Below are 71,948 nucleotides of genomic sequence, written 5' to 3'. Positions count from 1 at the left end.
GGAAGTTGGCTCTCACCCAGGACGTGATGTCAGACACAGCAGCCCAATAACACACAGCAATGTCCCACCAAAAGCTATGGAGTGCGTGACCAATTTTTTCTGGGAGATTGTTTCATCAGCTATCAATTTTATCAGCTATGATCACCCCCATCCTGAAAAAAACCTTCCCTGGACCAATCCCTGCTTTCTAACTACCGTCCCATCTCCAACCTCCCTTTTGTTTCCAAGGTCCTTGAAAGAGTCGTTGCTTCCCAGCTTCGCTCCTTCCACTCCTAACACTCCCTTCACGAGCCCCTCCAATCAGGTTTTTGTGCTGCTCACAGCACGGAAACTGCTCCGATCAAGGTGGCAAACAATATTTGTCCATCTGTGACCTGGGTTCCCTTTGCCTCCTCGTCCTTTCCCCTCCTCTTCAACCTCTACATGCTCCTTCTTGGTGATATCATCCACAGACATGGGGTCAACTTCCGCATGTACGCAGATGACATCCAACTCTATCTCTCTGCCTCTACCCTCGATTCCAGGACAACTGATGTCCTGACTGACTGTCTCTTAGCCATCAAGTCCTGGATGAGAGCCAACTTTCTACAGCTGAATGTCAGCAAGACTGACATCAAAATGCAATGATTATTATTATTATTATTAATAATAATAATGCTACGTGGTTGTGAGCCAGCAAAAAGGAGTCATATCTTATTTGTAATTTGCAAAATATAATACATTTGTTGCAAAATGCAGTCGCTATCACAAGATCACAAGAGAGGTTTGGCTTCTTTAAAGCCTGAAGCTTGTCTAATCATTGCTCATAGTTGATTCTTACACTGGAATGAGGGGCTCTATGGTCAGTGCTGTCACCCTTATGTGTCGAGATATGACCTGACCAGAGCTCTTTCCAGCTGGATATGAATGCACCTGTTGTAACTGAGGCGGCAGTGTACAAAAATGACTGATCTTCCCAGATCCTCCCTCCACAAACTGCAGCTCGTGTCCTCTCCCGCAATAGGTTCCGTGAGCCGACCACCCCCATCCTCGCCTGGCTTCACTAGCTTCCTATCTCCCAGGGGATCGAGTTCAAGATCCTCGTCCTCACCTTTAAAGCCCTTCACGGTCCTGCTCCTCCTTCCTCTGTGACTATTAAAACTGCACCAACCTCTCCCGCTCCTTCCGCTCAGCAGGCACTGGCTTGCTCCACTTCCCCCCGTCTTGCCCGCCCCACCATTCAGCCTTCAGCCTTTCTGGCCCACCCTTGGAACTCCATCCTGGAGTCCCTCCACCTCGACCCCTCCTTTGCCTCCTTCCAAGCCTATCTTAAGACCTTCCTTTTTGACCGTGCCTTTAATCACCTTCTCTCCTCCACCCCCCTTGCCTGACCAGGGGAGCTAACCTCTCCTCCCTCATCCGCATCCCCACCCTCCTGCTCTATCTCCTCAGACTTCTCCTCTCTCCACCTCTCCTTCCACATCCACTCTGATACCCATACCCACGGTCACCCACTCGACCTGGTGATCACTCGGGGCCTCAGCGTCTCGGATGTCACCATCAGTGACAAGGCCATCTCTAACCACCATTTCATCTCCCTCAACTCCCATATCCCTCTCCCCACTGCCTCTAAATCTACCACCATCTCCTACTGCCCATGGACGAAGATCTCCCCGCAATTCCTCTCTGCTGCCCTGGAGTCCTCTGAACTCCTCCCAAGCTGGCCCACCTCTCGCACCAACCCACTGCGCTTACTCTTCTCCACAGCACCCTCTCCACCACACTCGACGCCCTTGCTCCCCTCACCTCCCGAACTGCCTCCTATTCCCGATCCTCACCCTGGTTCACCAGCCACCTCCGCTCACTCAATGCCGTACACACTTGGCTCAAATCTGGCCTAACGGTCCACATCTGGCTGGATCGCATCAAGACCTACCGCTCCGCTCTCGACTCTGCCAAATCGTCCTTCTATTCCAGGTTAATCCTGGAGGCGAAGGGCAACCCCAGGCTCCTGTTCTCCACCACCAACCGGTTCCTCTGCCCTCCCCGCCACGCCTCGCAGATACTTTCTTCCGACTCTCACTGTGAGAAAATGCTGAACTTACTCAAATTCAAAATCAAGAGAATCTGCTCAGCTGCCACTGCCCTCCCAACTTCCATCCCCTCCCTACCCTCACCTCACACAATTGCCCATCCGACAATTACCCATCCCTCCCTCCACACCTTTGAACCTGTCACCCCCTCCTCTGTCTTCACCTCCATGAAGCCCACCACCTGCGCCCTGGACCCCACAGCCCACCCCTCTTCCTTAAATCCCAGCTCCATCTCCTTGCCCCACTACTCGCCGACATCATCAACCTCTCCCTGTCATATGGCATTGTTCCTTCCCCCCTCAAAACAGCCATTATCACCCCCACCTTGAAGAAACTTTCCCTCGGCCCATCACAGCTATCCAGCTACCGGCCCATCTCAAATCTCCCTTTCCTATCCAAGGTCCTTGAGAGAGCTGTCGCCTCCCAGCTTCACTCTTTCCTCTCCTCTCACTCCCTCCATGAGCCCCTCCAATCGGGTTTCCGCGCTGCCCACAGCACAGAAACTGCTCTGGTCAAGGTCACAAACGACATCCTGACCATGTGTGACCAGGGCTCCCTCTGCCTCCTCGTCCTCCTCAACCTCTCCGCTGCCTTTGACACCATAGACCACTCAATCCTCCTCCACCGCCTCTCCTCCCACCTCAACCTTCAAGGTTCTGTCCTTGACTGGTTCAGCTTCCTACCTTTCACACCGCCTCCGCGGCAAACAGTTTCTCCTCCAGCCCCCGTATTGTCTTGTGCGGTGTTCCTCAGGGCTCTGTCCTCGGTCCCCTCCTCTTCACCCTCTACATGCTCCCCCTTGGTGACGTCATCCGGAGACATGGGGTAAATTTCCACATGTATGTGGATGACATCCAACTCTACCTCTCTCCCTCCACCCTGAACTCCAGGACTATTGGCGTCCTGACCGACTGCCTGTCCAACATCAAGTCCTGGACGAGGGACAACTTTTTCCACCTCAACATCAGCAAGACCGAGGCGCTGGCAGCATCAGCCTCTACGGCTGCACACTGAACTGTCCTTTCTCCCCCACATCCACACCATGACCGGCACTGCCTACCACCACCTCCGCAACATGGCCAGACTCCACCACTGCCTCACCCCTCAGGCTGCCGAAACCCTCACCCACGCATTCGTCACGTCAAGGCTCGACTACGGGAACTCCCTCCTCATCAGCCTTCCCAACTCTTCCCTTCCCAAGCTGCAGATCATCCAAAACTCTGCAGCTCATGTACTCTCACGCACCAGGCTCCGTGACCCCATCACCTCGCCCGACTGTGCTACACGTGTATGTGGATCTCCTGTAGCATGGTGGTTAGAGCGCTCCTCACAAGCGAGAGGACACGGGTTTGATTCCCGGGCGGGGCGAAACCTTAGGGAAGTTTCCTTACTCCTCACACCTCTGTTTACCTAGGAGTAAGTAGGTACCCGGTTGTCAGTCGATTAGCGGATCTCTTTCCAGGGGCAATAAACCTTCAAAAAAAATCTAGTAATTCAATCCACGACTGTTTGTGAGACACCGCTGTGCGCAATTGGCTTCTACATTTTGCCCACAAAATATAGAGTCAATCTACTTTACAGTACATTCTGGGGAACGCTTTGATGCCATGATAAGGCGCTATATCAAATGTAAGGACTAATTAGTATAAAATCTCAGAAAATCTTTTCAGAATCCCCCAAAATTTGATGTCAAAAATCTTGTTTATACAACATCGGAACAATAACCCCTTCTAATACGTTACTTATTCTCCTGCTGTTTGCTGAGCAAATAGTCTGAATCAGCGGCTTTGGGGGCATTGGGTTAATGGAAATAGGAGACGGCTGACCTTTTATGAGATGAGGTATAAAAATGCCTCCATTTCTACAGAGAGCTTCACCTTGTCCCGGGGTAAACCAAAAACAGCAGAATGTTGCGCTTACCTTTCATCGTTGTCCTGGTTGCTGCAGCCGCTTTTGTCCCAGGCGCCCTGGTAAGTGGGTTCATTTCTTTATGCAATTAATAATCATAATAATCCTTGCGTTTGGTATCGCGCCGTATCACGTCAGATCACGTCGCAAAGCGCTTCACAGGATTTACCGTGAAATGGAGTGACTGTGTATGTTTAGGCAAAGGCGGCAGCACAGTCGTGCACAGCAATGGCTTGCAAACAGCCATGAAACAAGTGACCAACTTTTTATTTGGGGGATTGTTGGCCAGGACAACGGGAGAGAGGAACTCCCTTCTCTTTTCGAGTAGTTCAGTGGCGTATTTAGCGTTCACCTGAACAGGCAGACAGGGTCTCGGTTTAACGTCTCGTCCGATTCTCCTTTTCTGTTGGCATGAGCTTCTTTCTCTTTGTTCTTTCTTTCCACGTTAATGTCCATTGAGAAGCTGGTAGTAGTAATAATAATAGTTCTTGCATTTGATATTGCGCCTTATCACGGCATGAGCCATCTCAAATATTATGATTATTATTATTAATGTTATTATCTCAGCCGCTCATCATTTCACTGTTAAAATGAACAGAAGTCTAAACAGCTACTTGTAGAATAGGGGAAAATTGGATGGAGACCAACTCTGCCAAAATATTTTTCGGGGTAACTATCCCTTCAAAAAGACTAACTAAATAAGATAATAATTTGGTCACTCAATCCACGACTGTTTGTGGGAGACCACTGTGCACAATTGGCTGCCGTGTTTCAACTACTGTATATGCCTAATCACGTCATCGAGAGATCTCATAGCGCTTTACAGAGTATATTGTAAAGTGAATTGACCCTATATTTTGTGGGCAAAGCATGGCTTTCTAATTTTTAAAATTATTATTAAGCTTTGACAGCTTCGGGTAATAGTGCAGCTGTTTGCAAACTAACCTGTTTCACAAAAGCTATTGTCGTTTTTAGTTAAACTCTCTCTTCTTGGCATGTGTTTTCCACTTATGTATTCGCCTTTTTCAGTTAATATCTGTTTTTTATTTAGAGCCATGACCCACACGGTGGCATTGATAGCAAATGCCCGATTGTTATCAAGGTCCTGGACGCTGTCAGAGGCATACCAGCTTCCAATGTGACTGTCAAAATCCTTAAAGAGGATGAGAGCCATAGTTGGACTGTCCTCAGCACTGGGTGAGTTGGAAACTGGATAATGGTAACCCTACCAGTCTGTGCAAACTCCATTCGCAGACCAGAATAACAACAACTTGCATTTATATAGCGCCCTTCACGCAGGGCATGTGTCTTGGAGTGCTTAACAGTGGCAGAGCCTGGGGATGAACCGAGGGGGGGAAGGGAGGAGGTGACCGTAAACACGGTTCGAAGAGGAAGGTCTTCAGTTCCAAAGCTTCGGGGGTAGTGGCTAAAAGTGTGGCCACCGATGGTGGAGTGGAGGGGACGGGGGATAAGCAGGAGGCCGGAGTTCTTCGAGGGAGGGTAGTAGTGTCGGTAGAAAGCAGGTCAGAAAGATAGGGAAGTGCCAGGGCGCAAAGGGACTTGTAGATGAGTGAGAGGATCTTGAAATTGATCCATTCTGTGATGGACTGGTGGACAGTTACATTTGCAGAAGTTGTTGTACTGTGGAATCAGGTGAGGGAGCAAAAATCCAACCAAGAGAACTGAACAGTTAGAACCTGCTATCTCCATATGGATCTGTCCGCTCCCTCCGCTTAGCGGGCTCTGGCCTGCTGTGCGTCCCCCACCCAGCTCGCCCCACCATTGGTGGTTGAGCCTTCAGCCTCTCTGCCCCCACCCCCCCCTTTGGAACTCCATCCCGCAGTCCCTTTCGCCTCATCCCCTCCTTTGCCTCCTTGAAGGCCCACCTGAAGATTCTCCTCTTCGACCGCACCTTCGGTCATTCTCCTACCCCCACCATTCCTGCCCTCCACCCCTCCTGATCCCAGCCCCCAACTCGTGTCCAAATCCCTGACTGTCCAGCGCCTTGGGACATCCTCCCAACGTGAAAGGCGCTGTACAAATGTAATTTGTTGTTGTTATTGAAAAGGGAATTATTTCCAGGCGCATTTTTCTTTAGAAGACTTTCAAGTGAGGATGGATATCCTTCAGTCACAAGCATTTAAAAGAATTCTACGTCAAAACTAGCAGCAAAAAGCAAGTGGTAGTGGCTCAGCATTCTGGAGAGAGAAAGCAAGATGGCAACATGACTTGTCAAAATCCTTAAAGTTTTTTCTTAAATTCTGCTCACATCCTCGTTCCACATTGCCAGCAAAATTAGGGCTTTAGTATGCAATATATTTGGTTAATTTGCCGTCAGAGTATGAAAACTAAGGTTTTCCTTCTCCCTTCCCCCCGATATTATAATACAAATAAGAATATATAATTATCCTTGCATTTGATATAGAGCTTCATTACGCCATTGAGACACATCAAAGAGCTTCAGAGAATATACTGTAAAGCGAATTGACTGTATTCTGTGGGTGGCGGCCAATTGCGCACAGCAGTGTCCCACAAACGATCGCGCATTGAGTGACTAAATTATTATTATAATTTTTTTGGAAGGGATTCTAACTCCCAAAAAGAGTTCCACCAATCAACTAACCACCGGGTTCCTACTTACTGCTGGGTAAACAGCGACATGTGGAGTAAGGAAACTTGTCTAAGGTTTCTCCGCACCCGGGAATCAAACCCAAGTCCTCTCGCTTGTGAAACGAGTGCTCTAACCACTGCGCTAAAGGACAATACTTGTATATAAATGCTGCCACAGTAGACCTTTGCCCAGATAATAACTTGCATTTATCCGTTTTTTGAATTTTACCTAAACAAATCTCAAAATGTTACATTTAGTTTATGCAGTATGTTATATATTTTTAGTATGATTATCGAACCACTACTTTGTTACGTCTTTGCAGGATGACAGGACAAGCTGGAGAAGTCCACGACATTGTGACTGAGGCAACTTTCGTTGAGGGAGTGTATAAGGTCCACTTTGAAACTAGCACCTACTGGAGCAGCCTGGGACTCGCTCCCTTTTATGATTGTGCTGATGTAAGTTCAATTTTAGTGCCAAGTAGTCAATATTGAGCAGCAGAGTTCTGCAATTGCTGACCCAAAAGAAAATTCAGAGAATAGTAATCTTACTTATCTTTTGTCCCATTTCAGATGGTTTTCTCTACAATCCACCGTGGACACCACCACTACACACTTGCTCTCCTTCTGAGCCCGTACTCCTATTCCGCCACAGCAGTGGTCAAAGACTTTCAGCCTCATGTTCAGGGTCAAAATCATACTCACGATCACGATCACGATCACGATCACGCGTAAACACACTTCTGCAGTCGGCAAAATAGCTGCAGATGAGAAGACCATGTGGAGTTCAAACTAGAAGTGTAATAAGTGGTCAAGATTTTGTTGGTATGAACTGAAATTGCTAAAATAGTCGCTATTTACTGTGAATTTCAGCACATCTTTGGGCCTCATCAGAAACTGAGCAAAATAAAACTCTTTCTGTCACGAACTTGTAATGCCTTGTGGTATGTGTTGTCTGAATTTGCAATAGTAACAACAACTAACATTTATACAGCGCCCCTAATGCAGGGTTAGCGTCCCAGAGCGCTTGACAGTGGCGGAGCATGAAGCCGAGCGGACAATTAGAAGCCATCATCTCATCTGTGGAGTCCTGTAGCTCAGTGGTTAGAGCGCTCGCCTTGCAAGCGAGATACCTGGGTTCAATTCCAGGCAGAGGGCGAAACCTTGGACAAGTTTCCTTACTCCACACACCTGATAATAATCCCTCCAAAAAAAAAAAAAAAAATTGGTCATTTTCAATCCACGAGTTTGTGGGACACTGCTGTCCGCAATTGGCTGCCATGTTTCGCCCACAAATATAGTCAATTCACTTTACAGCATATTCTGTGAAGGGCTTTGAGACGTCTAGAAGACGTGAAAAGCGTTATGTCAAATCCAAGGATTATTATTATTATCTTCCCCCCTCCTCTCTTTGGCTTCCTTCTCAGCAAGCAGTGTTAACCTCTTTGAGCCGTTCTCCCATGAAAGGAGTTATGTAAATATAAATTGCATTGCATCAAGGAAAGTAGCATAAATTTGATGACCAGCACAGTTAGCTCATGTGTAATGTCCAAACAAGATTGACTGGGTGCAATATTTTGCAAAAACTAAACTAAAAACAGAACTTTGTCAAGCAACCTACAACAAATTACATTTGTCCAGCGCCTTTCACACCGGGAGGATGTCCCAAAGCGCTGGATAGTCAAGGTTGTGTGCCCAAGCTGGGGTTGGGATCAGGAGAGGTGGAGGGCAGGGAGGGTTAGGGTAGGAGAGTGTCCGAAGGCGAGCTCGACTCTTGAGACGGGCCTCGAAGGATGCAAGATAAGGGTCGAGGTGAAAGGACTGTGAGATGAAGTTCCAAAGGGTGGGGGCAGAGAGGCTGAAGTTCCGACTGCCGATGGTGGGGAGGGCAGAGCGGGGGCCATTGAGCACATTAGAGTCCGCTGAGCGGAGAGGCCGGTATGGAGTTAGCAGGTCACAGATGTAGGAAGGAGCAAACCCCTGGAGGGTTTTGAAGGCGAGGATGAGAATTTTGAACTCAATTCTCTGGGGGATGGGGAACAAGTAGAGCCGGGCGAGTTCTGAATAATCTGCAGCTTGTGGAGGGAAGACTTGGGAAGGCCGACAAGCAGGGAGTCAGAGTAATTAGCCTGGATGTGATGAGCGTCTCAGTAGCCTGACAGGAGAGGCTGTGGTTATTGAATAGCCTATTAAACAAAAAACAAAAATAAGATCCACAAAAGGTCACCACAACGTCCTCGAGTGCTGGTATTATTTAATTTCATAAAAGAATGATACAAAATATACAGTTGTCACAAACACAAATCCACAAGATGACAGGTCCTTTAGAATAATCCATTACAATTAACTGTGCATCGTATAGGTCAGCATGCCTTTAATTCTTCCTTGTCACATGCTAAAATAAGTTTTTTTTCCCCACAATCTGACTTTATATTTTTAAGTGGATGTCAAAAGGAAAATGTGTACAGTACCTTTGATAATAAGCATGTAGTTTTATCATTGGCAACGTAGCAAGTTCTACTGGAATTTGATCTAAGCTTCATTATTGCTACCTCTTATACATTTTTTCACTTAGGACTATAAAGGCAATTTCTTATTTCAGTATCGGATTCTATTTTGGGGTGGGGGGTGGGCGGTGCGGATGTATAGAAAATATGAAGTGCACAAACTGTTCAGTTAATACTGAAAAATATAAGGTCGAGACGCACAAAAATGGGTCTAATGTTTAGCAACCTTGTTAGTTAGTGTACAGGGTTACACTAAAATAATATTGCTGGTAAGGCAATTGAAAATTTAGTCAGAAATGTTAATAAAATAAGGATGTGTATCTGAAATTTCCTTTCAGCACTAAAGAAACGCCATCAGTACTTGTTGTCGCATTTTAAGGTACTCTCTTAAAAATTATCATTTCGGTCTAGTCATTAAAAAGTAAACTTACTTTTAAAATACAATATTATTTTAACTCAAAACAGAAACCAGACAACAATGCAGACCTTATAATACTAACACTTGCATTTGATAAACTGCTTTATCATAATGTTGAGAAATCTCAAAGTGCTTCACAGAATATGGCAGGGCAAAACCTTGGGCAAGTTTCCTTACTCCACATGCTCAAGAAAAAAAATAATAATTTGGTCACTCAATCCACAACTGTTTGTGGGACGCCGCTGTGCGCAATTGGCTGCCGCATTTCTCCCACAAATATACAGTCAATTCACTTTACAGCATATTCTGTGAAGCGCTTTGAGACGTCCAGAAGACGTGAAAAGCGCTATATCAAATGCAAGGATTATTATTATCGTTAAAGAGTGGATTGACTGTATATTTTGAACAGCACTGTCCCACAAACAGTCATGGACTGAGTGACCAAAATCTTTTTCAAGGGATTATTCCCCCGAAAAGCAGTCCGCCAAACGATTAACAACTGGATTCTTACTTACTGCTACGTATACAGAGGCGTGTGCTGCAAGGAAACTTGCCTAAGGTTGGGCCCCACCTGGGAATCGAACCCAGGTCCTCTTGCTTGCGAGTGAGCATGCTAACCACTACCCTAAGGGACTCACTTCTTCAGAAAAGCCAGGAGAAAAAGGACAGCAAACTACAATAGGATACACTACTGGATCCCCAAATCAAAACCTTTCAAATAGATTAGAACCTTGCAGGTGCTTAATAATTAATGATTGGCAGTACATGTTGAAGACTATTATACTATTATTTTGACTGATGTCAGGGCAGATTAATGTTATGAAGAGCTACTGTATTTATTTTGGTCTCCTCTTAAGATGGGCTCTCTTAAACCCATTATTTCCCCACCCTCACATCCTACAACCTTTTACATTTTCTCCAATATTCCTGCTACTTTCCAAAGATTTTTTAACAAGTCATCAGAAGTGAACCCCCCACCCTAACTACGGCAAATTTATTCCCTGCTTTTTAAGTATAGAATTTGCAAGCTAACACTAGTAAGAACCCTGCAGCAAAATCTCTGCCATTCTATTTAATAGCAGACGATAACATGCAAGATACGTTTATGGGATGATTGATCTCGGTGCTCTCCCTTCTCGCTGATACATATAGCTTCCACTCTGCTCTCTCACACCAAGAGATAAGGAACTTGCTGTGAGGAAGAAATGCAGATGTGGATCTATTAGCCACCATTCCTTTGGGTATAACATACTGCATTTCCCACACTTAGCAAAAGACTCATTAAACTCGTTTTTGAGCTGAACTGGCTCCAAGGTGACATGTTTGGCAACCTAATGTTGGAATCGAGTCAGGCCTCTGTGGCGGTCTCGGTAGTCTGGATCCTGAGCCAGGCGGGTCCATAGTATTCCAGGGCGCTGCTGATGACAGCACAGCCCAGTGCGGCTCATCAGCAGGACCAGAAAGGGCAGACCAGTCACTGTTGTGCCATTGAGGAAAAAAAAGAACAGCTAAGACTGGTCAGAAAAAGCTGCAGTATTAGTCTACGTAATCTCTGTTTGAACCAACTTCAGCTACTTCGAAACCCTCCTCAAGTGTCAACTTGAACCCCCCCCCCATAACCCTCAAAAATAATTTTTCCCTTTTCATGAGGATGAAGCAATCTGGGGAGCTGAAAGGCAGTAGAGAGATGGCTCAATGAAGGCTAATTTTCAGAAGGAGGGCAGAAAGCAGCAATCCCCAGGAAGCAATAGGAAGTAATTCCAGGCCAAATAGCAATTATTCTGCACTCCATAAAGCCACTGGTTGCCAGATACAATTAAAGGACAAAAATGGTGAATCTTCACTGGTTTAACACAAAGCATACACTTATTAATATACCTGTCAGACACTTCAGTTTCCTCTCTGAACCTAGCTTCTGACTTGAAAAACCACTGAAAATTTCCCTTTTGGTCTTGGTCATTATTCAGTCACAGTTCAAGTCAATAATCATCCAGAAAACATAACGGACATTACTATAATTCTGATCCTCTACAATAAGAAGCCCCCGGCCCACCCAGATAATCAAGTAAATTACTCCCATCTTCAATGGAATATATGCTTGTTTTTCAAAATACCTGTTGTTTTTTCCTTCCTCGTCTTCTTTGAAGCATCTACTTCTCAAGAAGTCTGGTAGTTCTACCCAACCTAACATGGCTCGATTTATTACACTACTGTTTTTGTGGTTCATTAAGGTGCATTCATGAATACAATAAAATAATCCTAGCATTTGATAAGCACCTATAACTTTCGAGATGCTTTGCAGGTAACTGACAGCAACTGATCTCAATTACCTGTGAAGCACAATTGTATTTGCACACAGCAAAGTGCTGCGAACAGCCAAGAAAAGTAAACCAATTGATCTGAAGGATTGTTGGCAAGTGCAGGGACACTCCCTTTTATATTTAGTCTAACATCCACCGAAGAACACAACCTTCTCTTTTTGAAAAGAGCAATAGTATATTTAATAACCAGCTGAACAGACAGATAGGGCCTCAGTTTAACACTTCATCCCGAGGTCAGCACCTTCAATAAAAGAGCACTTCTCCAGCACTGCAATGGTGGGTTAGCCTAGACTACCAGCTCATGGCCCAATGTGAAGTTTGAATCCGCAATCTGCTGACCCAAAGGTGAGAGTACGACCAAATGAGGAAAAATGACACCTGACTACAATACAAACCTACATCAGAAAAATGCAAAGCCACCTTAGTTATTGACAATTGTGACAAGGTACATTCCAAAAGACAAACAAACACAATCTACAGTAACGAAAAGAAGCAATACCAGTTTCGCCCACAACTAAACAGCTGCATTATTCCACCAACAAAATGAATCAAAATGTTCCCTGGGCTCCTGAATAAAATAACTTCTAATGCTTACCATATTTTGAAATGATAAATAATAATCATCAATTGGTCTAGCCCTTTTCACATCGGAAGAATGTCCCAAAACGCCTCCAGGATTTTACTGGGAAGCGTAGTGACTGTGTACTTGTAGGGGAACGCAGCAGCCCAATTGCGCACAGCAACATCCCACAAACACCCATTAAACAAATGTTCAATTTTATTTGGGGGATTGTTGACCAGGACACTGGGAAAAAACCCTTCTCTTTTAAACAGTGTCATGAGATTTATAACATCCACCTAAACAGTCAGACCGGATCTCGGTTTTAACTTCTCACCCAAAGTTCAGCGTCTCCGACAATGCAACACCCTCCGAGCACCGCATCGGAGTATCAGCTTAGACCATGCGAATTCAAGTCCGATGTGGGAGCCTGAACCCAAAACCTTTGGACTCAAGGAGTGAGAGTGCTACCAACTGAACCAGGCTAACACTGTGCTCACACAGACTAAAAAGATAATGAATAACAAAATAAATTTGTCCTGTCCCCCACACCGTCAACTCTCCCAGTACTAATGAGGTTAAGAACCATTAGGGCCTTTTTCTATTCCACTAAACAAAGGAAAAAAGGCTCTTAGCGAGAGTCACAGACCCCAACATTGTCAAAAGAATGCAACATTAAATTAAGGGAAGTTTTTCTTTTGCAAAGAATCATTCTGACATCAGTAGTACTGGCACATTTTCAGCTTCACCCCACCCCCAAACTGAATTTTTTTTTGAGTGCATCCACTTATTCACAGCATGCTTTTATCATTATTGGCAAGTGCACTTAAGATTTTAAAATCCTTTTCTAGTTGACATGATTAAAGAAAACAGGATCTCACTTTCAAGATATTAATTCAATGACAAGTTTTTTTTATATATATCCAGTGGCGCGTTTATAAATGCTGAACCTTTAAGCGTCCAGGGAATTGAAGAGAGAGAGAGGAAATGAGAGAAGCAGCACAGATGAAAATGTGGAGGTGGTCAGCTGATCCTATGATGGAGAAAACAGATTTGGTTGTGTATTGTGGAAGTCAGTGCATTGAAATCATAGAAGGTGAAAATTTGATTCAGCTTTCAGCGTAGCCTCACGCTTTAACAGTCAGTGAAAAACATCCTCCCATCTAGGCTAAATGCTAATCATCCCCACTTATACACAAATGTATCAAGATGGCACCATGCCACACGTCAGAAGGTAATCCGAGGCTAGACTCATTTGTTTTCATACAGGGGGAAAAAAAAATACCTTCCCAGTCAAACCTGGAAGGTCGATGTACTTGCTGTTTATGCCCTATCTTAACATAGTACGATTTTAGCTGCCAGAAACCAAACAACATATTGGAATTCTCTACAACCTTTAGCATGGAAAGAATAATGCATCTTAAAGGTAATATTTACACCTTTGTTCTTTCATGCTAAGTTACATACATATACATTATATATAATATATATAGATAGATATCATTTCCTTATTAAATGTAACATCACCCAAATGCATCGATTCAATGATATAAAACAGGAGTGGCAAAGTGCACAATTTTACATTTATATATTTACAAATCCACAGCATTATTCCAAACACACCGGAAGCCTTCATTTTAGCTAAAAATACAATGTCGTATGCAGCAACGAGAGATGGGAACTCTATTGGCTTTAACAGTTTGGGTCAGATGCAATTGGAGTAGACACCTTTGTACAGAGGCAGCTGAATATGACAAAAAAGTGACTACAATAGTGCAAGGACTTTAGATAGAGAGCGGTCCTGCTGTAAACTTCTTGATTTCAGAATGGTGGCATTTTTGTCCCTTCAAAATGCAAGATGAATTCATTAGCAAAGCCAGTGCACATGCATGCAGACACAGTCAGCTATTCAAACTTCGGGAGCCAAGCAGTCATTAAATAATTTACGGCTGAGCTGGTTGGCTGTTCCTCAAGACTCTTGAGCCCTTCACCGAACTGCCACAGATTAAAAACGCTCGGAAATCCATCATCGGATTCCAGGAAGCTGTTAAAAAGCAAGATGCCAGATCTCCTTTAAACTTCATCTACAGGAGCCAACTCTGGTGTAAGGTTCACAGTTATATTTTTGTACAATAAGTTAACGGTTATGTTTGGAGTGTACTTCAAGTTGTTCAACCCATCCAGGGGTTGGCGTTCCTTCGAGTACCTTAACAATTTGTATCTGAAGATTGAAGCAAAATGTGAAAATTAATCAATTCTGTTGAAATATAGAACAATGAAGCACCCGCTCAGTCTAGTTTAGACTCTAGTCTGACTAAGACCGTATACATCACTCAGAAAAATACATAATAATAATCCTTGCATTTGAGATAACATCTTATCACGTCGGTATATAAATATAGACATCAAAATGCCCAAGTACACTAAATTTACAAATGATTTATATTGAGGATATGAAGACTGCAATTAAGATTCTAAGCCCATCATGTAAATATATCCAGTTTAAGAGGAAAGGTTATTTCCAATTTTTCTTCCTGAAAACCGCTAAGTTAAATTGCCAATGTGTACCTTTGATTCGTATCGAGTGTGTGCAGATTTGTGACTCAGACCAAATCAATAGCCATTAGAAACTAAATTGAGATTAGCTACGTTTATTAGAATATGTTTCTGTGAAAAGTGGCAACTATATTTGCAATTGAATATTCAGCCAAGTTGTGCACAATGGTCCACAAACAGTCAATCTTCCAATTTATTTGGGGAATTGTTTGCCAGGACCCTGCGAGAAACACCATTCTCGTTTTAAATCACGTCATGGGATTTTTGACATCCACCTGAACAGGCAGACGGGACCTTGGTTTAACGCCTCATCCAAAGGATGGCACCCCCGAAATGCAGTGGTCCCTCCCCGATAATGAAATGTCAGCACCGACAATGTGCACATTCTCAATACTCTGCTGAAAGTCAATAAGGCACATGCACTAATAATTACTATAATAAGTACATGTGTTAAAAATGGATTAAGTGGAATACGAACCTGCCTAGAAACTGTACCTCTCCTCGGTGATGATGAGGAATAGATTTGTATTTCCCCAGGTCACCCTCGGGCCTGCTCACATTGTAACCTGCATAAAGAACTCTACCGATGGGGGGGGGTGGGGGGGGAAGAGAGACAGGAAGTGAAAAAGAAATCTTAGCTAGTCACTGCTCAAAGGAACAAGCCATAGGTTTAGGTACTTGGTTTGATTCAGAAAAGTAACCATTGTTGATTCGCTTAATTACAGAGAGATCACACAGTAGAGAATACAAGACGCAACAACAAACTGATGGATTGTTGTTTGCGGGTGGGGGGGATGGGGGAACTTGCACAACACATCCAAACAGCAATGCTTCATTAACATAACGGATTACAGCATCTTAGACTTTTTTTTCCTACGATATGTTTTATGCCCAGTATTAGTTTATACTTCCAGCAAATATAGCAATTATAGTGGGATGCCAGATAATAATACTAACCCCTGCATTTGACACAGCGCCTGATCACGCGTTGAGAGGGTTTCACAGGATATACTGTACAGTGAATTAACTGTGTATTTTATGGGCTAAACACAGCAGGTAGTTGCACACAGGAATATCCCACAACATAGCTGGGACATGGCTGTGCCCAATTGGCTACCGCGTTTTGCCCACAATTTATTATTATTAATTTTTGTGATGCATTTTTTGCTCCGACATAACAATGGCCAAGTGTGGAGGATGCAAAGTCTAGACATGTGCAGAGTTCACTTCATTACTGGTTAGTTTTTTTTATTATTAATGTTGTTAAAGTTACTTGCAAACTACTTGGCAAAAGAAATATCATTGCCATGGTGCAGTCAGAAGTGCTTACGGAAAATTGTTGGGTAGGAGCTTTAGTCTGTATCCAGCTGAGCTACAGTTACCCTGGGAGTGCTTGATGGTAACATGAATGCCCAAATGGAAAAACATTGCATAGCATTCTGTTTAATGAGCACAAAATTACACTCCCAACGCCCATAATCAGTTTAGCAATATTGACTTTCAGCTGGCTCCCCAACCATAAAATCTCCTCCGGTCAGCGATCTTTAATAATCTTTGTATATTCACAAAATATACCGTAAAATTAATTTCCTACATTTTGTGGGCGAAATGCAGCAGGCACTTGCGCACAGCAGTGTCCCACAAACAGTCATGGATTGAGTGACCAAATTATTATTATTTCATTTATTTTTTTTGGAGGGATTATTACCCCAGAAAGAGTGATCCGCCAATCGACTAACAACTGGATTCCTGCTAGGTAAACACCGAGGCGGGTGGAATAAGCAAATTTGCCTGAGGTTTCGCTCCGCTTGGCAATTGAACCCGGGTCCTCCCGCTTGCGGAGCGAGTGCTCTAACCACTACGATTGATCTTGAAATTGAGTAAATTGATAGGATTCTTACCTGCGCCACAGGTCATCATCTTCTCCACCCCAACCCCAGAAAGCATTGGGAAAGCCATTGATTTTTTTAAACTGCTCTACTGTTAGACCACTGACCCCACCAAAGAACTCATTGTAGGGTAGGCTAGAAAATACGGAGGAAAAAAAAACATACAGAGGTCACCTTCAGTGGGGGCCGCTCAATACAAAATGATAAAAACAAAAAGAATCCAAAAGAAATGGAAATACAAAACTCACCCATTTAGCTTGTCAGTGCATTAAAAAAGACATTTAATACGTTAACCAGAACATAAAACAGACAGGGTAAAAAGTACAGCTAAAGAAACAGAGATTAAATAAAAAGAAACAAAGAGGTAGCATTTCAGGTTACAAACAAATCAAATGTGAAGAGAATAAATATTGAATTTAAAAGACAAACATGCTTTACAAAATGGCACAATAATGAACTACTGATGCAAAATAAAATCAGGCACAAAGTTACTACTGGACTAATTTCATCTCCATTTACACCTGTATGACAACTCCTGTATATCATGATAATTTGGAGCATTAAGTGGATTTATGGCTCATTGACAGTGACATTTTAAATGCTAACCCGACTAGATACTAATTCCTTCCATACAGCAGGTTTACAAGGTTAATTTTCTGAGAAACTATATTGAGTCTTCTTCAGCATTTTATGCTGTAAAACTGAATCATCACAATCAAGGTGGAGTCTGGGCAAATTATTCTGATCTCTGCTTACAAGACCTCAGGAACATTGAGACCAGTGTCGTATAAGTCAGTCCATTGAAAGTTCTTCAACTCTCTTGGGCATTAAACTACCCAGGACATTTCAGCACAGTTGGTCAAATGACTGCATTTGAGTTCAGTACATACGCTAAACGAATCAGGTGTTAGTGCAGTGTATGTATTAATACATGTCAATCGGGTATAAACCCTCGGGTTGTCTAAAAGGTCCAAATTAAATATTGAGTGGGAAGCACAATTTAGCTTCCTACGTTGTACAAATGGGATATTGCTTTATCCCAATAACGTAAAGGTCACTTCTTAAAATCATATATTTTGTAAATTTATACTAAAAAGGTACGTGAAAAAGTATAAACTTCAAGTGAATCCCTCCTCGGACATTTAATTTCAAATCATGTATTTAACTCCACAGTAATGTGTTTTCCAGTTCTACAGCACTGAAATCAGGATGCACTTTTTCACCCAAAGGGCAGTGGAAATCTGGAACGCTGTCCCCCAAAAGGCTGGGATGCTGGATTCATTCAAATTTTCAAGATTGGGTTGGATAGATTTTTCTTAAGTCAGGGTGTCAAGGGCTATGGAGCAAAGGCAGGTAAATGTAGTTGAGGTACAGATCAGCCATGATCTAATAAAATGGCAGAACAGGGTTGAGGGGCTGAATGGCCTACTCCTGGAGTAGATCATTCAGTCCCTCAAGCCTGCTGGGTTGATATTACAGATTCTATACTATGGAGACTATCTACAAACTGAAGGTGTAATTGGTGGTTGTAGCTTCAACACCAATATCCTTCCCATCAGAGACCAAATCTAACCAGGGACTAAAGTAGGTAAATGAGACTGCTTTCTTACTTACATGTACATATACTTATCCAGCTTTGACGCAAAATGTCGTGGCATTTGCCCACATCCGTAATAATTGCGATCGCTCTCGGGAATATGATCCACGTCATGGAAGACTAGACAGTCCCAATCCAAATCCTTCATCGCCTCCATGAAGCCAACGTTGAAAAGCATGGCTCGATTAAAGGGATAGCTGCCATCCTAAAAAAAGGGGGGGCAATTTAGAGCGAACACGCACGGATTGAAGAAGAACACTTCACTTACGCTGCCACCAGGTGGTGTGTAAGAGCAAGCCTACAGGATGTTCTAACCTTCCCAATGACGGTGTAGAGCGAGTCTGGTTCCAGCGCAGTGTCTGGGGTTCAGAACGTTACGCTGCACCCTGTCTGAAGGGTGCCATCTACATCAACCCAAGTTGTTTTAAGCAAAGTCACGCGACAGTGGAGTGCACATATCTTCGTGTCATTCAGTCCTTCCTGACTGTCATTCAGTTATTCCTCAACCGTCAAATGATGGAAATCCTAGGTCGGAACCCAAATTCTGCGAGCTTCAGTTATTATTTGAGCCGAGTGGAGAATGGGAGAGCGCAAGTCATTGTTAAGATGGGAGTTTTGATCCTTTTACGATCTCTCTTAGTCCTTCTGTCAGAAAAGTCGCTGCAGTTATTTTTTTTTTAAAAATGTACCTGCTCAATCACGTAGAACCCAAACTGCACACGCTGTCGCTGAAGCATGGGAATCATGTGTCGAAACAGAATCGGTAGATGTTCATGACGGTTGCGGAATGGAATAAGGATTGCCACCTGTAAAATTAACTCTCTTAGCACATTTTTCCTGTTTGAATCTATATTATATATATATATTCTATATATATATACACATTATCCTTTCTATGATATATATCTATACTAATAAAATGACAATGTCTGTCTGCGCTTCAAGAAGGATCTCAATAACTGATTAACGTAGAGACATGATTTATACCTCATTGGAAAGGTCTTGCAACTGGGAGTGACATGGGCATATTTGTTTTCGGGTATCTCCTATCGTTCATGAGTTATTTTCAGTTTTGCCTTTATCACTGCAGTTACACCTGGTCACCGCTGTGTCAAAGTGGTGCTGTGGCATTGTGCGTCACAGAGCACCTACGTATAAATGCACACACTGCAGTTACACCTGGTGGCTACGCTTTGATTTTTCTCAGGGAAGTGCCACCACTTTGCCTTTCTTTAGTTCACTTCAAATAGATGTGGATTTGTTCCAATTTGTGCTCTTTATGCCGCTATACAACTTCATGCAATTTAGACTGGTATAAAATGTCTACTTGATAAATCCTAATTTTCTGCTGAAGACTACAAATGGGCCATAATTATACTGTATTCAAAAAACACACATTTCTATGTATTGAAAGTGATTTAACAAACAGACATATTTACAATCCAAGAAACACAAAAATATTTTGCCCACAAAATAGTCAATTCAGATTACAGTATATTTTTTGAAGGGCTTTGAGAGTCTCAAAGACGTGATAAGGCGCTATGTCAAATGCAAGGATTAATAATACTATTTAACACATGAGCACCAACACATGATGCCAGGGAATGGAGGAATGAAGATCGATTCTGTACCTTTCTTTGAGTTTGCAAATGATGAAATGTAGTAAGATCGATCACTTTCTTATACATGGTCTTTTCCTTAAAGCTGCATAATTCTGATTTATAGTATTAATTTGGTATAAAGTGTCAGCCTGGCTCAGTTGGTAGAACTCTCTCCTCTGAGTCAGAAGATTGTGGGCTCAAGGCAGATGTCGGGACTTTGAATTCACACTAACACTGCAATGCAGTGTTGGGGGCGGGAGCGCTGCACATTGTCGGAGATACTATCTTTCAGATGAGACATCAAACCGGAGTCCTATCTATCTATCTGCTCAGTGGACATAAAAAATCTCATGGCACTATTCGAAAAGAGATGGGAGTTTCTCCACATGTGAAAAATGCTATATAAATGTAAATTTGCATTGCAATGTGTCCTAGCTAACAACCCTCCAGATAAAATTAGTCACTCACTTCATTGCTATTTGTGGGACACGGCGGTGTGCAAAATTGTCTGTTGTGTTTATAATAATCCTTGCATTTAATATGGCACCTTATCACATCGTCAACCTGTCTCAAAGCGCTTCACAGAATATACTGTAAAGTGAATTGACTGTATATTTTATGGGAGAAACTTGGCCGCCAATTGCACACAGTAGAGTCCCTCAAATGGTTGTGGATTGAGTGGTCAATTTTTTTTTAAACAATAACAACATTACATTTGTATAGCATCTTTCACGTCGGGAGGATTCTTACCCCCGGAAAGCAATCTGCCAAACGACTAACAACAGGGTTCCTACTTACTGCTAGGTAAACAGAAATGTGTGGACTATGGAAATTTTCTTAACATTTTGCCCTGCCAGGGAATCGATCCTGGGTCCTCTCGCTTGTGAGGCGAGTGCTCTAATAACTACGCTACAGGACTTCACCAAATACGCAGTTAATACACTTCACTGTAAAATCCTGTGAAGTGCTTTGAGATGTCTTAATGATGTGAGAGGCACTGTATCAAATACAAGGATCATTGTCTTTTTCGTTGACTTGTCACCTTCCAACGTGCTTTGCAGTCCTTTGGCTTCCAGTGCCCACCATACTCAATGTCTGAATCCTGGGACAACATCCTTTGGATTTCTTCCATGCTGATTTCACTCATGTTCACGTCAACTAGCCCCTCTGAGTTAAAGGGGAAAGAAGGATAGAAGTATGTATGTGTGGGTGGGGGGGCGGGGGGGGGGAAGAGGAGAAATGCATGCATTTAAAATCACTCTTCATCTAAAACATGTACAGTAGAATATAAGCGGACAAATGTGGTTACACAGAATTGCAACCAAAATGCTGAAAGCTTCCAGTATAAAAATCATTTAGAATATTATTAATCCTACAATTGCTATCCTTGCATTTGACAAAGTACCTAATCATCTCATTAAGGCAATTCAAAGCACTTCACAAATTATACTATAAAGTGAATTGACTATATTTTGGAGGGACTAGACAATGTAGACCATGATAAGCTGTTTTATCTTGTAATGAACAGTGGAACCAGGAGACCGCCTGTGATTGAAGGGGGTAAATTCAGAACACATCTGCAGAAAACACGACTTCAATGAGCGATCAGTAAACAAATGGAACAGGCTCCCTAGGGAGACAGTGGAAGCAGAAAGTGTTCATTGTTTCAAGAACAAATTAGATTGATTTCTGCTGGAAAATAATATCTCGGGACACCATATATAGTTTGGGACACGGCATGTCAAGCAACTGCAAGGATGGTGGAAAGCGAACTGTATGGCCCTTGGTCTTCTTTCGCCAACAAATGCTTATGTTCTTACTTAGTGGCAAAACATGGTAGTCAACTGCACACAGAAGTGTCCCAAAAACAGTTGTGGATTGAGTGACCACATTTTTTTTGTTTTGGTTTTGTTTGCTTTGCCAACTAAATACATGGTAACTCTACGATATATTTCTACTTTATAATTTCTTGCCAAGTGGAGTCCTGTTATGGTTAAGACTGCTCGCCACACAAACGAGAGGACCTGGGTTTGATTCCCAGGCAGGGCAAAATGTTGGGCAAGTTTCCTTACTTCACACACCACTGTTCACCTAGCAATAAATAGAAACCCAGTTGTTAGTCGACTGACGGATCACTTTTCCGGGGGTAATAATCCCTTAAAAAAATAAAAATAATTTGGTCACTCAACCCACGACTGTTTGTGGAACATTGCTGTGTGCAATTGGCTGCCATGTTTCGCCCACAAAATATAGTCAATTCACGTTTAGGTATATTCTGTGAAGCGCTTTGAGCGCTTTGTGGAGTCCTGTAGCTCAGTGGTTAGAGCACTCGCTTTGCAAGTGAGAGACCTGAGTTCAATTCCAGGCAGAGGGCGAAACCTCGGGCAAGTTTCCTTACTCCACACAGAGCCTAATAATAATCCCTCCAAAAAACCCAAAACAATAATAAATTGGTCATTTTCAATCTACGACTGTTTGTGGGACATTGCTGTGCGCAATTGGCTGCCGCGTTCGCCCACAAATATATAGTCAATTCACTTTACAGTGTGTTCTGTGAAGCGCTTTGGGACGTCCTCCCGACGTGAAAAGCGCTATATCAAATGCAAGGATTATTATTATTATTATGTCTCAAAGACGTGATAAGGCTATATCAAATGCAAGGATTATTATTATTATTATGTCTCAAAGACGTGATAAGGCTATATCAAATGCAAGGTTTATTATTATTATATTCTGTGAAAAGCTTTGATACACATCAACAATGTAATAAGGTGCTATATCAAATGCAAGGATTATTATTGTTATTCTAAACCAATACATTAAAATTAAAAAGCTTGTGTATTTTTAAGGGGGAGATGTGAGGAAAGAGGAAAAAAAACAATATTACATTTCTCCAACTCTACCTTCAAGATTAGATTATGCTGAGTTTCCATTTAAAAAAAATACTATGAAAGATTAATTGAAATAGCTTACTCATATAAGGCAGTTTTTCTGGGCAAGGCAAGCCAGGAGAAATTGTGAAATCTTCTGGAAGATACGTCGCACTTTGACCAAGGTATTCACTTGAATTATAGCCTTCAAGGTAATCTAGGGAATAAAGTCAAATTGACGTTAAACAAGGAATTAGAGCGCCCAGCAAAAATTAAAAAGTCGTCACCCATTGAGGTGGGGAAATATCCTTCCTGTGATTCAGCGCCTTGGCTCCATCAATATCAGAAAGTTCATCAGTCTCCCCTCGTAATGAGTTAGCTTCTCTCCAAACAGAAGCAAGTCTTTAGCCACTTGACTTTCCCAGAGATTACCACAAAACACAACTGATTGCTTCTTTCTTCTACATGTTTAACTGCATCACAATGGCACTCATTCAGGCCTTGATGTCAGACAAGCAGGCAGTCAGAGTACGGGTAGGTCTGGGTTTGCCTGTGAGGCTGGTATACACAACCCACAAGCTGAGGATAAAGACAAAGATGATGAGCCACAAGGACCCGAGAAGCTCTAACATGAGCAGACAGACTGATACTGAACCAAAGGGCAGATGATCATTCGTTGCCGGTAGAAAGAGCCACAAAAGACTGAATTATATACTTATTGTTCAATTGAAAACTGATAGCCTGTTAGCATCAGAGACAGTCAGCGAGTTAGCAAATGGTGGAGAAGTAAAAGGGTTTCCACCAAACAATACAAAATTACAAAATACAAAATTGTATAGCATCTTTCATGTCGGGAGGATATCCCAAGACACTGGGCAGTCAGGGTTTTGGACCCGAGCTGGGGGAGGCTTGGGCTCAAGGAGGGGAGAGGGCAGGGAGGGGGGCAGAAGGTGTGGTCAAAGAGGAGGATCTTGGGGCATGCCTTGAAGGAGGCAAGGGAGCCTTGAGGGAGGCAAGGGAGAGTGAAAGGAAGTGGGATGGAGAATGTGGGATGGAAACCTGTAAATATTGATAGTTAAGAACTTGTTATGGCTGTCAAGCACTCTGAGACACTACCCTGTGTGAGGAGAGCTAAATGCAAGTTGTTGTTGCGGGGGTACAATGGGGTTAAAAAACGCTCCAACAGAAATTCCACGCAAGTCAAACCAACCCATGATAAGATGGCTCTGATGACTACAGATCTCTGCAAAGTAGTGTCTGCCTAATTTGTGTAAGGATCCCAGAAGGAGATACAAGTCAAGGTGTTTTTTTTCTGACATAAAGTACCTTTTATGCTATCATTTTCCAAACAAGAACTTTTGAAACCCTATTATGCGATTCAGAAAAAACACTTTTCCAAAGAAATTGGCCTCACAACAGGTTACAATAACAGTCATTTCAGACACGGATCCTGATTATCCACCAATTTCCCACAAGTTTCTTTCAAATCATTTCTCTCTGAATCTAATAACCCTGAAGCCTTTCAATTGACTGGGAGGAGGTGTCTGCTACTGGATCATTACAAAACAGTTTAGTCACTTTTCACTGAAACCTAAAAGCTGCAAAGGAAATTTAGCAAAATGGTAAAATCAGTTTTTGTCAAGGGTAGTAAATATGTCCAACCTGTCCCATTAAGTGTGTTGTTCCTCTTTGTGTAACGGTCTCGAATTAGGATTCCTATGGTCCTCACATTGTCCCTTAACATCTTGCCTTGTGCTTGCACCATGAAGAGATAGGTATTTGCTGAAAGAAATACAATACAAAATTACATTTGTATAAGAACCTTTCACTTCCACCCTCCCTTATCCCAACCCCCATTCCCCAACTGATCAAAAAAACCCTGTTGGGGTAAGGGAGGGTGGAGGTCAGGGAGGCTGACCAAAGAGGAGGCTCTTGAGACGTGCCTTGAAGGAGGCAAGGGAGGGAGCAAGGCGAAGGGAATGTGGGATGGAGATCCAAAGGGTGGGGGCAGAGAGACTGAAGGCCCGACCCCTGATGGTGGGGCGGGGGATGTGGAGCAGTCCGGAACCTGCTGAGCGGAGGGAGCAGACAGATAGATAAGGGGTTAGCAGGTCACAGAGATAGGAAGGGTGAAGTCCTTGGAGGGTCTTGAACACAAGGATGAGGATTTTGAACTCAAAAATACAAATTACAACTGCAAAACTGTTCACTATTATCCAGTACTTTTAATCAAACAAACAATTTTCTGCAAAGCAACTATATAATAGTACTTCTTACAAATACCCATTTCAGGTATAAAATAATTGCACACTGCAGTTTTATTTTCTGCAAATACCAAGTTCAATTTAAATACAATATAGAATTCTTCTGTGTACAAAGTGTTTCGAATCACTGTAATTTTCTTTAAGTACAGAATTAACCTAGCCACATTTGGATATTGCAGAGTATATACTAATTATTGCCTGGTATATAACGATTTGGATTTGCTTCTTTTCTAGATTTACATAGACTGAACAGCGTGGAAGCAGGCCATTCAGCCCAACCTATTCTTGCTGATATTTATACGGCATACAAGTCACCGTGAGACTTCACACACTGCTAGATAAGTAGTTTGAGTACACGAGTAATAAACCTAAGCTTTGTATTGGGGAAATAGTAGCCATGGGACGTCCTCCCGACGTGAAAGGTGCTATACAAATGTAATTTTGTTGTTGTAAAACATAGCGCAACTGACTGGTATGTATAGAAAAATGCAGGTTACTAGAAATAATGGAAGTTTACAGTATTTACTGTTATTTAACTAAAAACAGCCCAACTGCTTTGTAATTTTTTTTGATCAGTTGGACGTCTGTCACATGCGGAACCCATCACCATGCTTACGAGTGGCCAAACCAAACTGAGAATTCCACGCCTACCACTTACACATGGATATTCCAGAGATAGATATTTTGCAAATCTTTTTATGACAATTATAACACACAGTAAAACGCAGCCTGGTACCTAACTTCTCCTGTGCAAATAACTGTTTGAATACCAATTCCCTGTTTTTTCCATGTACCCATTTAATTTTATATAAAATAGAGGATAAACACATAAATAATAATCTTTGCATTTGATATAACACCCTATTACATCAAGACACCTCAAAGCGCTTCACAGGATTTTACTGTGAAGTGTAACGTCTGTTTTTAGGCGAACACGACAGCCGGTTTGCACACAGCAATGGCGCACAGCATGAAGTACCAATTGATATTATGTGGAGAGATATTATTGGCCTGGAGAAAGTTCATTCTCCTTTCGAATAGTATCATGGAATCTCCCCCAGCACTGCATGGGAGTGCCAGCCCAGTCTGCGAGTTCAAAACCCCAAAGTGGGGTTTGAACCCACAACCTTCTGAAACATCAAACAAAAACAATAACCTTCTATTAGTTAGGTAATGAAGTTATACTTGGAAATGTCAATATTTATTTGAAAAGGACAACATGTTTTGTACTTGCTACTATCCAGCAAAGAGGGTACAACATCCCTAGTCAAATATATTGAAGAACAGCTGCAGGCAGGCATGCCTTTTCCTCTTTCCTCTCGTATCTGGCGGTATGTGGTGTCCTGTAGCATATTGATTAGAGCACTCACAAGCGAGAGGACCAGGTTCAATTCCTGGTCAGAGTGAAACATTAGGCAAGTTTCCTTATTCCACATGCCTGTTTATCTGGTAATATCTAGTAATATGTGGAGTCCTGTAGTGCAGTAGTTAGAGCACTCGCCTGGCAAGCGAGAGAAGATGCCTGGCAGGGCGAAACCTTGGGCAAGTTTCCTTATTCCACACACCCAATAATAATCCCTCGAGAAAAATAAAACAATAATAAATTGGTCACTTCAATCCATGACTGTTTGTGGGACACTGTTGTGCGCAATTGGCTGCCGGTTTTGCCCACAAATTCACTTTATAGTATATTCTGTGAAGCACTTTGAGACGTCTCAAAGACGTGAAAAGGGCTAGATCAAGTGCAATGATTATTATTATTATTATTATTATTAACGAGCAGTAAATAGGAACCTGGTTGTTAGTCGATTGGCAGATCCCTTTCCAGGGGCAATTAATCCCTTAAAAAAAATGGTGACTCAATCTACGACTGTTTGTGGGACACTACTGTACACAATTGACTACCGCATTTCGCCCAATAACAACAACAAAATTACATTTATAGAGCGCTTTCATGTCAGAAGGAGTTCCAAAACGCTGAACAGTCAGGTGTCGGGGCCCGAGCATGGGGGAGGGGTGGTGTAGGGGTGATAGAAGACAGAGAGGTGGGAGGGTGACCAAAGGCACGGTCAAAGAGAAGGGCTTAAGACCGGCCTTAAAGGATGCACGGGAGGAAGCGAGGCGAAGCGACCGTGGGATGGAATTCCAGAGTGAGGGCAGAGAGGCTGAAAGCCCGACCACCGATGGTAGGGCGGGTCGGGCGGGAGACATGGAGCGGGCTGGAGCCTGATGAACGGAGGGAGCGGGCAGGTTGGTAGCGAGTCAGCAGATCAGAGAGGAAGGAGGGAGCAAGGCCATGGATGGCCTCTCGACTCTCTACCCCCTCCTCGCTCCCTCCCTTCCCTCCCCTCACCCTGACCATTTCCCCCCAATGCTCGGGTCCTGACCCAACTGTACAGCGCCTTGGGACGTCCTCCCGACATGAAATGCGCTCTATAAATGGAATCTTGTTGCTGTTGTTGTAAGGTGAGGACGAGGATCTTGAACTCGATCCTCTGGGGGAATCACAAAATAGTCAATTCGTTTTACAGTATCCTCTGTGAAGCGCTTTGAGACGTCTCAACGACATAATAATCACTATATCAAATTCAAGGTTTATTATTATATGATACAGAAGAAACTAAAAAGGTGTCAGAAAGGGGCCAGGCTACAAAGAGAATGGCACAACTAGAATAGGGAACTCTGGCTGGGTAAATCCATTACAGAATTTGCAATTTAACATGTCAGTCTTGTGTGAAGTGTGCCTCATTTTGAATCAAGTAGCTGCCAAATTAAAAGACCCACAACAAACAAAGCTGTAATACACTTTTACATTGCTGTCAAACTAACTAACAAATTTTGATTTGCAGTTAAAGAGGAAAAGTTAATACAATCCATAAGTGATACATTAATTTACAGTACAATTACATTTAATAATAATAATCCTTCCATTTGATATAGCGCTTTTCGCGTCTTCTAGACGTCCCAAAGTGCTTCACAGAATATACTGTAAAGTGAATTGACTGTATATTTGTGGGCGAACGCTGCAGCCAATTACGCACAGCAATGTCCCACAAACAGTCGTAGATTGAAAATGACCAATTTAATTATTGTTTTTGGTTTTGGAGGGATTATTATTAGGCGTGTGGAGTAAGGAAACTTGCCCAGGGTTTCGCCCTGACCTGCCTGGAATTGAACTCAGGTCTCTCACTTGCAAAACGAGTGCTCTAACCACTGAGCCACAGGACTCCACAAGTCTAACTAATAAAAGGGGAGTTTGGGGAATTAGGAGGAATGGAGTCTCATGTGAAGTATGAGATGATTTATACGGACCAAACTGGCCTGTTTTGGCCCCATAGGTTTGCTTGTGCAGTCACATCAATGAAATCTCTTTCGTAGCTCATGAACTTGATGTTACGTTAAGAACAGACTCTGGCTAACAGGTTGGGGGTTCTGACCCCACTTGAGGATTTGAGATCATAATCTAGGCCAGGGTGGTCCAACCTTTTTGCTGCTGAGGGTCGGGTGCCGAATTTGAGAAACGTCCTCGGACCATGTAAGCAATATTACTAATAATAATCCTTGCATTTCATATAGCACTTTTCACGTCTTCTAGACGTCTCAAAGCGCTTCACAGAATATACTGTTAAGTGAATTGACTGCATATTTGTAGGCGAAATGCGGCAGCCAATTGCGCACAGCAGTGTCCCACAAACAGTCGTGGATTGAAGTGACCAATTTATTATTGGTTTTTTTTCTTGAGGGATTATTATTAGGCGTATTTTATCCTTTTATATTATATTTTATCTTGAATATCCAGTCCCGTTGCCAGGCAGAGCTTGACCGTCTCCTGGTTGGCTCGGGACCTTCATGTCACCTGTATTTGCTCGTCAAACAATGAAGTTGGAAAAGGTTCGCAGGCTGGATGAAATCAGCCCGCGAGAATGGAGAGAATGGGAGAACCCGGGAGAATGCTGCTTTGTGAGATTTAGCATGTTTCAGATGAGATATCAAACTACCATCCCATCTGCCTCTCTTCAAGTGAACCTTAAAAATTCCACGCAACTATTCAAAAGGAGTTTGTTCCTAACTTGATTGTTGCGAACAATCCCCGAGATTAATTAGTCATCCATCTCATGACTGTTTGTGGCACCGGGCGGTCTCAAATGGTTGGCGAGACTTACAGTAAGTATTTGTGAAATATTTTGAAACATTCAATGTGGAAAGGTTGCATAGAAATGCAACTTCTTTCTTTTACTGAGCAGGTAGTATATACTATTCATAGAACAGCAACAAGATTACACTTGTATAGCGCCTTGCTGCAATAGCAGTTACAGTTTGCTAACAGCAGAGGATTCAAGCCAACACAATTTCCCTTTTTTGAAATGAAGCCCAGTTTCAGAGAGAAGCAGAGAATTCAGTTGCATTTTGGAGGAATCTGGAAATCAGATTTGAAGGGTGTGCGTGTATGCGTGTGTGTGTGGGGGGGGGGGGGGGGGGGGTGGGGGGTGATGAGAATGGACAAAATGTACATTGTCAATTTAAAATAAGGAAAGGTTTTCAAGGAGAGTGGAATCCGGGAACCAACTGAATTTTGTTGCATTTGCAGTAAAAGTACAGTTAATGCATAATTCCTAACTGGTGAAAATGCTGTGAAAGCCTTTTACCACAGCACAGTTTAAAATCAAATCTGATAAAAGGTTGATTGATTGATTGGGCTGATCAATTGCCACTGACTTAAGCTATTTTTTGTCTGCAAAATACACAAGGCTCCTTAAAAAAATCTCTATCCTGCCCTTAAAGCACCAATTCAAACCAAAATATTGTTTCACAAGCAATAATCAACTTGCCTAAGCGGCCCCTCTTCATACTATAGAACCAATCAAAGAATCTTACAGCAAAGTAGGTCATTCGGCCCATCGTGCCTGTGCCGGTCCTTTGAAACAACTACCCAATTAATTCCACGCACCCACTTTACCCCATAGCCTTGCAAACTATTTATTTTCAAGTAAATATCCAATTCCCTTTGAAAGTTATTATTGAATCTGCTTTCACCACCCTTTCAGGCAGCGCATTCCAGATATGTGCCCAAACAGTGACCGTTTACAATCTATGTGGGAATTAGTATTGTTGAGAAAGGTCAATCCTAAGAATAATGTTCATAGTCAGTAGTTTCTGATATATCGATATACTAAACTGAATGTAAACCTTCGTTGGGGGAGGCAAGGAATTGTTAGGAGATACGAGAAACTACTCGTTTATGGATGTCAAGAATTTGGTGCATAAGCTGTTACTTTTGCTAAAAAGGGCAATGGTCAGTCGGTAGTGATACTTCAGACCAGATAAAGAAGCTTTCGTGGAAAGGAACGAGACATCATGAGTGGTGTAGGACGGGCTTAGCACATTCCTCGAAACATGAGACGGTCTCACTCTAAGATAGAAACATACACTCTTGTTAACACACTTAACCATTCTTAAGCGCCATTAATCTCGTTTGAGTAAAGCTGCATTGTGTAGCTGAATAATAATAATCCTTACATTTGATATAGCGCTTTTCATGTCTTCGAGATGTCTCAAAGTGCTTCACAGAATATGCTGTAAAGTGAATTGACTGTATATTTGTGGGCGAAACGCGGCAGCCAATTGCGCACAGCAGCGTCCCACAAACAGTCATGGATTGAAAATGACCAATTTATTATTGTTTTGTTTTTATTGAATGGTCCATATCAGCATGAGATAGGCACCGGCACACAGCACGGAAACAGCCCTGGCCAAAGTCACTAATGACATTATGAACATCTGCGATCAGGGCTCCCTCTGCCTCCTTGTCCACCTCGACCTCTCTGCTGCCTTCAACACTGATGACCACTCCATCCTCATACACCACCTCTCCACTTTACTCAATCTTCTTGGCCCTCGCCTGGTTCGATTCCTATCTCTCTCACCGTCTCCACTTCGTTGCCTCTAACTGTCACATCTGGTGTCCCCCAGGAATCTGTCCTTGGCCCTCTCCTCTTTAATATCTACATGCTCCTCCTTGGTGACATCATCCGCAGACATGGGGTCAACTTCCACACGTTAGTGGATGACACCCAACTCTATCTTTCTGCCTACACCCTCAATTCCAGGACCACTGTTATCCTGACAGACTGCCTGTTGGACATCAAGTCCTGGATGAGGGCAAATTTCCTACAGTTGAATGTGAACAAGACTGAGGCCCTCCTGATTGGCTCGCACCAGCGCTTCAGCACCTCAGGCTCTGGCAAAATCACCCTCCATGGTTGCACACTACAACTCACCGCCAGTCAGGAACCTGGGGGTCTTGTTCGACCCTCAACTGTCTTTTGTCCCCCACATTCAAGCCATGACCCACTCTGCCTTTCCTCACCTTGGTAACATCGCCCGACTCCTCCACTACCTCACCCCTCAGGCCGCTGAAACTCTTGTTCATGCCTTCATCACCTCCAGGTTCAACTATGCAAACTCCCTGCTTGTCGGCCTTCCCAACTCCTCCCTCCTCAGGCTGCAGATAATCCAGAACTCTGCAGCCCGTTGTCCTCTCCCGCACCAAACTCCGTGACCCCATCTCCCACCATTCTTTCCCAACTCCATTGGCTCCCTATCCATCAGAGGATCCAGTTCAAGATCCTGGTCCTCACCTACAAAGCCCTCCATGGCCTCTCCCCACCCTATCTCAGCAACAACAACAACAACAACAAGATTCCATTTATAAAGCGCCTTTCACGTCAGGAGGACGTCCCAAGGCGCTGCACAGTTGGGTCATGACCCGAACAGGGGGGGAAATGGTCAGGGTGAGGGAGGGAAGGGAGGGAGCAAGGAGGGGGGAAATGGTCAGGGTGAGGGGAGGGAAGGGAGGGAGCGAGGAGGGGGAAGAGAGTCGAGAGGGGAGCTGAAGGCACGGTCAAAGAGAAAGGTTTTGAGACCGGCCTTGAAGGAGGAAAGGGAGGAGGCGGCGAAGGCACTGGGGGATGGAGTTCCAGAGCCTGGGGGCTGAGAGGCTGAAGGCCCGACCACCAATGGTAGGGCGGTTGGGGCGGGGGACGTGGAGAAGACCAGAGCCAGAGGAACGGAGGGTACGGGCAGGTAGGTAGGGGGATAGTAGGTTGGAGAGGTAGGAGGGATCAAGGCCGTGAATGGCCTTGTAGGTGCAACCTCCCAACCCCCTACCAACCCGCCCGTTCCCTCTGCTCAGCCGGCTCTGACCTGTTCCACGTCCCCCGACCCACCCGCCCCACTATTGGCGGGAGAGCCTTCAGCCACTCTGCCCCCAACCTCTGGAATTCCATCCCCCAGTCACTCCACCTCACCTCTTCCTTAGCCTCCTTCAAGTCCTGCCTCAAGACCCTCCTCTTCGACCATGCCATCGGCCACCCCCCTTCCCTCCCTTATCCCCCTAACCCCAGCTCGGGTCTGAAATGCTGTCCTCGGTCCAGCGCCTTGGGACATCCTCCCAATGTGAAAGGCGCTATACAAATGTAATCTTGTTTACATACAGAGGCATTTGAAATCAGTATTCAATCCAATTTAACCAAGTAAAATATAATCTCTCCCGACTGGGTCATAGAATAAGGATTCAATAAATTGAGACAGAAATGAGTTCAGTATAATACCATACAAAATTACATTTGTATAGTGCCTTTTATGTCGGGAAGACATCCCAAGGTGCTGAACAGTCATGGATTTGGAACCCAGTGGGGGTTAAAATCAGGGAGGATAGGAGGGCAGGGGTAGGAGGGGGCCAAAGGTGCAGTTGAAGAGGAGGGTTTGAGATGTGCTTTGAAGGAGCAGAGGGAGTGAGGCGAACAGAATGTGAAATGGAGCTCCATAGGCTGGATGCAGAGAGGCTGAAGGCCCGGCCGCCTATGGTGGACTGGGCCAGGAGACCTAGAGCAGACCGGAGGCTGCTGAGCAGAAGCATACAATATCTGTGCTCATTCTCCCCACCCACCATGCGCACACGCATACTTTAAAAGCTTTTTTACAAAATCTCATTCAATATTCACTATTTTTAAATTGATATTTTGTCCACCACATTCAGACTAAGGTGTACTACTTTGAAAACGGGAATTTTTCGTTTGTGGTTTATAATGTGTTCAGTTCATCCATAGGAATTTCTCCTGCATCTCTCGATTCAGATTTTCATTTTAGATAAAAACCTTGCTTTCCTACTGCATATTTTAAGAAATGCACACTGGTAAACAAGCTGAGGGCACTCTAATGCAAGCAGCGAGTCAAGAGCACTGAAATGTGGAAGCCATGGGATCTAAAAAAAGCAGATGGGACTTTAGATTAATATCTCATCCGAGGGAGGCAACGCCCGAGTGCTGCCCCTCGCACTGCATTAAATTGTCAGCATAGAATAGGATAGAAATTTTAAACTTACAAGCAAGGTTTCATAGCTTGCAGAATCTGACCAAAAGCTGAATTACCACTTCTAGTTTCCAACCGTGCATGGCTAATCTTTAAAAGTACACAGTATTTCTAATAAATGTGCCTCAAAGAGTTGTACAGAAAGGCTTCAATAAGAACATAAAAGTTTGATATACCACATCAAACCATCTTAACAACAACAACAACAACAAGATTCCATTTATAAAGCGCCTTTCACGTCAGGAGGACGTCCCAAGGCGCTGCACAGTTGGGTCATGACCCGAGCATTGGGGAAATGGTCAGGGTGAGGGAAGGGAGGGAGCAAGGAGGGGGGAAATGGTGAGGGGAGGGAAGGGAGGGAGCGAGGAGGGGGAAGAGAGTCGAGAGGGGAGCTGAAGGCACGGTCAAAGAGAAAGGTTTTGAGACCGGCCTTGAAGGAGGAAAGGGAGGAAGCGGCGAAGGCACTGGGGGATGGAGTTCCAGAGCCTCGGGGCTGAGAGGCTGAAGGCCCGGCCACCGATGGTAGGGCGGTTGGGGCGGGGGACGTGGAGCAGACCGGAGCCAGAGGAACGGAGGGTACGGGCAGGTAGGTAGGGGGATAGTAGGTTGGAGAGGTAGGAGGGAGCGAGGCCGTGAATGGCCTTGTAGGTGAGGATGAGGATCTTGAAATCAATCCTCTGGGGGATGGGGAGCCAGTGGAGGCGAGCGAGGGTGGGAGTGATGTGGTCGCGGTGTCTGGTGCGGGACAGTACACGAGCTGCAGAGTTCTGAATGACCTGCAGGGTGGAGGGAGGTGGCGGGAAGGCCGGCGAGGAGAGAGTTCCCATAGTCCAGCCTTGAGGTGACAAAGGCGTGGACCAGGGTTTCAGCCGCGTGAGGGGTGAGGTAGTGCCGTAGTCTGGCGATGTTCCGGAGGTGATGGAAGGCGGTGCCAGTTGTAGTGCGGATGTGAGGGAGAAAGGACAGCTCAGGGTCGAACAGAACCCCGAGGTTCCTGATGGCTTTGAGAGGTGGAGAGTGCAGCCTTGGATGCTGATGGTGTCAGCGCCTGAGGTGCGGAGGCGCTGACGTGAGCCAATCAGGAGGGCCTCGGTTTTTCGCACGTTGAGCTGAAGAAAGTTGTCTCTCGTCCAGGACTCGATGTCGGACAGGCAGCTGTCAGGACATCGGGGGTCGTGGAGTTGAGAGTAGAGGAGGAAAGGTAGAGTTGGGTGTCATCCGCATACATGTGGAAGTTAACTCCATGTCTGCGGATGATGTCACCGAGGGGGAGCATATAGAGGGTGAAGAGGAGGGGACCGAGGACAGAGCCCTGAGGGACTCCACATGAGACAGTACGGGGGGTGGAGGAGAAGCCATTCGTTGAGACAAAGTGAAGACGGTGAGAAAGGTACGACCTAAACCATTCAAGGACAGTGCCTTAAAGTGCTTCAGACAGTTTTCGGCAAAGTGCAGTGAATGCATTTGTATTTGAAAGAAAACACCTTTCATGTTAGGAGGGGCTCAAAGCACTTCACAGGATATAATAATAATCTTTGTATTTGATATAGCTCTTTTCATGTCTTCTAGATTTTACATATTGTAAAGCACGGTGATTATTTTGCAGACGAACAAGGTAGACAATTTGCACACAGTAAATGGGTATTGTATTGCATCACTGTTTTTATATTTAAGAAAAACTTGCATACAATATTTGGAACAGGGAAAACATTACAGCTGTTTTCGAGATTGATTATTGAAAGAGACCGACTACTTTTGCCAATTCAGGTGAACACACAGATTAATTAGTCTAGTTCTTCGTGGAGATAAATCAATACATTGTATCAATGTAGTATTCAATAAAGCTATAATTAATTTTAAAAATTCTAAAATTAATATGCATTTTACATGCTCCACGTCCCCCATCGGCGGTCGGTCCTTCAGCCTCTCTGCCCCGACCCTTTGGAATTCCATCCCACATTCCCTACACCTCACTCCCTCCCTTGCCTCCTTCAAAGCACGTCTCAAGTCCCTTCTCTTCGACCAAGCCTTCGGCCACCCTCCTACCCTCTCTGCCCTCTACCCTCCTTGATCCCAACCCCTAGCTCGGGTCCAAATCCCTAACTGTCCAGCCGTTGGGACATCCTCCTGACATGAAAGACACTGTGTAAATGTAATTTTGTATTGTACACACACTGTTGGGTATGCTTACGATAAACACAAAATAAGAGTACAATAGAGTAATGTGAACTGGTCTATTCATTGCACACACTCAACACTGTGACAGGCTTCTGACATTCACATTTATTTGCTAGACAGACTTGTTTTACTTGTCAGACTAGTTTGGTGGATTTTAGGCTACAGAGTGGCCGACCAGTCATTCTGTTCTGACTTCAATTGTGTGGAAAGATGTATTCATTCTCCATCGGGGACTTTAAAGTTGACAGTTTATATAGGTAGACAAGTTTGTTAACATGCCAACATAAAAGATATGAGTCTTGAACAATGTCTGCTTCTACAAGATATAGTATTACTATAACCTAGTCGTTTTGAATGCATAAATGGAGCTTTGTAAGCTAAATATTTATTCGGCTGTGCGACTATTACCACTTCTTTTGAGGAGGGGGCTTGTAATCCCTCAAAAACATTTTTTTTAAAAAAATTGGTCACTCAAATCCACAACTGGTTGTGAGACAGTGCTGTGTGCAACCGTCTACTGTGTTTCACCCACAAAATACACAGTGACTCTACTTTACAATATATCTTGTGAAGCACTTTGAGACGTCCCAACGACGAGATAAGACACTATATCAAATCCAAGGATTATTATTATCAGCACAGTGCAGAGAGAATTTAAAAAATTTAAATTGTGTGCAAGTTCTCACAAGGTTATGGGTTCAAGGCCCACATGGTGCCTGAGCTACTATTCCATACTGACTAAGGGAGCAGTGTACCTTACTTCAACCTTATTGTTATTATTATTATTATGAAATCGCAACCTTCTGACTCAGAGGCAAAAGTCCTTTCACTGCATTAGGCTGACAACAAATATAAACTATACACTGTATTGTAAAGAGTAACTTGTACATTGGATAGATATGAAGCAACCAACTAAAATACGATTTGGGCCTTTGGTCACTATGTTGCCAATGTGGCAATTAACATAAAACCATATAATTGCAAATAACTTAATGGGGAAGTAAGATAAGCATTCAATAGGACCTTTAGACAGCATTCTGATCAGGAAAGCAAACGGAGGTATGAAAATCAGCACTGCGCTTGGTAGTTAGAAAGCATAGGTTGGAGAGACAGAGGGGAGGGACATCGAAGGTTATCCTGCTCCATAAGGTGTAATAATATAAATAATATATTTCCCAAAGTATACAGTCAATTCACTTTACAGTATATTCTGTGAAGCACTTTGAGACGTCGAGAAGACATGAAAAGCTCTATATCAAATGCAAGGATTATTATTATTATTTATAATAGGAACACAGGAACAGGAGTAGGCCATTCAGCCCTTCGAGCCTGTTCGGTCATTCTATGAGATCATGGTTGATCTGTACCTCAACTCTTAAAACGCCACTTCCTTATACTCTATCTGGATTTTGGTGTACCCCAATGGGATCTGATATGGAAGGGAGATTATCACACTCAGAGATACAGTAACAAGAAACCAAGATAATTTTATACATCAGAAAATCAAGTTGCAAGAAAAAGTTAAGGAATGTGGATAGGTTCTCTTAGGAAAAGGAACCACTTCAAGGTGACTTCATGGAAGCTGAAAATTACAAAAGTTATTTACACAATTCATTGATGTAAATTAGAAACCAAGAGTAAGAACAATTCAGAACTTTGATACAAAGCAATAAAACTTTTGGAAATTGTGCAAGTTTTTAAAAAGCAAAGGGGTTTAAGAGGTAAATAAACCTGACTCAGTGGATAGTAGTCTTGTCTCTGAGTCAGAAGGTTGTGGGTTGAACCGATAGTCTGGATTAACACTCCAATACAGTGCTGGGGATGTGCTTCATTGTCAGAGGAAGCGTGCTTCGGATAAGATGTGAAACCAAGGTCCTGCCTGCCTGTCCAAGGGACCTAAAAGCTCCCAGACCCCATTTGGCGTGAAGGGCGCTATATAAATGCAAGTAGTTGTTGTTGTCATTCACTCCATTGCTGTCCATGGGATATTACTGCGTGCAAATCGGCTGCCTCATTCAACAACGGAATGCACCTATATAGCACCTTTCACATCGCAGAGCGCTTAACAGTGGCGGAAAGAGGGTGGGGGGCGGGGGGAAGAAGGTGACCAAAGCCACAGTTGAAGCGGAAAATCTTCAGGTGTGATTTCAAGATGAGCAGAGTGGGAAAGACAGAGGAATTAAGGCAAGGAGTTCCAAAGATTTGGGGCAGTGGCTAAAAAACATGGCCGGCAATTGTGGAGTGGGGGGACAAGGGACCTTGCCAGCTAATGAAGGTGGCAGTTAGAGGAGTGTGGTGTGAGCAGATCAGAGAGGCAGCGAGGTGCTGGGCGTGAAGAGATTTGAAAGTGAGAGTGAGGATATTAAAGTTGATCCATTTTGCAACAAGGAGCCAGTTGGGAGTCTGGCAAGAACTGGGGTGATGGAGATGCAAGCCTGTATGGGTGAGGACACAGATGGTGGAGTTTTGAATCATTTGAACCGTGTTCATAGCGGAGCTGGGGAGATCGGTAAGGAAAAAGATTGAAGCGGGAGCATAAATGAGAATTTCAGCAGCTCGTGAAGCAAGATGGAGCGAAGGGCGGCAGTGTTGCAGAGGTGGAGGAAGTCTATCTTGGTGAAGAGAAAGGGAGGACTGGGGGAAATCGAAGCCGAAGCCAAAGTTGTACAGGTTCGGTGAGTCAGAGATAAGCAGGGGAGATGAAGGAGTTCAGAACTGCAGGTGAGAAGATGTTGATAATAATAAATAATAATAATCCTTGCATTTGATATAGTGCCTCATCACGTCTTCGCGACGTCTGATAAGCGCTTCACAGGATATACTGTAAAGTGAATTGACTGTATATTTTGTGTGGGCGAAACCCGGCAGCCAATTGATGAGAGCCAAGGAGGATGGATTCTGTCTTATCCATTCTGGCTCGCCCACAAAATACACAGTCATACCACTTTATAGTATATTCTGCAGCGATACTTCTACCAACTGAGCCAGCCTATAAATCGCACAAGTAAGGGCTGCTGTAACTCCCTCGGTGCCCATCGGTTTACACATAGTGCATCATAAAGATTGTTACATATTATTGAGTCTAAACGTCCACTCAATACTTGCCTGACCTTGAAGACCTTTTAATTAAAATATCATTTTTTAAATCATCTATAGCTCACAGATAAAAATACAAAATTACATTTATATACCGTGTTTCACATCAGAAGGACACCCCAAAACACTAATATCAGATATAACTTCAAAAGAAACTGAAATATTGGTGAGAGTTGAAAGAGGAACAAGGACTCAAAACTCTACACCGAAAAAAGGTAAACATTCGTAGAATGTATTGGCACATTAAATATACAACAACAAGATTATATTTGTATAGCGCCTTTCACGTTGGGAGGACGTTCCCAGGCGCTGGAAGAAATGTCAGAAATGTATAGAAATGTCATCTAAATTGTTATTGCTTTGCTGAACTATGTGAATCATGAAAGAAGCATACAAAACTACAGTGCAATGTAGCCAAAATCGCACCAGTATCCAAATCATTCAAGATTCTGAAACAATTTATGAAAAAATAGCATCTTTGAAAAAGCTAATTTAGAGAAAGTTTAGAGAACTTCGTTGGAAATACGAATGGAAAGTGTCATAGACTAGAGTCGTTAGAAGAATATAATAATAATAATCCTTGCATTTGACATAGCGCTTTTCACGTAGATTACATATCTTCCTGTAGAGAAGTGTAGAGAAAGCCACATAGTCATTTTGGAAACATATAAATCACAATGACATCTGACAATTTAACTTCACTCATTATACAAACAATCCTTTGAACAAACAGTTTCACTCATTACTGGAGCCTCTGCATAAGGAAAGAGTCTAATAGGAGCTCAACATAGCGTTACAATAAGAATTTAATAAGTCCTATAGCATTATTCAAGTCCCAATCTGAATTGTAATTCCCAACAATGAGATGCATGAGTTACAAAAATCATTTAAAAGAACTTGTCAAAAGAACATGGATTCTTACAAGCACAGACACTAAAAAAGGGATGAATAATTTACAATGTTCAATATATTGCTAGACTTGTAAATCAGGGATTTATTTACCTTACAAGCTTGACGTATTCTTGACGCATTTCACTAACAAGCTGGGGTTTAACTTGGGTTTGGTTAAGGAGCATTAAGATCCAGTTTGTGCTTTAAAACACATTGGAGCAACTGGATATAAATCACACCTTGTCCAACTCTTGGCATTAGTTTGGAAACAACTCAGGGTGACCTCTCTTAACCTTCTAACTCAAGTGAAAACAGCCCTAAATTCACAAGTCTCTCTTCATAGCAAACTCTTTATCTGCAGCAATACGCTAGTGAATCTAGAATGGAATATTCCTCCTATAATTGGGTTCCCAAAGCCACACATAACACTCCCAACTGAGCCCTATCTTGCATTTCTCCCAAGTGATGATGGATTTGGTCCAACAATAGGTTGTGCCCTTGGAAGCCTGCTACCACACTAAATTAATTTATAGTTGATAAAAATGTCAGCAGTCTTAATTTTCCATGGTACCTGACTAGCCATTTCCATCAATTGACATTGAGAAAGGTTATACATTGTACTATTTGAACCCAGTTCAAAAATTTCATTTTGGAACTAATCAGGCCCACTTGTAATGCCAACTGAAAGCGGTACAGGCTGCTATGGAGTCTCCAAAGAATGTTAATCATTCAATGCAGAAAAAAATATAGCAGCCACAGACAGCAAGCTAGACATACAAGACAAATAGTCAATACACCTACCACATAAAAATGGACTTAAAAAACTAAACTTTTTAAATTAAGCCAGAATGATGCACTAACCCATTTACAGTTTACAATATTCTCCATTGGTTAGGAACTTCTGACATGCCTAAGCACCTTTGACACGTCTGCAAACAGATTTACAATTGTGAGCATCTTAGGATACACTGCAACAACTGAAGTCAAATACTTATCCACATAGGATTACACATTTTAAAATGGTTAATTAAAGGTAATCCGTTTCAAAAGAAACTGTACCTCAAGATTCATGGCTGTGATCATATGCAAATCGTTTTGGCTGATTTGATTAAACATTTTCATAGTGTACATGGAGTGAAAGTCCATTATGTATCCATTTGCACTTCATGCAATAATGTACATTAGCAAACAATTTTAAAAAAATATTCTGGAGCTAACAGACTACAGTATATAACCAGTTATTCTGCAGAATGGCTCATGAACCAAAGAAAGATGACAGTTCAGTGCAACATTACATTTCAGAACCCTGACACATTTTCCTACATAGCATTCGTCAACTTTTAAAACAAATCTTAAGCACCTCAGCATATTTAGACGTTATACGGGACTACATTCAATATCAAGTATCTTCGCCCACAAATATACCGTCAATTCACTTTACAGTGTCTTCTGTGAAGCGCTTTGGGACGTCCTCCCGACGTGAAAAGCGCTATATCAAATGCAAGGATTATTATTATGATCCGTATTTCCGGAGTGTGGTGTTTGACTGAGAGCAAGCTTTGATCCGGCTTGGCTTGAGAATGTTGCACCCCAAACATTGACCAAGCACTGAGTGCAAGTTGCAAATGGAGCGAGGAGGAGGAAGAGGAGGAGGAGGACAGGGGTGGGGTGGAGAAATGGCAAATAATTCACAATTCCTGCAACCATACAATACCACATGTGCATCCAAACCCGTGGCCCCCCCATCCCTTACCTATTCCAGGTGCCACATAGATGAAGTAGAGGCCCGACGAGGACAAGGAGAAGAAGAAGATAAAGGCCAAGAAGGAGCGGTTGGAGATCCGCAGGAGTCTCTTCAACATCCTGATGGGATTCGTTTTTACCATTTAAAAATAATTAAAAAGGACTGAACTCACCCCTCCCTCTCTCCCTCTCTATCTCTCTCTCTCTCCCACTTTCTCTCTCTCTCTCTCTCTCTCCCAAAATTCCAGATATTATTCTTTTAAAGAAAATGGGAGGAAGACCGGTCGAAAACCTGTGAGTGTTTTTTTCTCTCTCTCTCTCTCTATATATATATATATAATATATAAATAAAATAAATATACAATAGAAATAATTGCACGAGTGATGGGGAGAGGGGGGGGGGAGAAAAAGGAGTGGCAGGGAGAGAGAGAGAGAGTGGGGTGGGTAAGGGGAGGGAGGGAGGGAAAGAGAAAGGGGGGGGGGAAGGAGGTGAGAGGTGGGGTAAGAAGGGAGGGGGGGAGAAGGGGGAAAAAAAGGAGTTAAAAATGCAGAAAATATGAAGGTAAAAGCAGGAGGAGAGGTGGTGGTGGGGACAGCATCTTCCTCTCCTCCTCCTTCTCCTCCTCCTCCTCCTCCGGCTGCTGCTGCTACTGCTGATGGCTCCTTCCTTCTATCCCCTCCTTTCTTCCTCCTCCTCCTCCTCCTCTTCTACCACCACTCCTTCCTTCCTTCCTTCCTTCCTTCTCAACCCGGGTTCCCACTCAACTGGAGGAGAGGGAGAGGGAGAGGGAGAGGCGGCCACTGCGGTGCCCACAGCACAAGGGGGTGGGGGATGGGGGGGGGGCAGAGAGGGAGGAGAGAAAGAGGGAGGAGAGGGAGATTTATAATCACCAACACGACCCCGAGGAGGAGGAGGAGGAGGAGGAGAAGCGGTGAAGGGTAAGAGGTTGGGTGGGTATTGAGTTTTAATTCAATTTAAAAAAAAACTGTTAATAGTTGCGGCGCTGGAGGGAGAGAGAGAGAGGGAGAGAGGGAGGGAGGGAGAGAGAGGGAGGGAGGGAGGGGGGTGGGTGGGCGTGTGAGGAAGGGAGGAGGAGGAGAGGGAGGGAGGGAGATTGATAATTACAGACACGGCCCCGAGCAGCAGCAGCAGCGGGAGGAGGAGGAGGAGGAGGAACAGCAAATAGTAGTAACGATGGGGAGAGAGTAAATTTTCAGAAAATGTTCAGCGGCGCTGAGAGGAGAGAGAGAGAGAGGGGGAGAGGGAGGGGAGAGGGAGGTGGGTGTGTAGAGGAAGGGCGGGGAGGAGAGGAACCTTCCTGTTTGGTGTCGCCCCCTCCGCGGGCCGGGCCGGGCCGCCCGGGCAGTGTGCTGTGCTGTGTTGTGTGTGAGGGGAGACCGAGCACAGGGAGAGGAGCCGCCGCTGTCTGTCTGTCTGTCTGTCTGTCGGCCCGCGAGCCCGCAACCATGGAGACCTCGTGAGCTCACAGAGCGCTCGCGCCACCCGATAACCGCTGACGCCAGAAAGCTCTGGAAACCGGCGAGGGAACGGCGCGGCCGCCATCTTTGTGAGGGGCATAACACGGAGCCGACGGGGTGGGGGCGCCATCTTTGTGAGGGGCATAACGCGGAGCCGGCGGGGTGGGGGGGGTGCCGCCATTTTTGTGAGGGGCATAACACGGGGAGCGCGCGCCGCCGCCATCTTTGTGAGGGGCGAAGGGGTGGCCGCCATCTTTGTGAGGGGCAAAACGGAGCGAGAGATGCCAACAGGTGCCAATGTGACGGGATAAAAGCAAATGCTTAGGGGTTAAGAATCCACAGGCGCTTCTGATAATAATAACCTCCGCCGTTGATAACAGGGCCTTATCACGTTGTCGAGATGTCTCAAACCTTACGCCCGAGCAATTACTCCTTTCGTTACACGTTCCGCCCACAAAACACACAGTCACACACACACTCCACTTTCCAGTACATTTCTGTGAAGCGCTTTGAGACTTGAGTCGCAGTGACGCGATTAGGCCCCATGTCAAATGCAAGGATTCTTTATAATAATAATAATAATAATCCTTGCATTTGATATAGCGCTTTTCACGTCAGGAGGACGTCCCAAAGCGCTTCACAGAACGCACTGTAAAGTGAATTGACTGTATATTTGTGGGCGAACGCGGCAGCCGATTGCGCACAGCAATGTCCCACAAACAGTCGTAGATTGAAAATGACCAATTTATTATTGTTTTGGGGGTTTTGGAGGGATTATTATTAGGCTCTGTGTGGAGTAAGGAAACTTGCCCAAGGTTTCGCCCTCTGCCTGGAATTGAACTCAGGTCTCTCACTTGCAAAGCGAGTGCTCTAACCACTGAGCTACAGGACTCTACGTCGTCCATTATCATCACTCCTTTTGGTTTTAGGATTAGCCAGGCACACGCTTTAACAGAAGACCATAATCTCTGCACCAACAACAGTTTGTGGCCTGGCGCCAAGCCGTGGAGAGAGGAAGGAGGTGGTCGGAGGACGGTCAAAGAGGGGTGAGGAGCTGTGTAACTATACACCAGTAAAGCCACAATCGCTTCCTGTTTGCGAGTGAGAAGGGGGAGAGGCAAAGGGAAGCGGCCGCATCAACAACAACAAAATTACATTTGTATAGCGTAGTTCATGACGGGGGGGACGGACGTCCCAAGGCACTGCAATACCAGTCAGAGGAGGTGAGGTGCGAGGAGGCTGAGCTGGGGGGTGGGGAGACCTAGAACTGACTCCTGATAAAGCCCCCCCACCCTCCCCTTTCTGCCGCCATCCCCCCACGGCGTCAGATTTAACGGCAGATTGCCCAGCTTTTAATCCTATCCATACCCCCCGAAACATGCACATACAACCTCTCACTAACTGAAGATTTCCCCCCGTAGTCAGAAGTGTGACACTTGCGGCTCGAATTCAGGACCCCCCCCCCTTAAGAATTATTAATTCGGCTCTGCCTCCCCACCCCCAACCCTGATCCCCTCGACTGTTTCTAGTCCGGCTCTTGAGCCAGGCGAGTTTAATCAAGATTAATAATAAGGAATGGCAACCGAGAGACTCGATATGCTCTGCAGAGTTACACATACGTACATAATGATACAAATAAAAATACAGTAATACATAGTTTCTCTTGGACTGTACTTACGGTCACCTCCCAGCTCAGCGTCGAGCTCCCGAACACTGTGTGAAGGGTGCGATCATGAATGCAGGTTGTTGTATTTATGTATCCGCGTAGAGTGATTCATAGTTAAAAGAGTTATATAGAGTTAACAGTTTGTATTTATGTAGAGCGCCCGTCATGCGAGGTAGCATCTTGCAACGCTTAAAAGTGGCGGAGACTGACTCCGAGCCAGTAGCGCGGTCGAAGAGAACGCTCTTCAGGCGCGATCTAAAGAAAGGGGAAGGAGGGGACAAGGTGGAGGGACTGAGGGAGAGAGTTCCAAAGTTTTGGGGCGTGGTGGCTGAAAGCGCGGCCACCGATGGTGGAGTGGAGGGAATGAGGGACAAGCAAGAGGCCAGAGCCAGTTGAGGGGGGGTGGCGGGTGGTGGAGGATGGAGTTCTCTTCCTCGCTTCTGTACCCCTTTGTTCCCTCTCCCCCCATGTATATGTTTTCTTTTAAATCTAACCTGGGCTGGACACTCAGGCGTGTGAACCTGAATTAAAATGTGGCTTTTAAGCCTATTGCAAAGGTTGTGCAGTCAGTCGAAAAATGTCTTGATCTCAATCATTAAAGCAGCGGAAACGATTATTACAGGAACAAGGATACAATGAGAGGTCAGGAGGAAAGTGTGAGGTGGTACATTTTGGTAGAGGGAATAATACAATATGTATTAATGTAGAAAAAGTGTGAGGTGGTACATTTTGGTAGAAGGAATAATATAATATTTATTAATGTAGAAAAAGTGTGAGGTGGTACATTTTGGTAGAAGGAATAATATAATATGTATTAATGTAGAAAAAGTGTGAGGTGGTACATTTTGGTAGAAGGAATAAGGAAGTCACATACATCCTGGAAAATAAAAACCTAAATGGGGTCGAGGAACAAAGGGACCTACGGGTACACATACATAATTCACTAAAAGTAGCAACGCAGGTTAATAAGGCCATAAAAAATGCAAACCAGGCATTGGGGTTCATTTCTAGAGGGATAGAAATGAAAACCAGGGAGGTTATGGTAAACCTGATCGAACCTCGGTTAGACCACACTTAGAATACTGTGTGCAGCTCTGGTCCCCACATTATAGAAGGGATGTAGAGGCACTGGAGAGGTTGTAAAGGTTCATCCCAGAGCTGAGAGGTTATACCCATCAGGAAAGGCTGAACATACTTGGACTCTTTCCTCTTGAAAATAGGAGGGTAAGGGGTGACCTGATAGAGGTCTTTAAAATGATGAAAGGTTTTGATAGGGTAGACATAGGGAAAATGTTTCCACTTGAGGGGGAGACCAAAACCAGGGGCCGTCAATGTAAAATAGTCACAAATAGATCAACAACAAGATTCCATTTATAAAGCGCCTTTCACGTCAGGAGGACGTCCCAAGGTGCTGCACAGTTGGGTCATGACCCGAGCAGGGGGGAAATGGTCAGGGTGAGGGAAGGGAGGGAGCGAGGAGGGGGGAAATGGTCAGGGTGAGGGGAGGGAAGGGAGGGAGCGAGGAAGGGGAAGAGAGTCGAGAGGGGAGCTGAAGGCACGGTCAAAGAGAGGGAAGTCAAATAGGGAAGTTAGAAGACATTTCTTCACGCAGAGAGTAGTGGGAATGTGGAACATGCGACCACAAGGAGTTGTTGAGGCAAATAACACAGATGTATTTAAGGAAAAGCGAGATGGGTACATGAGGGAGAAAGGAAGAGAAGTTTAGTTTGAAGGCTTAGTTGAGGAAGGGCAGGAGGAGTCTCATATGGAGCATAAACACCGGTATAGACCAGTTGGGCCAAATGGCCTGTTTCTGTATATTCTAATGTAGGACAGGACAATTATTTTTATGAGCTTATTCGACAATGTTGTAGAAGGACCAAAAGATGAGTTTTTTTGTTTTTTTACAGACTGCAAACTATTTATTGAATATTGTTTATTGAACATCGCGATTTATTGAATGTCTCGATTTCAAACGCTTCACACTCATCTTCAGATGCCTTCATGCCCTGGCACCTCCGTACCTCTCCAACCTGCTTACTCGCCACTCCACTACCCACTGCCTCCGCTCGACTGGCTCCAGCCTCCTGCTGGTCCCTACTGCTCTCCATTCCACCATCGGTGGCTGTGCTTTCAGCACTTCGCTCTGGAACTCTCTCCCTCAGTCCCTCCAACTTGCCCCCTCCTTCCCCATCTTCAAGTCGCACCTGAAGACCATCTTCTTCACCTCTCCCTGACTCGGCATCATGCTCCGCCACTATTAAGCGCTCTGGGACGCTACTCTGCATGAGGGGCGCTATATAAATGCTGCGGTTGTATTGTGGTTGGACTGAAATTCTGGACAAAACAATTATAATCGCTGACAACACGGGCAAAGGTACTGTAAGTAACACTGACTGGAATTTCAGCCCTTTGGCAACCTGCATTTAGTTGGCCGTGAAGACATTACATCCAAAACTCTTCTTGTCTTTAACTCGACATTTAGTTTCCGGCCACAGGTCAGCGGATAACAATCAGGAGCAGGAAACTTGGCTGAAAATTTAGGGTAGAGATTACCACAGGGAATAAACATTTTATTGTAAGAAGGCCTATGGCAGCCAGCCACTTCAGTAAGAAAACCACAAGAGGTGAAGTCGGAGCCAGTTAGCACAGAGGAGCAGCACACACAGAGTTTCGCTCATGTTCTGTTACTTTTCACTTCAGATTGGATTGCAGCAATTCAATTACCTTTGGTACAATTACATTCATCAGAGAGACAGCAGCGACTATATTACGCTATAGTAATGTCACACCGGCAATGCTGGTTCAGAGTGTGATAAGGCGCTATACCAAATGCAAGGATTATCATTATGATTATTTATTCAATAAGAGAGCAGCCATCTGCTGTACAATATTTTTTTTAATTGTCTTTTTAATACAACACATTATTTAATCTTTTCCAGGCCTTATTGATGTAGGCCTGCCTTGCTCCTTGTTTTTATGCAAAAGAAAAATCCACAAATTCTCAGTGCCTTTGTACGTATTAACATAGAGAATAAAGGATATGCGATCAACTGGTGACTATCCTCCTTGGAGGGGAGGTTAGTGGGGTCTCCTTGGAGCTGAACTGGCTGCCAGGTGACATTTTTGGCAACGGAATGCCGCAATCGAGCCAACCCTCTGTGGCCGGTCTCTGGTCTGGTTCCTGAGCCAGGCGGGTCCACAGTACTCCAGGGCACTGAGGATGACGGCACAGCCCAGCCTGGCTTATTGGCAAGACTTAACGGGCAGACTAGTCACGGGGGCAGGAAATCCTCCCACTCAGCTCCTGTTAACCCTGCAAGCCACAGCCCAAATGGGTAGAACGTTTCGTGGCTGGACAAGCAGTGGGAAAGCTTTCCAGACAGTGTTATCAATGGCAAGCTGCGCGGGCTTAGCTGGTTTGACCCCAGCAGTTACCCCAACCCACACTCTGGGGTCCCCAAACCTTGGCTCTTGCCAACCTGTGCCTAATACTCTCCGGAATTAGGTAGACAGGATGTGTCCCTCCAGGGAGAGAGAGCGCTGTCCATTCCAACAATCTATCTCCGGATTTCCATATGGAGGCAGGGAATTCTCAGTGTGGTTTGGATACTCTTAAGCACGGTGATGGGTTTCCGAGTGTGTCAGACCCGTTAGGTGTTGGGGAACCAGTGGAGCTTGGCTATAACTGGTGAGATGGGGGTACGTAGTTTAGGACGGGTGAGTATGTAACATCCCATTACCCAAAACTGGAGTAAAGTTGGTGAGCTGGTAGATTGATTGGGGTGGGGGGGTGGGGGGGAGTGAGCCCCCCTCAAGCCCTAGCTACCCACCGCCTATAGTATGGAATCAGTCAGTGGCACATAGGAAAGTTACTATTGTCATTTATTTTTACTGTGCTGCTTTCCAGATCCCTATGGAATATAACTGAGGGAAACACAAGCCATCAACGTACGTTCCGGCTCACTGCTGCTCTTATCAGAAAAGATCATTATAATTGTTTCCTAGGCCTCGACAACATGAATAAGCTAAGCTTGACGTTTTTCCAATTAGCCGTATCTCCCAGTTATTCTGCGTGGTTGTCACTTGCGTGCATCAGCCTCTTGTATCATTTGCACAGAAAAAGAACAAAGTGATAACAAATTTAGAAACACTTTCGTTCAATAAACATGAGGCTGGTATTTTCCACAACGTGTGCTATCATTAGCAGGTGTCAGCCTGGCTCAGTCGGTAGCACTCTCACCTCTGAGTCAGAAGGTTATGGTTTCAAGTCCCACATCAGGACTTTGAGCTTACTCTTATCATTGCAGTGCTGTGGATGTGTTGTATTGTCAGCGGTGCCGTCCTTAAATGAGACTTTAAACGCCTGTTCAGGTCGACATTAAGATCCCAAGGCGCTGTTTGAAAAGAGTGCCGGAGCAAGCGAGAGGGTCCGGGTTGGGTGAAACCATCCTCCACACGCCTCTGTTTACCTACCAGTAATAGGAACCCGGTTGTTAGTCTACTTGCGGGTCGCTTTCTGTTGGTAATAATCCCTCACCCCCACCCCCACCCCCAAAAGGTTGGTCACTCAATCCACGATTGTTTGTGGGAAACTGCTGTGCATAATTGGTGCAGAGTTTCTCCCACAAAATACACAGTCAATTCACTTTACACTATATTCTTTGAGACGTTTCAATGATGTGATAAGGTGCTCCATCAAATGCAAGGATTATTATTTTTATCATTATCCAGAAATAAAGTTGTATGAAATATACATCACTGTTGTCAACTTAAAAAGATCTCTATTATCAACAATCTTTTTATATTCCTGAATAATTCCTATAAACAATGTGTATTTTTTTGCTTAAATTATCACACATCTCTTTTCTTTGGAAGGCACAATTGTGAATTGTGGTTTTAAAATATCACGTTTCAAGGAAATGTGCAGACTCCACCGTAAAAAATCTGTCTCTTGCAAAAATCACAATCCAAAATTTCAGACTAATCAATAGTAAATGAGTCATCCGATATGTAATATCCATGGCAGGCTGTGCGGTTTTAGCTGGTTAGACTCCAGCAGTTACCCCAACACACACTCTGGGGTCCCCAAGCCTTGGTTCTTGCCAACCTGCGCCTAATACTTTCCGGAATTAGGTAAACAGGATGTGTCCCTCCAGGGAGAGAGAGCGTATTCCATTCCAACAATCTATCTCTGGGATTTCCGTGTGTAGTTGGGAGGCAGGGAATTCTCAGTTGGGTTTGGATACTCTTAAGCACAGTGATGGGTTTCCGCATGTGTCAGACACCCGGCTGATCAAAGAAAAATGTATGAAGTCGGTAACTAAGTCATTTACAAAGATGGTCACGTTGCACATTGAATGTGTTACGAAGTGCCTCAGATTTACCCATAATTTGTTTTTGCAATTATTGCAATTATTAATTAATTGTTACTAATTAATCATTATTGACTGCTGTGCGCAGTCGGCTGCCGCATTTCAGCCGTAAAATACACAGTCACTCCACTTTACAGTATATCCTGTGAAGCGCTTTGATAGGTCTCAAAGACGGATGAAGGCGCTATATCAAATGCAAGGATTATTATTATTATTGGAATTATCATTCTTCCAACCAACGATTGACTGATGGGAACGCAAAGGGGAGACTTCACTGGAAATGATCTGTTTCGAATTACCTGATCACGAGAGATAACAATAATGTGATACTTCATTGTAGGATACCAGTTAGAGGTTCACGCAGTAAAAACGGATGATCGCTTTCATGTAGCTTTTCACACTACAGCTGCCTTCATCTATTGAAAATTTAATGAAGCTGTGAGCTAATTTCCTCTTGCAACAATTCAGGGCACGTGCAGCGAACACCGAGTCCGTACTTTAGAACCATTTAATTACGGCCCAGGAATATTTCATGAGTTTAGATAAAAGGAGGAATAGGATTATTTGTTTCGAAGTTTACACCTGCAGAATTTAATTACTCCAACCTTCAACAGTGCGAGGTTCAAAATTCTACTCAGTCGCAACCTGCTCGCTCAGAGATGCTACTCTATGTGAAAGGCAATATATAATGATAATAATCCTTGCATTTGATATAGCTCCTTATCACGTCATTGCGAGAGGGGCAGTGACCGTAGGCACGGTCTTCCGGTGTGATCTGAAAGCAGGGCAGGCGGGGGAAAGGTGGAGAGATTCAGGTAAAAACTGACACAGTCACAAGAGACTAAGCACTTCACAGAATATATTGTAAAGTGAATTGACTGTATATTTTGTGGACAAAACGCGGCAGCCAACTGAGCACAGCAGCGTCCCACAGACAGTCGTGGATGCAGTGAACACATTTTTTTTGGAGGGATTATTACCCTGGGAAAAGCGATCCACCAATCAACTAACAACCGGGTTCTTACTTACCACTAGGTAAACAGAAGCGTGTGGAGTAAAGTAACTTGCCTGAGGTTTGGCCCTGCCCAGGAATCGAACCCGGGTCCTCTTGCTTGCGAGACGAGTGCTCTAACCAATACACTACAGGGCTCCACAACGAAGATACAGTAAGATAATGAAGAAAAACTGGTGTAAAGTCCCAGGAATTGAACCCGGGTCCTCTCGCTTGCGAGGTGAAGGCGCTAACAACTAAAAACCCAAGTGCAGCAAAATAAAACCAAGTGCAGTTGCATTCCGTCTGTAAGGAAATGTTCTTTATTCAAAAATGCTAATTCTTTCCCTACAGCTGTATATATCGCATTCCCAAAAATAATTCACACAAAGAGCAGGTGAGGAACGCTTCTGGCAATGAATTATTTACTGCGGTCCCAGTATTTTGTTTGTTTGGGAGCTAAGGTTTGACATCTGTCAAATGGCCTTTGGTTGTCCATGCTCTGGTTTCAAGTGTCTCTCAGTCAGAAAGCTGTATATTTCACAGGAAGCAATGAACAACAACTTGCATTTATACAGCACCAACTCATCATGGATGGCACCTCGGAACGCTTAAACTAGAGCAACGACAAACAACAAGTGTTATGCTACTTTTTCTTATTCCTTGCATTCGACGTAGCACCTTATCACCTCGTTGACTCATTTCAAAACGCTTCACAGAATATACTATAACCAGAAATCGACTACATTTTCGGGTGGTGAAACGCGGCAGCCAATTGCACAACTCAAGTGTCCCATAAACGGTCGTAAAGTGTGTGAGCCAAATTTTTTTTTTAAAAAAGTATTAAAAGCTTAAAAGCGAGAGGAACCGAGTTCGATTCCCGGGCAGGGCAAAACCTTAGGCAAGTTTCCTTACTCCGCACGCCTGTGTATCTCGCAGTAAGTAGGAACCCAGTTGTTAGTTGAGTGGCGGATCGCTTTCTGGGGGTAATGACCCTTAAAAAAAATGTGGTCACGCAATCCTTGACTGGGACACTGCTGGGCATAATTGGCTGCAGGATTTTGCCCACAAAATATAGTCAATTCATTCTACAGTATATTCTGTGAAGCGCTTTGAGACGTCTTGACGTGATAAGGCGCTATATCAAATACTGTTGAGTAGTGGAGAATAGAGTACCTTGTACAGTTCTGGTCGCTGCTGTACAAAAAGGATATATGGGAAAAATTGAGAAGATACAGAGGGCAACCAAAATGATTGAGGGAATGGAGGGACTGGACTAGGACTTAGTAAATTGGACATGTTCACGCTGGAAAAGAGAAGATTAAGAGGCAACATGATTGCTGTCTTTAGGATTCTAAAGGGACAAAGTAATATAGATCATGTTTCAACTTGTCCAGAACAATAAAACCAGAGGACACGGCCTGCGATTGAAGGGGGTTTCAGAATGAATCTGCACAAACACTATTTAAGTGAGCAAACAGCGAACCTGTGGAGCAGTCTCCCGAGGGAGACGGTTGAAGAAGGAAGTGTTGATTCTTTCAAACACAGATTAGATACCTGTCCTTTAAGAAATAACATTATGGAATAATAATAATATTGGAGTCCTGTAGCTCAGTGGTTAGAGCACTCGCTTTCAAGCGAGAGACCTGAGTTCAATTCCAGGCAGAAGGCGAAACCTTGGGCAAGTTTCCTTACTCCACACAGAGCCTAATAATAATCCCTCCAAAAAAAACAATAATAAATTGGTCATTTTCAATCCACGACTGTTTGTGGGACACCGCTGTGCGCAATTGGCTGCCGCGTTCGCCCACAAATATACAGTCAATTCACTTTATAGTCTATTCTGTGAAGCGCTTTGGGACGTCGAGAAGACGTGAAAAGTGCAATATCAAATGCAAGGATTATTATTATAACATTATGGGATATAGTACATAGGGAATTTGGGACACATGTGCATGCGACCACCAGGAAGGTGAAAGGCGAACTAGATGGGCCTTTTTCCGTCTAGCATTTCTTATGTTTTTTAATACAAGGATTATTATTATAAGTTTCAACTTGAGCATCAAACCCACCACCTTTGACCCAGACGTGAAAGTGAGCCTTGCAATCTTTCAGCCTATTCTCACTGATGGAATGCCACACCTTGCAGCCCTGTCAGCTCCCAAAATACCTTTCTAAGTACTATGCTAACCACCGTGGAGAACAAGGCAGGGCTCAAACAGATCGAGATCACAGCAGTCATTGTATTGTGTTTGCTGCTTTTCTAATTAGTCCTGTGCCCTCTCCCTCTCGGGAGACATAAAACCAAGGTCTCGTCTGCCTGTTCAGGTGGATGAACCTTAAAGATCCCATGGCACTTTTCTAAAAAGATGAGGGAGTTCCTCCCGGTTTCCTGCCCAATAATCCCCCAAATAAAATTGGTCACTTACACCATGGCTGTTTGTGCGACATTGCTGCGTGCAATTGTGCTAGCATTTTACATGTCAGCAATCCAAGATATTACCCTTGATGAAGGATGCCATATACGTGCAAGTTCTTGTTGTTTGTGTAAGTCTAATAATAATAATCACTGCATTTTATAGAGAGGCTTATCACATTGTTGAGATGCCTCAAAGCGCTTTGCAGGATATATAAAGTGCATTGACAATGTATTTTTATGGCAGAATGTGGCAGCCAGTTGCACACAGCAAGGTCCCACAAACAGTGATAGAGCGAGTAACCAATTTTATCTTGGGGATTGTTCGTCAGGACACCCGGAGAATCCCCTTTCTCTTTTTGAATAGTCCCATGGGATCTTTAACACTCACCTGAACAGGCAGACCGGACCTTGATTTAATGTCTCATCTGATTAAACATCTCATCAAAAGGACACCTCCGATAATGCAACCTCCACCCCCAGCACTGCATTGGAGTGTCAGCTTAGACTATGTGATTCCAAGCCCCGATGTGGGGCTTGAACCCACAACCTTCTGACTCAAGACGCGAGAGAGTGCACCAGACCGACGAGCATGAATTTCAAACGCCAAAAAGATCCCGAGACTGAATAAAATCATGAATCCGAATAGGGCAGCTCACATTGATGGCTGTTACCAGTTGAAAGAAACCCGTCAAGGCAAGAGGATGGAGATTCTCACTCTTGGGCTGCCATCTAGTGACGATACATGACTTACTTTTCTTTAGATATAGCCTTCATCACTGTTGATTTGATGATTCCCTAAGTTTAAGCTGTTCCAGAATCTCATTGAAACTGTTTAAGCGCTCCGAGACGCTGTCCGGCATGTAGGGCGCCTTATAAACACAAGTCGTTGTCGAACCTATTTCGAATAGTGCCACTCCCACCCACCCATCTCAGACTCCGTACCCCCCGTTGTACCAGTCATCGCCAGGCATCGCTGGCTCCCTATCAGAACTGATCAATATCAAGATCCTCTCACTCGTTTACAAATCCCGGTCAGGTCCTTAACTTTCTGAAACAAAACCAGAAGTCGCTGGGAACACTCAGCAGGTCAGGCAGCATCTATGGAGAAAGGAAAGTGAGTCAACGTTTCGGGTCCACAGTCCTTCGTCAGAACCTTCATGACCTGCTTTCTCCCCGCACCACTAGCTGCCGTCTCCAATCGACTGGCTCTGGCCCCGCTTGTCGATCGTCCCTGCGTGAAAGGCGCCATATAAATACAAGTTGTTGTTGTTTACCCCCCAGTTCCTCCATAATACAGCAGATCATCTGCTGGAATTGGGGTGGATGACATCTCACCAGTTTGCTGAAGCGTGTGGGTGATGTGATCTGTCACAGAGTGAGTGTCTGATTTTATTTAGGGGGGGGATTTGTTGGCCAAGACGGCGGGAGAGAGAAACTCCCTTCTCTTTTTTGTATAACGTTATTTAAGTTGTATCCAAGGTACAAGCCGTGTACAGTGTTACATACACCAGGCACCAAAACTCAGTGATGTGTAGGTTATGTTTTTATTCTATTTACAGACAGTGGCTATAAATATAATACATCATTTCTTGAAAAGACATTTGTTTTCATTTGACGTTTGTCGATACATTAAATAACACATTGAATTTGCAAAGTTCTACTATAATGCCACGAGCTGGGTCTGAGTCCGACTTGCATTAAAATCCTGTGGTTGCGGGAGGAAAAAAAATTGTAACTGAAATGGATCAAAGGAGAGACCAAATAATAAACAAGTACGTTTCATATACTGAACTTTTTCTTTTAAACCTGAGATACAGAGTGAAATTCAGTAATGCAAAAGGACATATTGGTTCAGTCTTACAAGTAACTTAATTTTATATTTCAACGTTTTAAAGTGAAAAGACTTTGCTTTGGAACATTTTAAGCAACGAGTGGTTAGCTCATGCGATGGGAGATTTGCTACAAACTACTCAGACGGTCTTCTTTTGATTTAGTAATAATAATAATCCTTGTATTTGATATAGTGCCTTATCACGTCTTTGTGATGTCTCAAAGCACTTCACAGAATATACTGTAAAGTGAATTGACTGTATTTTGTGGGCGAAATACAGCAGCCAATTGCGCACAGCAGCGTCCAACAAACAGTTGTGGATTGCATGAACGAATTATTATTATTTCTGAAGGGATTTTTACCCCTGGAAGAGAGATCGCCAATTGACTAACAACCGGGTGCCTAGTTACTGTTAGGTATACAGAGGCGTGTGGAGTAAGGAAACTTGACCGTTTCACCCTGCCTGGGAATTGAAACCAGGACATCTCGCTCGCGAAGCGAGTGCTCTAACCGATACTCGACAGGACTCCAAGTTTAAGGTCAACAGGATAACTTGTTCTCCCGTTTCACTCCTCTCTTCTCCTCCCCCTCCCGATCAGTACAAACTAAATATTTGCCTTTTAAAGTGATCAGAGTTAATGGATTACCTTATGATCAAAACTAGTAACCAAATAATGCTGGATAAATACTAATCCTTGCATTTGAAATAGCGCCTTATCACATCTTTGGGATGTCTCAAAGCGCTTCACAGAATATGCTGTAAAGTGGATTGACTGTGTATTTTGTGGGCGAAACGCAGGCGCCAATTGCGCAAAGCAGCGTCCCCACAAAGAGTTGTGGATTGAGTGGCCAAATTATTATTTATATTTTATTATTCTTTTGAAAGGATTATTACCCCTGGAGAAGCGATTCGCCAATCGACTAACAACCGGGTTCCTAAATTATATATTAAAACCGGGGTAAAGAGAAAAAAACGGCAAGATTACAGTCTCTACACCCGCTCAGACAACCACAGATATTCACACAGTGCGTTGGAGGAGATCACGGCAGTTTTAAACTGCATTCCTCACGATGGTCCAACTTGCACATCTATATTCAATGCTTGGATTTTATTTTTTTTAAAAAAGGAAATAAAGCAGAGATAAATGATAAATATATTCAAAAATCTTACATATGCACATCCGAATCTAGAGTGCCTTTTATTCGAAAGACAAAATAAGTTGTGTTTAGTTCTTTCATTTACCCCCTTCCCCTCCCCCCCCTCCCCATATTTGTTCTATACAATTGTGTGATATTAGCTCTGAATTTGTCGCAAGTGCAAGGAAATTTCAACAATAGCTACAAAAGAAAATTAATGATCAATATTTAGGATTCTTTCTGAAATTGGTAGTGGATATGCAGGTTATTAATTTGCCGGGAGGTCAGACATTGTTAATGATTATGAGGGCTGGTGTTGAAGTCTGCTGGCAAGTCTCACACTGTACATTCCGGTCAACCAGTTTGGCAAAGACTCGGGGTGTCCCCAGATTGTAGACGCCAGCGTGAACAAAACAGGCCTTCAGTGGAACTGTGTGCACCTCCTGACCCTTCAGCAGGAGCTTGTACTGGGTCTGTCCGAGCCACATGAACGAACCGTGAACATCTAACGTCTCTGGACTGGAAGAGAGAAAGAAAAAGAAATATAGAGAAGTGATATAAGTTGTTGTTGTATATGCTTTCTTATTTGTCACATCTTTCCAGCTATAAATTACAGCAAAAAAATTCTTAAGACATTTTTATTTTATTAGTCACTAAACTTTACAGTATATCCTGTGAAGCGCTTTGAGACGTCCCAATGGCGTGATTAGGCACTATATCAAATCCAAGCATTATTGTTAATATTATCCATCTAAAATATTAGTCTTTAAAAAATCTCCATATACCATCAATAAAGAACCTGCTTTTTTGTGTTTTGTATCAATACTACAAATGAAGTTTTGATAAGTCCTACACTGTTTAAAGCTCTCAGCACTGATTTTGTTAATAAAAAATTGTTAATTCTCAGCAAAACTATGTTAATGTTAAACTATACAAACAACAACAACTTGCATTCATATAGCGCCCCTCACTCATAGTCTCGCAGAGCGCTTGACAGTGGCGGAGCACGTCGCTGAGGGAGGGGGAGGTGACCGTATGCACGGTTGAAGAGGAACGTCTTCAGTCATGACCTGAAGATGGGGAGGGAAGGGGCAAGGCAGAGGGATTAAGGGAGAGTGTTCCAGAGTTTCGGGGCGTAGTGGCTGAAAGCGCGATGGTGGAATAGAGGCACGAGGGACAAGCAGAGGCCGGAGCCAGTCGAGTGGAGGCAGCGGGTCATGCATTGGGGAGAAAGCAGGTCAGAGAGGTGGGAGATGCTGAGGTTTGAAGGGATTTGAAGATGATAATACCATAACAGCCATTAAACAATAAAACTGAAGAGCTTGAATAACCGCTTTACCTTGTGGTCTTGTGCCGTACATCAATAATAACATCCACATCAGTCTGACAGCAGTTAAAAAGAACGAGGGAAACTGGTACCAAACACAAACTGTAGAACAGAGGAGAGCAAAGTCAATGAACGGAGTTTAAGAGAGACCAAGGATTAAGAGCTTCTAAAGTCAAAATAGACCCAATGGGTATCATCTCCTCTCGCTTGCGAGGCGAGCGAGCTAAGTACACTACAGGACTCCAATCAATCATAAACTAACTTACAAACCTTTTCTGTTGAAACGGATGATCATAGGATTCAGAGTAGTGGAGGCTGATCTTAATGAGGTGTGAGAGCTGTTCCATGCTCGGTCTTACATGCAGAGCTGGCTGCTCGGGACGTATGAATTTCAACAGAACCATTTCCTGTGCTTCCTGGAAGGTTAAAAAAAAACACAGAAAAGGCACACTCTCCATCAACAATTCATCACTCCCACTCCTTCAAGTAAGCTATTGTTCCAATAGAGCAAATGTAAATGGGAAAGAGTAACGGTAATGAGCTCAAAGGCAGGAGTGCAACATTCTGCATTTGATGCACAGGTGTTCTCGCCTTCACCAGGCTCTGTAAGCTCATTACACCTGCTCTCACTTGGCTCCGAGGATTCCCTCCATTCCACAGCAGATAGGATTCAATACCTCAACCTCCAATGCCCTCACCCCACCCTACCTCTGAAATCTTCTGTGACCCTATTACACCTGCCGCTCCCCTCACTCCGAAAACTTTTCACATGCACCGCCTGGTCCACATGGCCTTCAGCCACCCTGACCCACTCTGCTAAACAGTCCCAAAGTCTCTCTCGCTTCAAAGGAGCTAATACTTCAATGATGCTTTCCCCTCCCCCCCATCCCTTCCAATTTAGCCCCTTCGTCAGTCAGTTGTATGACGTGCTTTCACACAGCATCCCGACAAGAATGGTGCTATATAAATGCGGTTCCTTGTTGAAGCCACGTGAAGTGGATTTAAGCTGTTTAAAGATGAATTTCATCGGTACATTACCTGCACTGGAGGTAACGAACAAGCTTCTTTTCCAATGGTTTCTAGAGTAACATGAAGTTGACCTTCTAAAATAAGTTGTTTGTTGTCCTCAACCACATATGCCTACAAAAGACATGATTATAAGAACATTAGTGCGGATTTGAATAGGTTAACAACTTCAGACTGGCGTGCTTTTTTGATTGCATTCTGATCTAATGTAATATGTCTGTAAATTTGCTCGACTCAAATGTTAGAATTTATTTGGGTCAGATTGGCTATAAAAGCTTTTCTCCAATTCCAAACATCTCTTTATACTTTTAGTGCGTGAATCCCTTCCTGGAAACTAAATATTAATCTATACTGAATGAAAACCTATGTTGTTTTTAATAAGAAGAATCCTTGCATTTGATATAGTGCCTTATCACGTCTTCGAGATGTCTCAAAGCTCTTCACAGAATATACTGTAAAGTGGAACTGACTGTATTTTCTGGGCAAAACGCAGCAGCCAATTGCGCACAGCAGTGTCCCACAAACAGTCATGGATTGAGTGACCTAATTTTTTTTTGAGGGATTATTAGTCCCAGAAAATGATCCTCTAATTGACTAACTGCCAGGTTCCTACTTACTGCCAGATAAACAGAGACGTGTGGAGTAAGGAAACTTGCCTAAGGTTTTGCTCTGGCCGGGGATCGAACCCGGGTCCTCTCGTTTGCGAGGCGAGAGCTTGAACCACTACGCTACGGGACTCCACAAATAAATCCATTGATCTCCAGAGAATCGGGTTTCAAGGGAAAAGTTCATCCACACGGTGTGTAAGATGCATGAATGGGTTAAACCAACCTTCCATAACACTATAATATTGAGATCCACTTCACTACACTTCTGGACCGATTTGTTAGCATCGCCAATTTTTGGTCTCCCATGTCCCATAGTTGGCTGTGGCAAGACCTTCTTAGATCGAGTGGCACAACAGGTTTGAAAGAAGAAATCTGCACAAGGAGTGGTTGCACTAATAATCTGCAAAAAAACAAAGCAAAAACGCTTTACGATTTGCATCAGCTTCTTAAAATATCTAATTCATACGTGTGTGTCTATTGTATATACAGTAGAATCCATTTTAGCCGGACGGCAGTTAACCCCGGACGCCGGGTAAATCGGATACAATGCCCGGTCCCAATTCATTTATTTTCTTACCCGTTTTAAATATGCCTGTTAATTCGGATGAAAATCTGGTTAATCTGGACAAAATGCTGCGCTGGTCGCTGTTGAATGTACTAACTCACGCCTTTGTCCAGCGCCTTGGAACGGAGTCAGGTTGCGATTGACAGTGGACTCCAGCCATTCACAAGCAGCTCTTGGGGAGCAGTGACTGCATCCGGTGGATGGGGAGGCAAGCAATTAGCTAATTGGTCCCCTTCCCTTCCCAATGGGAACGTCAATGGGAGGGAAGAGGCTTTCAGTAGAGGAGACAGTGGGAAGAGAAGAGAAAGGTAAGAATTCCGGTTACCGGACGCCGGGTACATCGGATAAAACTCCCTGCCCCAATGCGTCCCGCTAAACCAGATTCCACTGTATTATCACAATAATCTGCACTAAAATCAAGATTACTGAGACATCACAACAACACAAACGTCCTGCTCACACGTGCAGCCTTCTGAACTCGGTGTGCCTGGCAATTTAGTATTAAATAACTCAGAGCTGAGTTGGGACGGGACAAACTAATTTCATCCAACTTCAATGTAATCATTATTCAATTTGGTCTGGAATGAATTTGAATCCAGAGATTAAGAGGAAATCATATCACCATCATCAGATTTGATATATCGCCTTTCACATCAGGAGGACAATCGTCTCAAAGTGATTCGAAGGATTTACTGCAAAGTGTAGTGACTGTATTACAACGGCAAACGGTCAGTTGCTCACTCTACAGCCCAGCACCCACCCTTTAGGAACATTTAAATAGAAATTTCAAAAATCATACTATAATAATAAATAATCCTTGCATTTGATACAGTGCCACCTCTCATCGTTGAGACGTCTCAAAGCACCTCACAAAATATATATACTGTAAAGTGAATGGACTGTATTTTTTGGGCGAAACGTGGCAGCCAATTGCGTACAGCCGTGTCCTACAAACAGTCGTGGATTGAGTGACAAATTTTTTTTTGAATCCACATCCACAACATTATTCAAAACTGAACAAAGCTTATGACAAAATATTTATAACTGTTAAAGAGGCATCAGACCGATGGATTAGTTAAAATGTTCCTTTGGAAATGTTTTCATCAAAACTACTTGTATTTTTATCTAATTCTGTAGTAACTGACATTTACAACTGTGTAACCGATTTTTTCAGGGCATTGCAACTTTAAGTCAAACATCCCCAGAACTGAATCAGCAGATCATTTCCTGAATCATAATAATAATCCCTACGTTTGATATAGTGCCTTATCATGTCTTCGAGACGTCTCAAAACGCATCACAGAATATACAGTAAAGTGAATTTTCTGTATATTTTGTGGGCGAAACGCAGCAGCCAAATGAGTACAACAGCGTCCCAAACAGTCGCGGACTGGGTGACTAAATTTATTTATTCATTTAAAGGGATTTATTTATTTGAACCACAGGAAAGTGATCCTCTAATCGACTGATGACTGGGTTCCTACTTACTGCTAGATAGACAGAAGCGTGTGGAGTAAGAATACTTGCACGCCCGGGAATCAAACCCAGGTCCTCTCGCTTGGGAGGCGAGTGCTCTAACCGCTACGCTACACGACCCTCATTTCTTTAAGGAAGTGAATAATAATTATTGCATTTCCCACAGTGCCTTACACATTGGGAGGATGTCTCAAAGTGCTTCGCAGGATTCACTGTAAAGTTCAGTGACTGTATTTTTGTGGGTGAATATGGCACCCGTTTTGCCCACAGCAATAATTTGCAGGGCACGAATTCAACAAGTAAGAGCGATTTACATAACAATGCTAAATTACATTTGTATAGCGCCTTTCATGTCGGGAGGATGTTCCAACGCCCTGGACAGTCAAGGATTTGTTCCCAAACTGGGGTTTAGAGTCAAGAGGGGTGGAGGGCAGAAAGGGTAGGGGTAGGAAGGCGAACGAAAGCCCAGTCGAAGAGGAGGATCTTGAGACAGCCTTGAAGGAAGCAAGGGAAGGGGCGAGATGAAGGGAGTGTGGGATAGAGTTCAAAGGGCGGGGGCAGAGAGGCTGAAGGCCTGACCACCGATGGTCGTGCCTTGTAAGTAATTACATGTAAATGAATTGCAGGCTTGCTTACCTGTTCGTTTCCCAGAACGATATCTGCAAATATATACTTTCCACCTGTACATGAAGTAGCTAAAAAAGTGGAAAAGATTAGCATGATTGACTCAATTTGTATAGATAATGTTAAATGCTAGACTGTAGCTAGCATAATGCAAACACTCAAAATTCATCTCACCTTCTGAATTTTGACATCTGGTTGCTTTAAAGATTAACTTTGCCTTTTCTCTACTATTGAGCTTTCCATCTGAAACAATAAAAGCAAATTATACCAGGAAGTAAATATGTAATCATCTCCAAATCCCTTCAAGCCCTGGTACCTTCCTACCTCTCCGACCTGCTTAACCCCCAACCCACTACCCGCTGCCTCCAATTGATTGGCTCCGGCCTCCTGCTTGTCCATCGTACCCTCAGTTCCATCATCGGTGGCCATGTTTCAGCCACTGCTCCCTGAAATGCTGGAAGACTCTCCCTCTACCTTGCCCCCTCCTGCCCCATCTTCAGGTCGCGCATGAAGGCCTTTGTCTTCTACCGTGCCTACAGTCACCTCCCCCGGCTCGGTGTCATGCTCCATGCTCTGGGACACCGCCCTGCGTGAAGGGCACTGTATAAATGCAAGTTGTTGTTGTCTTTGAGTTAACTCTGCCACAACAACATCATCCATAAACTACAAACCTTCCTCAATTCCAACCTCCTGGCTAAACTCCTTCAGATACCCCATCTCGTACATGAAANTTTTTTGGTAAAAACAAATTAAGAGCAGATTTTCTTTAAATTAACTGGTGTTTTTCTTCATCGTCTAAACCAGGGGTGTCCACCCTTCTGGCTGCTGAGGGCCGGATGCTGAGGCCGGGGTTGTATAACGGAGTATAGTGGAGTCCTGTAGCTCAGTGGTTAGAGCACTCGCTTTGCAAGTGAGAGACCTGAGTTCAATTCCAGGCAGAGGGCGAAACCTTGGGCAAGTTTCCTTACTCCACACAGAGCCTAATAATAATCCCTCCAAAAAACCAAAAACAATAATTAAATTGGTCATTTTTCAATCTACGACTGTTTGTGGGACATTGTTGTGCGCAATTGGCTGCCGCGTTCGCCCACAAATATACAGTCGATTCACTTTACAGTGTGTTCTGTGAAGCGCTTTGGGACGTCCTCCCGACGTGAAAAGCGCTATATCAAATGCAAGGATTATTATTATTATTATTATTATTATTATAAGCAATATTCTCTCGGGTTGGCCGGTCCCGTTACCGGGCAGAGCCTGAGCCCCCCCGGTGACCGTCTCCTGATAGCTCGGGGCCTGCGTGTCGCATCTATTTGCTCGGTGGACAGTGAATTTGGGAATGGTTTACGGGCCGGATGTGGCCCGCGGGCCGCAGGTTGAACCATTCCGAACTGAATTTACACTTAAGACAGTCCAAAAAAAAAGGAGGAATGAAATGCTCACAAATACAAAATAACTGAAGCGGACAATGAAAACCACAAGTCAAACCTTTATCTTCGGCAGGATTTATGCATTTCTGAAGCTTCCAATGCTTGCTACCACTGGATACCTGAATGATATAGAATTCCTTTACACCAGCTTCACTCTGTAAGATTAAAACCCCTCTGTTAATATACCTACATTCTATCAAAGCAGAAACACACCAAATAAATTAAACGTGGTTAAATTCCCTAAAATTCTGCCTTAAAATAAAAGTTTTTTTTTAAAATCACATTTCCAATCAATGTTTTCAACCATAAATGGATGTCCCCAGCTTCATTTTTCTGACAGAATACAGACTATTTTCTTATGCCCTCCCTTCAAACAAGAGAAGAAACTATTTGGCAAAATGATAAGTTTAGTTCATAAAAACAATTATTTTTTCTCCAAATTAAACTGCCAAAGAAACAGACACCAGTTATCTTTTCCTTGCAAGAAGTTATTCACTGCCTTTAGATAAAGCAGATATTATCAGAAAACGAAAGTTAGTAAAACCCAGAAACCGCCACATGAGCCCAGTGCATAAATGTTATATCACCATCAAACTGACTGCATTGGAATGCAAGTAAGAATGCACCCACTATAAACGTCTAAATAAGTTAAAGTAGTCAAAGGAATTATAAATCTATTATCAGTAATAGTAGTACATAGTGTACAGTATATAGTTTGGGACATAACATGTGCATGTAATTGCCAGGTTGGTAGAAGGTGAACTGGACGGACCTTGGTCTTCTTTCGTTTAGCAATTCTTATGTTATTGGTTATAATTAAAAGGCAATTACAGAGAATACAGTACTTATCTGATTTTTTTCTAGTCAGCCGTGTGTGTTGGCAAACTGCCAGAGATTAAACAATAACAACAAATTACATGGGAGGACGTCCCAAGGTGTTGGAAAGTCAGGGTTTGGACACGAGCAAGGGGTTGGGATTAGGAGGGGTGGAGGGCAGAGAGGGGAAGGGTAGAAAGGTGACTGAAGGTGTGGTTGAAGAGGAGGGTCTTAACATATACTTTGAAGGTGGCAAGGGAGGGAGCAAGGTAAAGGGACTGTGTGATGGAGTTTCAAAGGGTGGGGCAGAGAGGCTGCAGGCCTGACCGTAGACAGTAGGGTAGGCCAGACAGGTGATTCGGCGCAGGCCGGAGAAGGCTGAGCGGAGGGGCTGGACAGGTCAATAGCTGATCACAGAGGTAAAAAGGAGCAAGGCCGTGGAGGACTTTGAAGGGATTCAACTTAATCCTCTGGGGGATAGGGAGCCAGTGAAGCTGGGTGAAGGTGGGGGTGATAGGGTCACAAAGTCTAGTGCAGGAGAGGACAAGAGCTGCGGAGTTCTAAATAATCTGCCGCTTGGAAGGGAAGAGTGGGGAAGGCCGACAAGCAGGGTTGGCATAGTCAAGGCTAGATGTGACAAATGCATGAATGAGGGTCTCAGTGGCTTGAGGGGGAGGGAGTGGGGGAGCTGGGCAATGCTGCGGAGGTGGGGGAAAGCAGAGCGTGGCATGGCATGGATGCTGACACCACTTATCCTAATAACCTCAATGTCTATGGAAGCTACTTTTCGGATGACAAAGACCAGATTTTGTCATCGGATTGAAACTTTTCATTTAACATTTTCGAGGCATTTACAAACTTACGGTATTGATATTTTCTACATCCAAAAACACCAGGAGATTATCACCGTTACTCTCTCCTTCAGCCTCAAGGGCATTACTTCTGCATGCTGTTGCTCTGACACCTAAAGAGCGGCTTGTACATATGATGGCTGTGTGCCTTAGCACTCGGTGGCTATTGAGAGATAAACAGGTAATTCACTTATGAACTTCCACTTAAAATACATCGTAAAATGAACTTTACACCGCTTGAAGATTTATGCAGCCTGTAGATAACATCGTTTAATAACCTGAAAATATTCAGTAACGTGTAAAAATTCTGCAATTCTCTTGAGCTAAATAAAGTGAAACAAGGAATAAGATATTTGGTTGGTTCACTTTCTAAACAAATTGCGAGAAAACCTAAGCACGTTTATTTATTTTCATTGCCCTGCTCACCCCCACCATTAGAATTAGACCAAATACATTCCACTTAGGGAACAAGGGTTGTCCCTGCAGCCCCAATCCCCCCCCAAACTCTTCTAGGCCCCAAATTGTCAAAGGACAATGCGGACCTGAAACATAGAAACAGGAATAGGCCATTCAGCCCTTCGAACCTGTTCCGCCATTCTATAAGATCGTGACTGATCTGAAGCCAGTCTTCACCACCACCCGAGCAGGTCAGGTGACCAGATATTGGATCAGGTCCTCCAGGTAACAACCAAATGGTTTTGAAATGTGCAAATAATGTAACTGGTTCAGTCACTGGTGATGGCTTCGTGGTCACTGTCAGCCTCACACACCATCAGTCGCAGCCTTCACGGTCGGCAATATCCCTTGCGTGCTGGAAGACCTTGGTACGATCACTCACAACACAACCCGAACGACAGTCACCCCGTGTCACAGGATCAGAACTCTGCTCGTCTAGTGACTATAAAATCCATCTTTCTTCAAATAGACTACACATAGCAAACAACTCTTCCACAATGCTCTTCACCCAGATGTTCTCTGCTAATCTTATTTAATATGGCTTTGAGACATGAAGTGCACAATATAAATACACGTTGTTGTTAATATGCAGGGTGTTCACAAAGTTCTGCTACCCCCATGTGNTTTTTTCTACAATGCACTAATGCTAAAGCACTGTAATACAGTGATTTATGGCTTACAACAAATGTATTAGTAATTGAATATGCTGCGTTCACGTGCATGGAATATGGCGCATAGGGCAGAACTTTATTTTTAATAAAAAGAAAACTTACCTCAGTTTTGAATGAGGTTTTGTACTTTCATAGTAAAACAAGAAGTTGATTTCGTGAACTCCCTCTTCATCTGGTCCACGCAACCACATAGGGAGCTGCACAGAAGCTCCGGGTAACAAAACAGAGTCAGGTAGTGGCACATCGATCACCCAAGGTGGCTTCTTCGAATCAATGCCAAAATCCGCAGGGGAAACCGATGTGGTCGGAGCAGAAGACATGCACGCACAGTCAGTCACCACAGTCTTGTAGGCGCTACAGTTTTCCGAGGCCGATGGACTTAATGGTGTCAGCACAGCTGCTTTACTTCCGAAGGAAAAGAAAGCTGGGTCTTTGCAAACAACCTTCAATCCAGTGAGCGGACATTTACTTACATTCACAAATTCCACGTAAGCTTTTCTCATTTCCCCACAAAGCAGTCCAGTGGGGAAATTAAGGAAGAATACCTGCGCACAGAGCAGAAAGAGCTGTATAAAACAATACGGTCTTCACCTTCAGTGCACAATCAAAATACACAGTCAAACTACTTTATAGTATATCCTGTAAAGCGCTTGGAGCCATTGCAACTTGTGGGTTTGATCAACAGCATGAAAAACACTTTACCTCTAACAAGGGCATTATCTCTGTGATGATAGGATCCAGACGTCGATCAGGTCCATATTTGACAGAGGTTTTTTCTTCTTTAGTGCTATTGAGTCTCGGCCCCTGGATTTCCAAGTCTTGTCGGCCTCGTACTGATATTGCAGGAGATAATTTACCTGAAACCGAGTAATGTTGGAGCCGTGAATTGGTGTGTTAAATAGAATGAAGTGAATTTGGAGTGAAGTGGAAAGAGAAAAATGCATTTAGCAAAATGATGATTGGGAAAATAATAAATAAATAATAATAATTGGTTTGCATAATCACGCTCGTGAGATATTTAAGGAGACAAGACAATGGAACTGATTCGAAGCTTCATTAGGAGATATAATTTGCCCACTCTGATTTCAAGTTAACTTTGCAAAACAAATTTCAGATCAATATATTTATTTGTCAGCCGGGTATCTGACACATGTGGAAACCCATCACGGTGCTTAAGTGTATCCAAATCAAACTGAGAATTCCACGCCTCCCACCTACACACGGAAATCCCAGAGATAGATTGATGGAATGGAATGCGCTCTCTCTCCCTGGAGGGACACATCCTAATTACCTAATTCTGGAAGCATTAGGCGCAGGCTGGAGAGAGCCAAGGCTTGGGGACCCCAGAGTGTGCGTTTGGGTAACGCTGGAGTCTAACCAGCTAAAACTACACAGCTCATCATTGATAGCACTGTCTGGCAAACTTTCCTGCTGCTTGTCCAGCTAGGACAACCCGACCCGTTAGGGCTTTGGTTTGCAGGGTTAACAGGTGCTGAGTGGGAAGAGTCCCTGCCCCCATTGACTTATCTTCCCTTCCAAGTCCTACAAATGAGCCAGACTGGGCTGTGCTGTCATCAGCAGCCCTGGAATACTGCGGACCCGCCTGGCTCAGGAACCGGACTAGAGACCGTCCAAAGCAAAATCAGAGTAAACAATAAATGCACCAGAAGTAGAGTATTGCTGGCACAAGCAAGGCTCACTGATCATTACCAGCAAACAGAAACCGTCAAACATCTAAAACGCCTGTAAATGCCCCATTTGCATTATCACATCACATGATTAACGTGTGTAGCTTTTTCTAGGAGAAAGGAAATTTAGCAAACCAATTTAGACTTTTTTTCCCCCACTCCTTATCTTACTGAATGGAAGAAGCAAGGGCAGCTTTCATGGATGGGTCAACCTCAACAGGTTTCAGATTTGCAAAACCGATCTCAATGAAAATCACATAATTTTCCCCAATGAGTGAGATTCCTTTAATGAGATTTGAATACTGTTCACTTTTTTCAAATGGGACCGACCAGCGAGGTGTCAAAAGGTGAGGTTCTAATATAATATAAACTGCATAGCTTGCCTTGGAAGCTTTCTAGCTCGGACCACCCAAGCCGTTAGGGCTTTGGTTTGCAGGCTTAACAGGAGCTGAGTGGGAGAATTCCCTATCCCCCAGTGAGTGGTCTGCCCTTCCACGTCATGTTAGTTAGCCGGGATGATAGCTGTAGCTATCATCAGCAGTGCCCTGGAGTACTGCAGACCCGCCTGGGTCAGGAACCGGACTACCGAGACTGCTACAGAGGACTGGCTCGGTTCTGACATTCCGTTGCCAGGCAGGTCACCTTCGAGCCAGTTCAGCTCCAAGGAGACCCCGCTTACTTCCCCACACCCCCACCGCCCCCCAGGAGGATAAACACTCCAGTTATTGTTGTATCGATGACTCATTATTATCAGATAATTTTCAAGTTGAGTATGGAGCATTCGTGAACCAAGAATTCCCAAGCCTTTGGCTTTTCAGGGCAATTCCTCAGCCAAGTAAAAGTGACAAAGGTCAGAAGAAAAACACTGGCTCTAAATGGACCTTTGCAAATTTGGCATCAAATGGGGGCCAATTTCAGACCCAAAAAAGAAGTTGTGGCGATTTCTGGTTTGCGAATGCTATGTTCTCAACCCCAACATGTCCAATTTCCACAATAATTTCATTGCCTGAATCTGACAGCACAATTGCAGCTACTGATCATTTCTGATCACACTGTAAAAGAAAGTACAATGGCAAACTACCACACTAAGAATATAGCCAAGAAGATATTTATGAAGCATGTACATTATCTGATAGATTACTGGAGTGAGATTAGGATCAAGCACAACGTGAACAGATATAGTGTTGGTATCCAGAGCCTATGAAAGAAAGCTACGGAGGTGTGAAGTGCTCAAGAGCACATGAGCAGAGAAAGGACAGATTAAATCAATGAAATCACCACCATGAAAGCCCGCCACACCTCTCCCTCCCCCACTCACTGACCCTCTGTCCAGTTTAGCCCATGGAGGTACTCCAGCTGATCTACTGTGCTGCCCTGTTGGAGGGTTTGCTGTTTGCTTCCTGACTTTCCTGCGTGGATGTTGGTGGCATGGAGATTGGTGGCTGTGAAAACAGGATTTAAATAGGGAAACCACCAAATATATATAACACATCCTTCACAAATAAACAGACTTTCAAACAATGGTTCTTGCTTCAAGCCAGCTCTTTAAGCATTGCGACTCCAGCTTTAATAATAATATTCCTTGCATTTGATATAGTGCTTTGTCACGTCGTTGAGACGTCTCAAAGCACTTCATAGGATATATTGTAAAGTGGATTGACTGTTTTGTGGGCAAAACCCGGCAGCCAGTTTCCTACAAACAGCCATGGAATGAGTGAACAATTTTATTTAGGTGATTTTTGGCCAGTACACCAGGATAAACATCCTTCTCTTTTTGAATGGTGCCATGGGATCTTTAATGTCCACCTGAACAGGCAGACGGGCCTTGGTTTAATGTCTCATTCGAAGTACGACACCTCAACAATCCAACACATTTCCAGCATTGCATTGGACTGTCAGCTTAAGACTATGTGATTACAAGTCCCAACGTGAGTATTTAACCACAACCTTCTGAATCAGAGGCGAGAGTGCTACCTGAGCCAGGCTGACAGCTTATAAGAAGTTTAAAAAAGGACAAGTATTTCTACAGAAGCAACAAAATTTAAACAACTAAGTGAAATGTAATAATAATAAAATAATCCTTGCATTTGATATAGCACTTCTCACGTCTTCTAAACGTCTCAAAGCGCTTCACAGAATAGACTGTAAAGTGAATCAACTATATATTTGTGGGCGAAACTTGGCAGCCAATGGCACAAAGCAGTGTCCCACAAACAGTCATGGATTGAGTGACCAAATTGTTATTTTGTTTATTTATTTCCTTGAGGGATTATTATCAGGCATGTGGAGTAAGGAAACTTGCCCAAGGTTTCGCCCTGCGAGTGCTCTAACCACTGAGCTACAGGACTCCACGTAAATGTAAATACATTTCACTCATTTAATAAGTATGTGTGCATTAAAATATTTGAATCTTCAAAACATAAACTGCAATGGACAATCAAAGCCAGAAGATGCACTGGGGTCTCATATAAAACCTTATATAAAAATAAAGAAAATACATAGTGCCTTTCATCATAAAGAAATGCAGCAAAGTGCTTGACAAATGTGGAACAGGAAATGAGAGATGACCAAAGGCACAGGAGTTAAGTTTGTAAGAAGAATTTTGAGGTAGAAAGGTAGCAAAGCAATTTTGGAAGACTTATAATAATAATCCTTTCATTTGATATAGCGCCTTATCACGTTGCTTAGATGTCTCAAAGCGCTTCACAGAATATACTGTAAAGTGAATTGACTATATATTTTGCAGGTGAAATGCGGCAGCCAATTGCACACAACAATGTCCCACAAATAGTCGTGGAGTGAGTGACTATATTTTTTTTAGTTCTGCAGGACGTGGGCAAGGCATATGATGGCCCCACCATCAATGATCAAGTAAAGGGAATGTGGGGAGCAAGGAACAGACCAGATGGAATGTAAAAGAGGATTTCAAAAATAGGTTGGTGCTCGACTGTGGAGGGGTTTGAAGACTCCAAAGCAATATTAAACTTGATCAGCTGAGGTACCGAGCCAGTGAATCCCACCCACTTACCAAAGTGATTTTAAGTGAATCATCAAATCATATATTCTTGCAGCACAGAAGGAGGCCATTTAGCACATTGTGACTGTGCTGGCTCTTTGAAAGAGCTATCCAATTAGTCCCACTCCCCTGCTCTTTCCCCATAGACCTGCAAATTTCTCCTTTTCAAGTACATATCCAATTCCCTCTTGAAAGCTACTATCAAATTTGCTTCCACCACCCTTTCAGGTTGTGCATTCCAGATCATAACAAGTCGCTGCATTAAAAAAATTCTTCTCATCTCCCCTCTGGTTCTTTTATAATAATAATCCTTGCATTTGACCTAGGACCTTATCACGTCGTTGAAGAGTCTCAAAGCGCTTCACAGAATATACTGTAAAGTGGAATGACTGTGTATTTTGTGGGAGAAACGCTTTTGCCAATTATTTTAAATTTGTGTCCACTGGTTAGCGACCCACCCAGTTTCTCCTTATTTATTCTATTAAAACCCCTCATACTTTGGACACCTCTATTAAATCTCCCTCTAACCTTATGCTTTGTAAGAAATGGCTTGTTTGCGAGCATGCAGAGCTTTCCTCAGAACTATAATGGGGTGTATGTGGAGGGAATGGGAGAGAAGGCAAGCTGCAGCATTCTAGATCAGTTGAAGTTGGACAGAATGGCGAGGAGAGAATTAAAACAAAATCTACCCTCCAGATTTCAAAGTTTCAGCAGGAACATGAATGGGTTAAGGTCATCAGCAGACAATGCTTTGAAGATAGAAGGCGGCAGGAAACGAGATATGAGGTTTCAAAAAAATCAGCTCTGGTTCAAGCATAATAATAATCCTTGCATTTGATATAGCACCTGATCACATCTTATAAGTATCAAAGCGCTTCACAGAATGTACTGTAAAGTGAATGGACTGTATATTTTTCAGGTGAAACACAGCAGCCAATTGCGCGCAGCGGTATTCCACAAACAGTCATGGACTGAATAACCAGCTTATTATTTATTTTTAATTTTTTTTGGAAAAAGGGATTACACCCCCGGAAAAATGATCCACCAAT

General features: G+C 43.7%; 3 protein-coding genes across 6 annotated transcripts in view; 1 reads left to right on the top strand and 2 right to left on the bottom strand.

Moving 5' to 3' along the window:
- The first annotated feature begins 3,947 nt into the window (after nt 1–3,947).
- ttr (transthyretin (prealbumin, amyloidosis type I)) lies at nt 3,948–7,516 on the top strand. The gene is given in 4 exon segments (NM_001292605.1): nt 3,948–4,042; nt 5,032–5,177; nt 6,914–7,049; nt 7,164–7,516. Coding segments are annotated over 4 exon segments (507 nt in total). The 5' UTR covers nt 3,948–3,979; the 3' UTR covers nt 7,326–7,516.
- A 5,144-nt stretch (nt 7,517–12,660) lies between these two features.
- Nucleotides 12,661–41,637, bottom strand: b4galt6 (UDP-Gal:betaGlcNAc beta 1,4- galactosyltransferase, polypeptide 6). Its single transcript, XM_007895036.2, has 9 exons — nt 41,461–41,637; nt 24,571–24,690; nt 23,012–23,125; nt 21,081–21,205; nt 19,127–19,243; nt 18,455–18,642; nt 16,853–16,975; nt 15,430–15,531; nt 12,661–14,616 (listed from the first exon to the last, which is right to left on the bottom strand). Exons 1-9 carry the CDS (start codon nt 41,591–41,593, stop codon nt 14,469–14,471), a joined length of 1,170 nt encoding a protein of 389 aa, XP_007893227.1. The 5' UTR covers nt 41,594–41,637; the 3' UTR covers nt 12,661–14,468.
- A 14,094-nt stretch (nt 41,638–55,731) lies between these two features.
- Nucleotides 55,732–71,948, bottom strand: part of trappc8 (trafficking protein particle complex subunit 8) — a 66,525-nt gene continuing 50,308 nt past the window's right edge. For 2 of the 4 annotated variants that reach the window (XM_007895037.2, XM_007895038.2), the window contains 12 exons: nt 69,206–69,325; nt 66,898–67,052; nt 66,298–66,740; nt 65,081–65,231; nt 63,460–63,556; nt 62,149–62,217; nt 61,987–62,045; nt 59,533–59,709; nt 58,714–58,815; nt 57,946–58,091; nt 57,688–57,777; nt 55,732–56,867 (listed from right to left, as the gene is read on the bottom strand). In XM_007895037.2, coding sequence (XP_007893228.1) covers nt 56,633–56,867; nt 57,688–57,777; nt 57,946–58,091; nt 58,714–58,815; nt 59,533–59,709; nt 61,987–62,045; nt 62,149–62,217; nt 63,460–63,556; nt 65,081–65,231; nt 66,298–66,740; nt 66,898–67,052; nt 69,206–69,325 — 1,844 coding nt within the window. In that variant the 3' untranslated portion in view covers nt 55,732–56,632. The remainder of the gene's footprint in view (nt 56,868–57,687; nt 57,778–57,945; nt 58,092–58,713; nt 58,816–59,532; nt 59,710–61,986; nt 62,046–62,148; nt 62,218–63,459; nt 63,557–65,080; nt 65,232–66,297; nt 66,741–66,897; nt 67,053–69,205; nt 69,326–71,948) is intronic. The other 2 variants (XM_007895039.2, XM_007895040.2) reach the window with 1 other exon arrangement.

Source organism: Callorhinchus milii, unplaced genomic scaffold (assembly GCF_018977255.1).
Source record: "Callorhinchus milii isolate IMCB2004 unplaced genomic scaffold, IMCB_Cmil_1.0 Scaffold2, whole genome shotgun sequence".
NCBI classification, from domain to species: Eukaryota; Metazoa; Chordata; class Chondrichthyes; order Chimaeriformes; family Callorhinchidae; genus Callorhinchus; species Callorhinchus milii.
The sequence above is the reverse complement of the archived record's forward strand: the minus strand, read 5'-3'. Positions and strand labels throughout refer to the sequence as shown.

Excerpts from the sequence above, each read along its gene's own strand:
- b4galt6 (XM_007895036.2), bottom strand. The coding sequence starts at position 41,593 with ATGGTAAAAACGAATCCCATCAGGATGTTGAAGAGACTCCTGCGGATC. Across the intron at positions 24,691-41,460 it reads CTATGTGGCACCTGGAATAG|CAAATACCTATCTCTTCATG; the intron begins GTAAGGGATGGG and ends TATTTCTTTCAG. Across the intron at positions 15,532-16,852 it reads GATGATGACCTGTGGCGCAG|AGTTCTTTATGCAGGTTACA; the intron begins GTAAGAATCCTA and ends CCCCATCGGTAG.